Genomic DNA, 69899 nt, shown 5'->3' on the forward strand with positions numbered 1-69899 from the left:
AAATTTACATTAATTTACTGACGTGCAATATACTACCAATTTATAAATTACTTCTAACCACATTTCATGAGAAGTACAAGCGAACTCTTTTTATTACATTTTGTATTATTTAACATTTAATATATTATATGACATTTTAATCTTTTTTTACTAAACATTTAATATTTATATATATATATATATATATATGTATTTCTACTTCTAACAAATTAAAGTATTTTAACTTATTTATTTAATATTTTCTACTACTGTTTTTGCTAATTCTTAAATTTTATTTACTATAGTTTCTTAAGTATCTTCTCCTAAAATTTGGTATTTTTCTACATTTTTTAAATTTTCAAGCTTTGGATAAATTATTTAATAACTCTAATTTAATTCTTTTTAAATAAATAAAATATATAATATAGATATAAATACCTTAAATTATTTATTTTTATTTTTAAGTCATATTTTAAGTTTAAGATTCATAATATTTTTACGCTTCATCGCATTTGTTTTTCATAAACTTTTAATTTTTTCGATATTTAATAAAAATACGTTAAATAAAATATTACTTCATTTAGTTTATATAAAAGTTTCATAGAATAATCAATCAATTCAATATATTTTTTTATTTAATTATATAATTATTCAATATATTATTCCTATTAAATATTCGATTTTTTAAAATTCTCTATTTGCTATTCAAGGTTTTATATTTACTAAATGTACTATTTTTCTTTTTTTTAATTCATATTTATTTATTGTTTTATTGTTTATTTGAAATTTTAAACAAAATTAAAAAATAAAATTTGTATTTGAAATAAATAAAATATATATATATCAAGAAAAATAATAAAAAATAAAACAGTTTCTTTAAAAAAATTATAAAAAAATGAAATATGCAAAAACAAAATTAATAGATCCTTTAAAAGATAAAAGAGATGAAAATTTTATTCAATTAAAATCTAACACATATTTTTTTGAAATATTCAAGAAAAAAAAATATAAAAGTGACATAATAATACCCCATAGTATAATATTTGAATCTGGAAATCCAACAAATTGGTTTTTTAATTCCAAAAATCATAAAACACCCCTCATATTGACAAAAAACACCGAAAAATTAAATTTATTAGAAATATGCAAATTTTTAATACATCCTCCAATACCAAAAGAATATAGAATAGATAATTTATCGTCGTTAACTGATTATTGTAAAAAAAATCAAAGCCATGTTCCTGTTTGCTTTATACGATATATAGATAAAAAAACCGAAATAATTAATAGCCGAGATTTAGTTAAACTTTTTGTTGATGGAAAACAAGGAAGTAGTGTTTCTGTTATTTAATAATATTTAAATCATAATATTGCAGATGTCGATAATATATTAGATCCTAAATCTAGTAATTATTTTATATATTTGTATGTTTGCATATACAAATTGTTTACGGAATTTTTTATTTTTTCTTTAATATTTTTTAAAAATTAATCATAAAAAAAATAAGGCCTATTCATTTTTTTCTTTTTGTTGATTAAGTTTTTATAAAATATTTAAAGAAAAAATAAAAAATTAAAGAAAAAATAAAAAAATCCATAAACAATTGATATATATTAAGTATTTTTTACTTTTTTTGGCAGATGAAGTTTTTTATGTGGAATATAGACATGATGAAAATACTGTTCCTTTAAATTTCAAGTTTTATAAAAAATCAATTATTATAAAAAAAAGTAAGAATTAAACTCCACTGTAATTATAAAAAAAGTATAATGAAGAGGAAACAACTAAAAAAGAAACTAATAAATAAATTGCAAATATTACCTATTTTAGGAGTTTTAATTAAGGCCTAAATAATAAATTAACTGAAGTAAATTAAAATATATATATTTAAATATTTCTTTTAATATTTTTAATAAAGATTACATTAAAATTAGTTGAATTTATTGAAAAATCTTATAAATTAAAAATAAGAAAATTTGTTCCAAAATATTTAGTAAATATAAATAATGAACCTTTTTTTATTGGAATCAAATATTTTTATATTGAAGTATATTCATACGGTAAATAAATAAATATGAGTTAAAATAAAATAAAAATTATAATTCAAAAGCTCCGTATGATTTCGAAGTTATAAAAGAATCAAAAGATATGGATTTTAACGAATTTTATAAAATAACAAAATAAACAAAAAGGCCTTGTCCAATAAAAGTAAATGGATTATAAGTTGAATTACCAAAATAAATACACTAAGATGATAAAACATATTCATCAATTCTTTATAAAAAAATGCGAATTGAAAAATGTGGAGGAGATTTTTGCAATTATGAAATGTTAGAAAAGAATAAGTAATATAGTATATATTTTTATAAATATATGAATATATATAATTTTAAATATATATATATATATATATATATATATATATATATATATATATATATATATATATAATATTTAATAGTGGACCTTTAGCAATGTAAATGTTTAGTATAGAAGATTAAAAAAAAAAAATATAACTTAATTAAACCAAAAACATTGATAACATATCAATATCTCTTCCTTACGAAATCTCAAACTAACTAGTATTAAAAACTCGGCAAAACTCAAGCGAAGTAATCTCAATTTTATTAAAAAATAAAATATTCTAATCTGATTCTTCTATTGTAAAATAAAAATATGAATACTAAAACGATGAAAATTTCAAGAACATTGATGAGAGTACAGAATATCCATTTAAAAACAAGAATAAGTAGGCTGACAATTACGAAAACCTATATAAAAGAATTAAAATATGCAAACAATGTTTCGTAATATATTCCTTAGTAACGAAACACTTTGAAAAACAACAAAAATAAATTCAAAAAGAAAGTATAATGAGCTCCAAATCATAGACGTATTTTTAAACTCAAAAGCAATTCAAAATTGGAATTACTCATAAACCTAATAGAGTTTGCTCGAAAATTTCTAAAAATCCAAGCGTTTATAAAGACAGTGAAATAGAAACTTAGCATAAGATGATTTTAACTTAATATATTCCTTCTTAAAAATATAAATTACTTATAAATTCAAGAAAAGATATTGAAACAAATAGACTCACTTTAGGTTTTTATATCATTATTTATTCTTTTTAAACTAAAAAATAAAAAATAGGTTTCTTAAATTATGAAAATTTAAAAAATCTTTATAAAGAACCTGAAGAAATAAAATAAGATGGAATTAATGAATTAAATTAATTTAAAGCTTAAAAAAGAACGGTTGATATTTTATTTTTAAAAATATTTTTATAAATATAAATTTTATTATTTAAAAAATAGAATATAAATTTGTTAAAAAGTAATAAAGAATTCATAAGAAAAGATATAAATGCCGAATCTTTCTAACTTTATAAAATAACAGAAGAAAAAAAGCTTTGAGGAAAAAAATAGCTTCAGATAGTTAGATGAGGAAAGCACTTTAGAATAAACTTGAGTAACATATAAATCTTTAGTAGAATCCTTATTTAATATAAACCGCTAGTCTATATTATAATCATACAAATTTTTAACACTTAAGATAACTATCTAAATTTAAAGTAAATTTTTTGAAAAATAAAATAAAAAATATGTATATGTTTGTTGTTGTCGTCGGATATTTATATAATAAATACCAAATTTATTATATTAACAATATTTAAATTTAATTTTTAATATATAAGCTTTCTTCGCCAATAAAACCTTTTTATGATGAATTAGATATATCTTTTTTACCTTCAATTACTTTAGATTAAGTATGTAATTAAATGGGTTACGAAATGCCTTCTTAACAAAACACTTAGGACATGAGTTTTTTAATAATTGACGAAAGTACAGCTATTCCTTATTGTTTATTATAAGAAAATATTACAAACGAAAATTAAAATACTAATAATATTAAAGTAGCTAATTAGTAAAGCAAGCTTGCTGGAGATTAAGATGAAGAAGAAAATAAACAAAAATCTTATGATATAATTGTATTTTTGCATGATTTCTTTGATAGTTTTGTAGAATATAGGCATATTTTTTAATAAATAATAAGCTTAAATTAAAATACTAAAGTTTTGCTTTTAAACTTACCAGGATAAGCTTATACTATATTCAATCAAGATTTAATTTATACAAATATATTTTAATTAGAAGTTATTGATAAATTAATATTTAAATTAAATGAAGAAAAACTCATTAGTACTTAATATGATAAATTTAAATTTATAGGATTTGGATATGGAGGTTTCATTCTATAAAGTTATAGTAATTAAATTTAAATATGTATTTTTAATATTTATAATCTATTTTATTTTTTGTTGAAAAAAAGTGGTTTGTTGCTATGGAAATTTACCTAATTTGAATTCATTACTTTTAATAAATTCATTTGCTGAAGTAGATAATATTTTAAAAGACACCCTTACAAAATCCCTTGAAATATTTGAAAGTTGTCCTGAAGATATGAACGATTTGGCTTTCAATTATTTCTCCGTAATTGTAAATTCGAATGCTCTTACAGATGAATAACTTAAAAATAAAATGGAAAATAATCCTATACTAAACTAAGGTAGGATAACGATAATTAAAGGAATCCTATAATCTTATATTATGAAAGATAGATTCGAAAAAGTGGCTATACCTTGTTTTATAGTACATTCATTGAAAAATTGCGTTGTAAATATTAATTAGAGCGAATTTTTGTTAAAATCAAAAAAAGATGAAAATTAAAATTTCTAAGCTAACTTGATGATGAAAAAGTTAAATGAAAAAAAATCAATAAGAAAAATTAAATATGTTAATGGAGGACACTCTATGTTAGAAGTAAAAAATATTATTTACAAAAGCATTATTTTTTAAAAAAATAAAAAAAGGAAAATTAAAAATAATTATAAAACATTATTCAAGAATTTATTATAGAATCATATTGAATAATAATAATATAATAATATTTTTTTTTAATATGTATAATAAATAATAATTTTTTTTTCGTTTTAAAAAAATAAATTAAATAAAAAGTAAAGAACTTAAAAAAATATGTCTCAAATATTAATATCATCTCCATTCTGTTAAACATTTTCATTTTCAATAAAAAGCCCAACAACTCCTTTGGAAATCCTCTTTTCCCATCTTAAAGACCTGAAAACCAAAATATTGGAGCACCTAGACACAAATAATTTATTTTTTACACTAAATAACAAACCAATATTAGGCACATTAGTCTTAAATAACCAAAATAACCTCCAAAATTTAAAAATATTTCCTAAGTTAAATGGAGGTAAAGGTGGTTTTGGTTCTTAAATGAAAAAAGAAGCTATGTCCCAAAAAAAAATAACGAATTGGGATGCTTCTCGAAGTTTGGATGGACGAAGAATCCGTGACATTAATAACGAAAAAAATCTGATAAAATTTTACAAGAAATAAAAATAAGAACAAGAAAAAATCGATAAGGAACTTGAAGAATATAAAGAAATGCAAAAAATAAATGGAGAAAAAAACTTTGGTTATGTTGTTAAAAATGACTATAAAGAAAAATGCGAAAAAGTAGAAAATTCAATTCAAAAAGCATTAAAATAGGTTTTAAATTGTAAAAAAAATAATTCTGAAAAATCCACTTCACCTTCTTAGGATTAGAATAATAATGATGAATTTTAATTTTAAATTCCCAAAAAAGTCAAACCTTAAGAAATCATAGAAAATGATAATTTATAAAAAAATTTATAATAAGAATAATAAAAAGAATAAAAATTAGTTGCTATATAATAAAATGACTCCTTTCCTTAAATTGAACTAGAAAAAATGAATTCTATTTAAGATTTAATTAATTTAGGAGATGCTTATCTTAAAAATGAACTCATGAGATTAGGTTTAAAATGTGGAGGAAAAATTGAAGAAAAAGCAAATAGATTGTGGTTAATTAAAGAAGATCCTTAGAATTTATTTAATCCGAAATTATTAGCAAAAAAATGATTACTTTTTATTTATTTTTTATATAAAAAAATATTATTAATATTAAGTATAAATTTTTCTTGATTAATTATAATTCATTTTAATTTACTTAATATAATCAATTTTTTTTTATTATTATTAAAACTAAAAATGATTTTATATTATATTTATTTTTAGTATAAGATATATATGCATGTATATAATTTTTCATTTATAATTCTACAAAATATTTATTTATTTTTATATTTCAAAAGAACTTTATTAAGTAATATTTTTTAAAGAGTTATATCTATAATTTTATACATTAATTTATGGTTTTTTAGTCGGTATTGATGGTGGAAAGTGCTTTTTTTATTAAAAGTTATTTTAAGTTCTAGTGTTTTCAATAGCTTTATCTTTATTATTTTCAATAGTTTTTTCATGAATATTTTCTATGTGCTTATTATTTTAAATAAAATTATTATTTTCTTATTAGATTTATATAGTTTTATTAAATTCAGTTTCTATTCTATTACTATAATTCTCAAATTTGTTCATTATTATATTTTAAGTATTATTTAAAATAAGCTATTATATATTATAAGGAATATTATTTTCATTTTTTTTAATTATTTTTTATGATTTATTTTCTTTTGTTTTTTAAAAATTACTATAGTATTAATATTCCTCTTAATTTAATGATTTTTAAGTTGTATTCGTTTCTTATTTATCTAATTATTTTGAATTTTCTCTTTTTATTTATATAAAAAAACTAATTAAAAATAAAAAATAATTATTTTATATACTTTTCATTTAATAAGTTTTAAACTATAATTTCGTTTTCTATACAATTTTTTTCGAATTTCTTATTTTGTTCTTCTAAATTTTGTATTTTATCATTTTTTTATTAGATTTATTCTTACATTATTTATTAATTTTCTTTTAAATTTTTGATTTCAACTTAATATTATTAACATATATCAATATACTCTTAAATTTTGAATTCGAAATGCTTCTTTACATCATCTATTTCAATCTAATAGGTCTTTTAATTAAAATTCTTCAATTATTCTAATTCATTTATTTGAATTTGTTGCTTTTAAATTATTTCTTCCATTTATTTTAATCTTTTTTATTCGCTTTATTTACATATTTCTAATGTTGTATTACTTTTTGAATATTAACTAATATTATCATCGTTTTGGAAAATTTTTCTTTTATTTAATGAACTATTTTAGTGTTGACTATATTTTTTCATTATTTTATTATAAAAAAAAAGCGATAAGATTCAAATTAATAAATTTAAAATAATATGTATTAATTTAAATTTTTTTTAAAAAAAATATTAAAATTCATTAATTTTACATTAATAAATAAGTTTACTATTTTTGATATAAAAAAAAAAAAATTAATATATTTAAAATTATAATTTATTTAAATTTTAAAATCTTAATACTTTTAAAACTTTAAATAAAAATAATTTAGAAAAAAAGATTTTTAAATAAATAAATAAAAATAATAAATATATAATGCATTAAAAATACATTTATTTAAATATAAAAAAAATTTAAAATATAGGAGTTTAAAAAAACATTTCTTATTATATTTTAAATCTTATTGATTATAAATATAAATATATAAAAAAAGTAAATATATATATATATATATATATATATATATATATATATATATATATATATTTTTTTATTATAATTTTTTTTATTATCCTACTTTTATATCTTTTTGACTAATTTTAATTTATATTCATTAATTTGTTATTACACCTTTTTCACTTTTATCATTTTAACATTCTATTGCTTATTCCAAAATTTTTTTTTCACCTAAATCTCCTAAATATTATTTTGCAATTAACTTTTCAGTAGCATAACACATTGTATTAATGCTTTTCTCAAATTCTATTTCTTTTTCATCTACTTCTATTTCTTGAGAGTTTTAATAATTATAATTTTATACTGATTCTTAAGCCTACGCACAGTCGTATTCATGAGGAGCTGCTTTATATTGTTTTTATATAGCTTAATTATCATTTTATTTATTATAAGGCACATAATCTTTGCCTAATGCTTTATGTTCAAAATATTCTGCACCAAAATTTATTATATCTTCTGGTTATTAACGTAAAATTTCGCGTAGAAAATCATATAATATATCATAAAATGTTTGATGAACAGGAAATTTTTATAAACACAAAGATGTCATTTTAATAACTTATATTAACCTTTTAAATATTTTGTAATAATTTTAATAAAAAATAAAATATTTTTATTACAGTTAATAATTTTTATTTTATTATAAATTATTTTATTTTATTTTTATTATGTTTAATATCATTTAATTTTAACAAAAAAATAAATATTTTTACATATATATATTTTTTTTTTATTTAGATATTTTTTTATTAAATATATATATTTTGTATTAATTTATATTATAAATAATAGAAATAAATTTAAATAACATATTTTTATATATTTTGTTTTAGTATTTTTAAAAAGAGTTAATATAATAATATGTCTTCAAAAAGTCAAGAAAAAAATCAAACTAACAATACACCAGAAAATGAAAAGAAAATGAAAAAGTATAATTTTATAAAAATATATATATATATTTATATATGAATAAAGATTTGGAATGTATTTTGATAATGAGAGAATTATAAAAACAATATTATCAATTGTAATTTTGACTACTTTAAGTCCTTTGATAATAAATTATGTTTTATAAACTTAAGTAAATTAAAATTAAATAGGAATAGGTTTAATAATAGCTTCAGCATTTGGATTTATTTTAGTTTTATATGCTTTATTAATGAAAGTTGATGATAATAAATTCTAAAATTACTCATAATAGGTTGAAAAGCTAATAAAGGAAGTAGATAAAAACTAAAAAAAACTGAAAAAGCTAAATAAAGTCCATAAAATAAATAAGAAGATAAAATAAATGTATAAAAAACAGAAGAAAATAAACAAGAAAAAAAAGAAGAAAAAAAAGAAGAAAAAAAATAAGGAAAAAAAGAAGAAAAAATATAAGAAAAAAAATAAGGAAAAACAGAAGAAAAAATATAAGAAAAAAAAGAAGAAAAAATTAAAAGAATCAAACTGAAACAATCAAAAAGGTAAACCAAAAGAAAGACAAAAATTAAAAATAATAAAACGATTCTGAAAATAATGAAGAAAAAGTTCCTTTAGTTACTAAAAATTAAAAAGTCCACCAAGAAAATACTAATTGGACGGAAGTAAAAGACTAAAAGAATAAAAAGCCAATCGAATTACAAGATAATATTACTTAAGAAAAGAAATCGAAAAATTAAGAAGAAAAACGTTCATAATAATAAGTTGAAGATGGATTTATTATAGTTAGTAAAAAAAATGAACTAAAAATAAAAACTCTATTTAATTATTTCATTTGTGTTTGTTGTTGTTGTTTTTTTTTTTTTTAACAAAAAATTCTTTTATTTTATATAAATAAAAGTTGAACTATTTTTATATAAAATTGATTTTTTATTTTTATAAAAATCTATTTTAATTTTTATAAGAAAAATATTAAAGCCTTTTATATACTGATATAAATTATATTATTCCTAACTAAATTAAAAAATAATTAATACTTATATTTTACATATAATAAAAAAACATATATATATATAAAAAACTATTTTATATAAATTAAATTATCTATATATAAATAATATAAATAAAAGTATCAAATATTTTCATATTCAAGTATTTATTTTGCAATTTGCTTAGGTTCTTCCAAATAAGTATAATTTTCCTAAATATCTTCGTATTTTTCGGAATAAAATAAATCCAAAGCTTATAAAATCTACCTATATTTATTCATAGTTTTTTTATTTTTTAAAATTTCTTTTTACTACTAAAATATAAAAATCATCGATTAATAAATTACATAGACGAATTCAAAATAACATTTTTCATATTTTTAAAAACTTAAAAATTCCCAAAAAATATTAAAATTTGTTTTATTTTCTTCCTTTTTTAATATAAAATTCGAGTTTGAAATCAAATCTAAATTATGCTAAATTATTTCAACATTTTTTTCTTAAAAAAACTGATTTAATTATTAAAATTAATACAAAAAAATTAACAAAAAGCATTATTTTTACTAAATATTTTTCGATTATTAATATTTTAGCGCATATTTTTTTAAAGCTATTTAATTTTCTTCTTATTATTTACATTTAAAAGCATTAATAATTTATACATATTTTTAACACAAAAAATCAACTAAACTTTCAAAACATTTCGTTTCTTCCAATATTTAGAAAGGAATTTCCCCATAATCCTTTTTTTTAAATATTTTTCCGCAAATTTTTATGCAAGAGAATTCCAAGAAAATTTGTTTTCTATAAAAAACTTTAAATTTTTAACCTAATCTTCAAAAAAATCCTAATCTATGAATTTCTCATCTAAAAATTTATTTTTTCTATTCAAAAAAACCATCGAACCATATTTAAAATTTAAAAGAATTTCTAAAAATAATTCTATAGAAATATTCTAACCGTTTATATGCCATAAAAAAAGGAAAGCAAAATAAGGACAATTATATTTTTCTAATATATAAGATGCATGCATAAATGAATAATTATATATTTATTCTATTTAAGAGATTTATTCTTCATTTTTTATCATTCTATTAGAAAATAAAAGCAAAGCAAAATTAATCATTTCATTAAAACTTATTTATTTCTAACTTTATAATTACAAAAGATTTTATACAAACTATACATATTGTCCACAAATCACCTAAACAAGAAGTCTTTCTTCCTTACTTAAATTATTCGTAAAAACATACTAACCTTTTTCTTCAATGGCTTTTTAAATCCCTTCCTTTTCCCCAAAGATCATTACATAAACCCAAACAAAATCATAGGGATTTTTGAGTAAAAGAAAGTTAATTTTTTTAATATTTTTATCCATTATATTATAAATTTAAAATAAAAATGTATCCATATCATTTTAAATTTTATTTTAAAAAGTCTTAGGTTTAATCTATTCGAGATTTTAAGATTCCCAACAAAGAAAATCACTCAAAAATCTATTTACAGTTTCATAATTATTTTTCCTTTTTTCACAATGTTATATAATATTTTTATAATTTCCTTTCCTAAAAAGCACATAAATATCATGCCAAAACGATACTGTCAAAAAACCTTAAATCCTCTCTAAATTTACCGGTGTATTTTCTAAAATCAAGCTTTCTTTTTTAGAAAAAGATACACATTTTTCTTATAAAAATCTTAAAATTTTTAAATTTTATAAACTTTCATGAATAAATAAATACTCAAAAAAACACCAAATTTCCTTATAGTTTTTTGAAAAAATACAGCATTCTTTACAAAAAAGTTAGTTCTTTTATAAACTAATATAATTCTACAAATTTAAATAGTTTTCTTCATTTTCCTCATATTCCTCTTAAGAATCCTAATTTTAATTTTCTATAAAAGTTTCATTTTTATTGCTTTAAACTTCCTCAACTAATTTACTAAAGCGAATATTAAAAGCCTCTTTTTTAAATTTAGTACATCCTCTAGCATATTCCAAATGATTTTCAATAAAAAACTTTGTTGTTAAATCTATATACTCTTCTATCCCTTAATCCGATTTTTTCAAATTCAAAAAATAAGGACGATTTTCCAAAGGTTTTTTTTCTTAAAAAAGTTAAACAGTTTATGTTCTGATTTCTCTCATTTTTTTTTCTATATTATTATATTCATATCCTTATTATTATAGTGAATATAGAGCATTTGGAATTTCTATTTAGATGTTTTCATTTTTTCTATTAATTTTTTAGATTTTCTAACTTAAGATTTGAGATAGCTAATCTATAGTTTTTTATGTTGTGGGGTAGGTATCGTACATTTGCATGTTTTATAGTCTTTTTTCTAGTTTTTATTGATATTATTATATATTTTAGTTCATTTTTTTTACACAATTAATATGTATATTTTTAGTAAAAATTTAAAAAAAAAATATTCTTTATTAAAAAAAAAATTAATTGATATTAATTTTTTTTTAAAAAAATAAAATAAAATATAAAAAACAGCTACTCACACACATAAAAAAAAAGTAAAAAAATAAATATGTCTTTCCAATAAGGCGATTTTATCTGGGACAACAAAAGTTACTTAGGAGAAGGTACTTTCGGCAAAGTTTACAAATGCAAAAGTATCAAAAACAACGAAACATATGCTATAAAAGTGATGGACATGAAGCACTTTTAAGATAAATATATGTTGGATTCATTAAAAAATGAAATAAACATTATGAAATAATTAACTAGTATGCATGTAGTATAATTAATAGAATACATAAATACACCCAAAACCACTTATATAATTCTCGAATTTTGCGAAGGTGGCGATTTGAGGAAATATATAACAAAAAAAGGAGGAAAACTAGCTGAATCGGATTCTTTAGAAGTCTTAAATTAATTAATGATTGGTTTTAAAGATCTGGTAAATAAAGGATATATACATAGAGATGTAAAACCGGAAAATTGTCTTGTAAAAAATAATATTTTTAAAGTTGCAGATTTTGGATTTGCCACAAAAGCAGATTTAGAAGGTAGATTCCTATTAAGAGATTGTGTGGGAACTCCATTATATATGGCTCCTTAATTATTAGAAAATAAACCTTATACTGCTAAAAGTGATCTATGGTCAATTGGAATGATGTTTTATGAAATGCTTTTTGGAAAAACACCTTGGCCAGCAAGAGATATCAAAAGTTTTCTCAAAAATATATATAATTTACCTTTGAGATTCCCTTATGATAAACCTATAGGGTCTTAAACGAAAAACTTTATTAAGTAATGTCTTACTATAGACGAGAAATAAAGAATTGGATGGGATGAAGTATTTAAGCATTAAATAATAAATAGAGACGGAGGGCAAATAGAAAAACCGGAAATTCTTTTAGATGAAAAAGCGAAGAAAATATTACGATCTATGTAGGAAATCGTATAAGCACATAATTTAAATATTTAAGATGTTTTTAATAAATTTGATACTGATGGAGGAGGCACATTAGACTAAGGCGAGTTTTTTTAACTTTTAAGTAATATAGACCCTAGAATTACTTCTTTTGAAAGCAACTATATTTTTACTATTGTGGATTCTTCACATGATAATAAAGTTAGTATATTGGAATTTTAGAATGTTTTTTGTCAATATGACTTCTGTGATATTGAAGATAGAGTTTCTTCGATTATTACTGATTTAAAGGAAATTATTAAGTGTAATAATTTAAATCTTAAGCAGATTTTTGCGGATTTTGATAGGAATAAAAGAGGAACATTGGATAGGGAAGAATTTGAGAAATTAATAAAAGTCGTTGCTCCGGCAATTAAATTAGCGGAAATTTAAGAATGCTTTGATAAATTTGATATTAATAAAGATGGAAACATATCTTTTGATGAATTTTATAAAATAATTAGTTATGGAATATAAAATAATGATAATAAATAGTATTTATTATAGGAAAAAGCAAAGAAAATAATTAGTGAAATAAAAAGGATTTGTAAAGATAATAATGTTAATGTAAAAACCATTTTTAAAAATATGCAAAAATCTAAACAATAATAATATATTGTAATGGAAGAGTTCTCATAATTAATGAAAATTATTGATGAATGTATTTAAATTTAAGAACTTAATTATATTTTTAGTATTTTTGATAAAAATTAAAACGGTAAAATTGAATTAGAAGAATTCATTGAATAAATAGGTTGATTAATTATATTTTAAAAATTAAATATATATTTGTCCTTATATTTATTTTTAATAATTAATTTATACTATAAATATATTATTTTATATTTAATTTAAAAATAATTATGGTTAAGTTAAACGCTGAAATTCTAAGTGATTTAGGTCTTAGTGATTATGAAATTTAAGAGGAAGAAGAAAATTAAATGTAAAACGAAGAAGATGAAAAGTTATTAATAGAAAATAATGAAAAAGAGAAATAACAAAAATAAAATAATGAAAAAGAAAAATAAAAAATGCTAAAGAAAGTTGAATAATATAATAAATAATAAAAATAAAAAGGTATTTTATATCAAATAAGTAATAAAAATATTATATATATATATATATAAAGGCGTTTGTTATCTATCTAGAATCCCTCCATATATGAAAGCAAATTAAATAAGAAAATTATTAGAGTCTTATGGAGTTTTAAGAATATATTTAGCTGCTGAAGATGATAATAAGCGTAAATTTAGAGTTAAAATGGGAGGAAATAAAAAAAGAAGATATACCGAAGGTTGGGTTGAATTTTAAGATAAAAGGATAGCAAAATTATCTGCAAAATCTTTAAATTGTTCGAAGATGAGTAAATTAAATTATATTATAAAAAAATATATATATATATATATATATGTATAAAAAAGTGAATAGTTAAAGATCTTTTTATAGCGAAGATTTATGGAATATAAAATATTTGCCGAAATTTAAATGGGAAAATCTTACAGAAAAACTTGCATATGACGAAAAAGTTAGAAAAGAAAAATTAAAAACGAATTAAATGTAGCAAAAAAAGAATAGGAGTTTTATAGAACTTAATTAGAAAAAAGTAAAGGAGTAGAAAAAGTAATAGAAAGAAAAGGGAACTCTGATAATTTTAAATAGAAAAGTTTGAATTTCTAATAAAGAAAACCTATTTAAAAAAAGCACGTTTTATAAAAAGATGACTGATAATTTGTAAAGTTTATATTAATTAATAAATATATAAATAATTAATGAATAAAGCTTAAATATATTAAAAATATATTACATATACATATATTCTTAATATTTTCTCTTTATTTTTTTTATATATAATTAAAGAATTTTAATGTAATCAATTTAATATTTATATCTTTTTATAAAAATGCATTGATAAATATTTCATATTATTATGATTTAATATAAATAAGTTTAAAAATTATTATAATGCTTATCTTAATGTTTAGGAATATAATATGTTTTAATTAATAATAATTTATATTATAAATATATTATTAAAGATTAAAATATTTTACGTGTTGTATTATTTTTAATATTTATTTTTTTATTCAAAAAAAATATATAAAATTAAATAATTAATACTATTATTATATTTAATATCTTAATTTTTTTATTGATTTAATTATATGATAGATTTTATGTTAGATAGTATGTAAATTAAGAAAAAATATATAATAAATAATGTTAATCAGTTGTTTTTTAAATAATTTATATTTATAAAATATAAAAGATTGAATTATAAACAATATTTATTTAAATAATTAATAATTTTATTTAATATCTTTAAAATATAATTTTAATTTAGACAAAAATCAAAATTTAATTAAGAATTAATATATTTTTATATTAAAAAATTTATTATTAATAATAATTATAATTTTAGGTAAGTAATATATATATTTATATTTATTATTATCAAATATATATATATTTATTTTATTTTAAAAATTTTTAACTAATTTTTATAAATATTTTTATTTTAGAATGTTCAATTATGACAATAATGTAAATATTCTAATTTTTTTATAAAATAATATATAATTTATACTATATAGTGTTTCTCTTATAAATAATAAAAAATTCAATATATTGATTATATAAAAAAACTTAAATTTATATATAATATTTTATAATAAATATATATTAAAATTAATATTTATTCAATATATTAAAAATGTATTCATTTAGTTTATATATTTACAAGTATGAAATTTCTTATTTTATGAAAAAAATATTATATTTCTTTTTAAATTTAATTTGATTTTAAATACTTAATAAAAATATATAAAACATTATAAAATCAAACAAACAATGAATTAAAAAATAACTCACTTAATATATTTATTACTTTTATTAAACTTTTGTTTCTAATAATGTAATATAAAATTATTACATAATATAATATATTTTAATATTTTTATAAAGAATTAACTCCAGAATAGATATAAATGATGCATAAATTAAATACATGTATTAAAGAATAATAAATAAAAGTTAAAGAACTTTAGAATAAATGCGATGATGACTGTTCAACTTAAATAGAAGAGCTTTCTAAATGTTATTACAGTTTCTACTTATAGATGCATATGAAGTATCTAACAAAAATGCAAATGAAAAATCTAATGAAAATGCTAATAAAAATTATAATCAAAATACTAATTAAAAATTTAATGATAATCAAATTAATAATAAAAATTATTAAGATTTTGGAAATAAATTATTAAGAAGAAACATATAAACTGAATAAACTATTTAAAAAATATAAACTCCTGAGTAAATGCTCTAGTAATTAAAAAAGTGTAAAAATTATGTTACAAATGATAAAGCAAAAAAATGACTGACATATTTTTATAATGTGAAGGTAAAAACTATTAAAAATTAATAGTATATTATTTTTTATTTTAATAGAAGAACTATATAAATTTTCATTACAAATAAGAATAAATATGATTATTCTATTAATTCTAATATTATTTATATATTGAACAAAAACATAAAATATATAAAAAAATGTATAAAATCATATGTATGTAAATTTATCAATATTTATATTCTAGAAATTAATAAAATTTAAATAAATAATTCTATATTTATTCTAATAAAATAAATGTTTTCGTAAATAAAAATATATTTTATAATATTTTTAAAATAAAAATACATAATAAATTTGGATTTTTTTAATAAATAAAAATCTAATTATTAAAATAATATAACTACTTTTTTAGTAGTAAATTAGTATTAATTGAAAAGCTATTTTATAGATAATTAATGGAATGATAAAAAAAATATTTAATAATAAAAATATATATAAAATATTATTATATTTCAATATTATAAAGTTTATTAAAAATCCTAAAATATAAATTATAATATTAAAATTTTAATAATTAAATAATAAATAAATGATGATTAAATACATATTTTTTAATAATTCTTTAAATTATATTTAATATAATTAATATACCAAATATTTTTATATATATATTTAAGGATATTGAATGTTATTTTTTAGTGAAAATAAATACATTTACAATAGAAAGCATTATTATATAAATAAAATATCTAAATTAAACATAAAAGTGTGTAAATAATAAGAATAATATTAGTATTATATTTTAAAGATTTTTATTTATTTAATTAAATTTATATTATTAAATAATAATAAAAAAAGCATTCTTCTTCCTATTTTTTATATTTTATTTGAAATATTTTATAATTTGAAATTATTTATGTCTTAAATTTTATATTTTATAAATAAATAAAATATTATTTAATTATTAATATTTATATTAAAAATATTTTTATAATAAACTCAAAATTTATAAACATAAAAAAACAATATAAAACTTATTAATTTATATTATTATTTTATAAAAAATCATGACGTTAAATTTATCAAACAAAATAATCAACATCTATAATCCATTATTTTTATTTTTAATCGATATCAATAAACCTACAATTTCCTTTAATTTTGCATTCTTAAGTAATTTATTAAACAATAGATTCTACTTTTTATTCATCATCGGAATCACCCAAAATATTTTAATTTTTATAAGTAATCCTACATTTTTTATTTAATAAAGTTCCTCTTTAGGGAATTTCATCATCTTTAAATTAATCTTTTGGATAAACAGCTACTTAATCTCTATCAAGTTTAATTACCTAAAAACAAAAATAAAATTATATTTAATAAAACAAAAAATATCGATTATATAAAAAATAAACTTTATCAATATTGCATTCATTTAAATCAACAGGTTCTAACCATTCCAATTTCGCATATTCATTTTCTACAGAAAAATTTCGAATTCTCTTTAATTACTCTTCTTTCAATCCACTTAAAAATTTAAGATTAGGTTTTAGGATATAATTACTTTTAATCATATATGGAGCAGAATCGTAATTAAAAATTATTTCAAAACTTAGATTTGTGCATCCGTTTTAATTTTTCGCAATTTAAAATATCATCTAAGCACTATCATTTAAAGATTTTCCTAGAAAATAAGTTTAAGCGAAAATAGGCCTTCCGTCTGATTCCATTTAAGAATTAGCTAAAAGTTCGTTTTGGGCGAATTCTACTATATCACGAATTCTATCATAAGATTTAAATTCATTAAAAAGTGTAAATTCTTCATTTTATAAAGTCAAACAATCCATTCGTATTACATATGTGTAATCTTTCCAAGCCTCTTTTTCCTTCTAAGCCTTTTTAATTATATTATTTTCTTTATCGAAATAACTAAAAGTAGGCTCAAATTATTGAATTCTTTTTGAAAATTATTATTAAGGAACACTTTTTTAATATAGAAATGTCTCTTATATTAAAAGCTTTTTTTTTGATGTTTTTTTTTTTTTATTTTTATTTTTTACTTCTCTTTCTCTTTTTTACTTAAAATAACATTTAAAATCATATTCATACTGTCTTTCTTCTCTTTCGAATTTTCCCATATAATCGGTAAATTTCGGAATTGATAATTAAAGTTTACTTTAATAATTATATAAAGTATTGTCTTATTATTACAGATTATTATCTACAATTGGAACTAAAGTATTTGAAACTGAATTCAAATTATTATTAATTTAATTATTAAATAAATTGTTTTGATTATTTGTAAAAATATTATTACTATTATTATTATTTTACATTGTATTATTCATAAATAAATTGTTTGAATTTTAAACAGGAGTACCCTAATTATTTTAAAATATATTTTAGCTTTGTGAATTAAGATTTTATTAATTTTATCTAAAAAACATATTATTATTATTATATTATTATTATTATTATTATTATTATTATTATTATTATTATTATTTATTATATTATTTGTATTATTTCCATTAAATATTTTGCTTGGATCTGCATTACTATTAACATTATTTTGAAATATATTACTACTATTATTTTTTTAATTATTATTAGCCATATTATTATTTGAAAATATATTATTATTATTTGTTGGTAATATATTATTATTATTATTTTATAATATATTACCATTATTTTAATTAAGGTTATTATTATTAAATATAGCATTGCCAGACAAATTATTATTATTTGGGAATTAAGTTACTCCAATACTATTATTCATAAAATTATTATTACTATTATTAAAAATATTATTGTTATTTTAAAAATTGTTTTATGTATTTTTATTAAAAATATTATTACTATTATCGTTTATAAAATTATTTTGATTGTTATTGTTATTAAAAATATTATTATTATTACTATTACTATTTATATTATTATTAAAAATGTTATTATTATTCATTTGAGTAGTATTATTACTGTTATTAAAAATATTACCAGAATTTTCCCCAATAATATTTTTCGCTTAAATATTATTATTATTTGCTTAAAAAAAATTATTCGAATTATTATTAGTATTAATATTGTTATTATTTTGGCTTGTGAAAATATTATTCGAATTATTTTAATTATTTCCCATATAAATATTTCTATTATTTTAATTATTAAAAATATTTTAGTTATTTCCTCCTATAGTATTATCGTTTGGTTTAAAAGGCATTTAATTATTATTAAAAACATTATTATTTTCAATTTATAATGGATTTTAATTCTAGCTAAAAATATTATTATTTTGGCTTTAAGTTTAATTTTAAAAAATATTGTTATTACTAGTAATGTTCTAATTCTAATTGAACATCGGATTATTGTTATTATTCTAACTTTATATCATAGGATGAACAGTATTCTAATTATTTTAAAATACATTCCCTTTTTGCATATTATTATTATTATTATTTAAGTATTAACTAGTAGTCATTTTAATTACTTCCATAATAAGTTGAGACTTAACAGGTTCTAATTAATCACTATTTTAAATTAATTAAGGATTAAATGCATTTAATTAAATACACTAAGCAATTCTTTATCTATCCTCATCATATATTTATTATTTTCTAATATTATAATAGTCTTCCAAACGTAAAAGCAAATGGTTCATGTTTTCAAATCCTTTACAAAACTAAATATTAGTATTCATTAATATACCCGGATTCGTAGTTGATGTGTCTTGCATAGAAGATTTTGTTTACTCATATTTACCTCTATAGGAGCCTATTTATTATTAGCTTTGTACAAATTAAGGATTATTTATTTATTATTATTTTTGTTAATTTATTAAAAATATATTACTGTTGTTATTTAAACCCATGTTGTTTGGGTTTTAGCTAAAAATGTTTGCTTGATTGTTTGTTTATGGGTTTTATACCATATTATTAAAGTTATTTTGGGAATACTGTTAAATGGGTTTATTTTGGGAAAATATATTATTGGCTTGTTAACCTTGGTTGAATATATTAGGGGTTTATTGGACTTGAGATTAAAAAATATTGGAACTCATTTATTTTTATATATTATATATATATATATAATATTCTTATTTTTTTTTAAGTTTTTTAATATTTTTTTTTTTAAATTATTTTTAAGTGTTTTTAAACAAAATATATAATATGTTTTATTTTTTTTAATTTCTATATATAAATATTAAAGCATTTTTATTATTATATTCCAAAAATTAAAAAATTTAATTTTAATTTATTATTTTTATTTGTATATTCGAATTAATAAGTTTCCGTGTAATAATTATACACACATTTTATTTTTTTTATTGGATAATTGTTTTCTAACAAAAAAAAAATTCAATCGAATAAATATGGGCAAGGAGAAATAAATAAATACATTATATTAACCAAAAAAATACATATAAAATATATAATATATCAAAATGATATATTAAAATAGTTTTAAATATAATAATTTATATTTATTCTAATAAATTTTTTTTTATATATATTTACTTTAAATATACCTTTAGTTCATTCATTTTTTATAATTTTTATTTTAAATATAAGTATTTTTTTTTTTAAATAAATTAAAAAATTTATTATTTAGCGAAAATTAATAATAGAGAAAATAAATAAAATAATTATATATATATATATATATATATTATATATATATATATATTTATACATATATATAAAGGTTTCATTAATATTTTTAATAATAAATAAAATATTGAATGCTTTGTTATAATTACCATAAAATTAGTTAAATTTAATAAATAAAGAAAACATTATAATTAAAATAATAAGTGTCATTTAATTATATTATATAATATAAAATTATAAAAAATTCATATTTTTTGATAAAAAATATTTAATTATTTTATTTAAAAAGTATTATTTTTTTAAAATTATTTTCAAATTTTATATATTTATCAAAAAAACTTATATTTTTTTATTTATTCATTTATTTTTTTCTTACATTCATCCTAATCTTTGCTTTATTAGCATTATTAAATGTTTTTTCCGAAAAAAATAATCGCATATTTAATTTTATATTAGTTTTTTTTATATTATTCTACAAGTTAATGAGTACATTCAACAAATTTATTCGCATTTAATTTATTTTCTAAATAACATTTTTATTTTTCTAAATTTAACTTTTTTATGTATTATGTTTTAAGCTATTTTTCTAAAAAATCCATAGGATTTATAATTTCGAAAATAAAAAAAAAAAAACTTAAAAATTTTTATAAATGATATATTTTAACAAAAAATAAAAAAAAATATTTTAAAGTAAGTTAAATAATAAAATCTATTTTTTTTTTATATATTGAGAGTAAAAAATTCATTTAAAATTTATAAAAATCTCCTCTTATTTTTTATAGAATTTTTTTTAATTTATATTTTTATATTATCTATAATTTTTTAATATGAATTAAAGATAAAATGTTGTTAAGTATTTATTAAAAGTTTCATATTTTTTATTTAATTTAAAATGAAATATAAATAAACACTTAAAAATAATCAAATTTTTATAAAAAATACATATATATAAATATTCAATCAATTTATTATTAAAAAAAAATTACTTTTTTTTTTTTTTTTACAAAAAAAAAAATAACAAAAAAATAACAAAAAAATATAACAAAAAAATGAAATATGATTATATACTTAATAATTCTAAAATAATTGAAATTGAAAACAATAATAATATATAATCTCCTTAAAATATTCCAAAACAAGAATAAATAAAGGAAGAAATAGCTAATGCACTTTAGTAAATGCAAGATTTCTCATCATAATTAGATATTTTATTTTAAACTATTAGATAAAGTAAACTTTTTAAAAAATATCAAAAACAATATAATATAAATTAGATTTATAATTATATTATACTACATATAACAATGATTTTAATTAAAATTTCACAAACATAATAAATTAAATCAATGAAATCGCAATATTAAATTTAAATGAAGAAAAAATGGATAGAACTATATTAATATTAAACCAATGTGATATATATTTACAAATTTACCCCGGATTTCTAGAATAACAAGTACTAGCATATAACAATCTAAGTTGTTATTATCGTAAATCAAAAGATATTCGCCGAGCATTAAAATTAATAGAAAAAACTCTATAATTAATAAATGAAAACGGCCTAAAGTGTCATTTAGGAATTACTTATTTAAATAAAAGTGCTATTTTAAGTGAAATGGGGAGGTATTTTTTTTAATAATATATATATATATTTATAAAGACATGTTGAATCTATTAAATATTGCTAAATAGGCATAAATGAACTTTAAATGTAATTTGATAAACTTTATAAATAAAAAAATGATCAGTTTTAAAATGTTGCTACTTAATTGGCAATTTCTTATTATAATTTAGGTACTTAGTATTATAATATTAAATAAATGGAAAAAAGCGTATAAAATTTAAATAATTCAGTAATTATTTCCGAATAGTATTTAGGAAATGAACATCCATTGACTATTTAATTTACTTAATCTTATGAAGAAACTAAAAAAGTATGAATATATATAAATATAAATATAAAAATATATATATATATATATATATATAAATTTAAACATATACTTATTTATATTTTTTTTTTTTTTAATTAGTTATCAAAAATAAATTATAAAAAACTAGATTTTTAAATAAAAAATATAGAAACCAACGAAGATTAAAATAAATTAAAACCAAAAGTATATAACAAATAAAAAAATATTGATTTCATATGGAATGATTATTAAGATTAAATGAAAATTATTTAACTTCCTTAGTAATTTTTATATATATATATATAATATTATATATACATATATATGTTTAAATAAATAAAAAGATAAATCAGATAAAATTTATAAATAGGATAAAAATGTTTCTAAGAAAATGATACAATACTAGATAAAAATAAATAAATTCGTATAAAATTATACAATTAGGTTTATAAAAACCCTAACTATAAAAAAAGTAAAATATTTTATCTTTCTAAAAATTCGGATAAAGTACTGAATAATCATATTCTCCTTTTAAAAATTTTAATTATTAAACATAGAGACTAGTTTAAAAATAATCACTTCTTTAAAAAATAGAAATAAATAGACCTTTTTCAGCCTAATAGCTATTGCAAATAACTTCCAAAAGGCAAAAATTAGCTACAAGTACTAAAAATACACCTAAAGTTCTTTTTCCAGAACCTATAATAGAAGCAGCAAATAAACATTAAGAATATGAGAGGGAAAATGAGGAATAAAATAGACTTTTTGTGTACAGTTAGAAGGATTTTAATTAAATTCACAAAGAAAATCTTTAGAAATAATAAGCCGAATTTCCTTAAAAAAAGCAAGTTTTTATTACCGAATAATTTTTGCCAAAATATGAAAAAAAAGAAAAAGAAAATATTATTTAAAAAAAAAAGAAATAAAATAATTATTTAATATTTAATAAAACTTCGTTATAAAATGCAAAAATAACGAAGATTTCACTCAACTTCAAAAAGGAAAAATTTAATGCGAATTCGACTAAAAAACATATATAATGAAATTTATTTTCATAGATTTTTAAGAAAATTAACATGAATTGTACATTAGTTTTATAAACGTTAAAAAAAATATGATTTTAGATACTATTCCTTTCGTTTATAAATAAATAAAGCCTAATATAGTACTTGATTGTAAAAAAAAATATATATATTTACTACAAAATGGACTTTAAATAATTATTAAGACAAATCAGCATTTAGAAGGAATACAAGTGCATTTATTTTAATAATAATACAATGTTTTTTAAGTCGAACAGCCTTTTGAAGAATATTTTTTAGAGCTTTAAAATAATAAACTGGATAATTTATAAAAAAAAAATAGTATTATATCACCGTTTAAATATAAAATGATTTCCTAAAATAAAGGAATTATTGCATGTATATTAAATAATGAAGAAAAATAATTAAAGTTTATATTTAAATAATTCAAAAATCCAAAAACTGAATAAATACATTTAATTATAATGGATTAATTCTTATAAGATTACAAAGTACATTAATAATGGAACGACATGCAACAATAACTTGAAAATCTAATAAATATTTTGAAAATATAATTTTATGTTAATAATTAAAATTAATTATCATATGATAAAGGTAATATATATATATATATATATATATATATATATATATATATATATATATATATATATATATTAATATGCATTTATTTATAAATATATTAAAGTTAGTTGGAATTTATAGAAAGAAGTTATAATTAATGAAAAATGTAATCTTTTAATAACTTATTTACTAATAAAATAATAAAATAACATATCTATTATTTAAAGATAAGAATACCTTAAATATTTAGAAGAAGAAGAAGAACTAGTATAGAAAACTTAAAACTAATTTTAAAAATCCTAATAATAAGAAAAATCCGATAAAATTTAAAAACCATTTTAGGAAAATTAAAAATTAATAGAAAATTAATAATTATATAATAATTAAAAAGAACTTGAAAATTAAATTCAAAAATCATAAAAGTCATCTTAATCATTAAATCAACAAAAATCTAGTTCTTCTTAAAAATCTCAAAAATTAATTTAACCTTAAAAACCTCAAAAATCGATTAAATCTTAAAAATCAATATAAGAAAATCGAAAATCTATATTAGAAGATGAAAAATCTAAAGAATAGTTAACAAGACAATAATTTTTATCAGTATGAAAAAACAAAAAATGAAAAAATACATATAAAAAAATATATTCATAATATAAATAAATCATATTTATTATTCAGCTTTACATAAAGCCAATATTGTAAAATTAACTTATTATGGGTCTCTTTCCATTAATTTTTTAGCTAAAATACAAGCATCTTTTAAGAAATTTTCACTATTACTATTTCCGTGATTAACTGGACTTTTTTTTCTTCCATCAAGTTCGTAAATATGTCCATTTTTTTCTATAAAACATACAAAATGTGTATTTACATCTTCTTACATTTACGCTTATCCCTATTCTACAGCCTCGCAATGTTGATGCTTTAATTCTTTACATTATAAAAAATAGTTACCTCTTTATTCAGGGGTCATAGTGGAAGTTTGTGCATAAAATTTTTCCAAAATCGAATCTTTTTTGGCCAATTCAGGATGCTATTCTATCATATTTAACATTGCGTGCATTACACCGACTGTACCGCAAGCATTTCTAGCAAATTATTTCATAAAGTATACTTTAGCGTCTACTTATTGCTATTTTTTTTCCTCTTCTTAGTCATATTTAATTGTGTTTTCGGTTATTGGGAATAAAAATACAACTGCAACACATGGTTTTGGAAGCATTTCTTACGCCCAGTCTTCAGTAGACATTAAATCTACCCATTAATACTTAGATGTATCGAATCCTAAGTTTTAAATATAAGGGTTTATTACATCAGGATTTGATTCTAAAGGAAACCAATTATCATGTTCGTTTTATTGATCAGGGAACATATTCATGATTATTTATTTTTTTATTTTATATATATATAAAAATTTTGTTTTCTTTTATTTGTATTTTTATTTAATAAGAAATAAATATTTTTATTATAATCCACTTTTTGGATATTTTTTTATAATTTTTTTTTTTTCTTAAGTAATATTTTTTTAATAAAATTTTAGTAATCTTTATGATGGAATTGATTATTTAAATTCTATAAATGAAGAAAATTATGAAATTATTTAAAGCTTTTTATTGATATTATTTCGTATAACATATATATATTTACTTATTTTTTATTTAATTTTTAGCTATTTATATATTTAAATTATAAGATAAATTATTTAATTAATAATTAAGACTATCAAGATAATATAAAAATCAAAAATTATCTAAATAATGCATTTTTTTATTAATTTAATTATAAATTATATTATTCCAACATTATTAATACCTAATTTTTTTAAAAAAAACAAAAACTTTTTAAATATTTAAAAAAAATAATCAAAAATTAATTTAAAAAAAATAAAAAAAAAATAACTTTTTTACTAAAATAACATAAAAAAAGCAAAGTCAAATTAAATTTCTTTTTTTTAATATCAAATAAAATCTAAAAATAAATAAATGTCAACCGATTCATTAAATTATTAATCCGAATACACAAAATCATATCACCAATAAATTAAAACGAGTATTGAGTCTTAAATCGAAATGGGTTTTTGTCCTGTAAGCCAGACCAAATCTCGTTTATACTATCTTGAAAACCCTAATCCATATCCTTGTGAATACTCTATAGAAAGCCAAATCCTTGAAATCCATCCCCCTAAAGGTATAATACCATCTAAAAGTAGAATATCATTTACTTTAAACTTTACTCCAACAGAAGCCACGGCTTTCGTATGTACAATAATATTAAATATATAGAATGAGGATCCGCGAATAATAAAAGTATCAGCAATTGGTAAATACCCATATATCTAATTGAATACACACAAAATAAATTTCGAACAAATACTTATAGGAAAATAAATTGTTAAAGATATCACAATAAAAAACTACTTCAAATGTAACTGCTTAATTTAATATTGTAAAAATGCAAGACGATGATTACAAAGATAATTCTATCGTTTTAGATATGTAAATATAATATAAAATATAAAATATATATATATGTATATATTTATATCTGTTTTGTTAGATATACAGGAGAAATTCCACCAAAAAGTAGTTTTCTTATATAAGCAACTTATTTACCATAAATTGTGGGTTTGATTTCAGTTATACATTATAAGATAATATGCGTTGGAGGGAATGAAGTTGTATTTTCCTGTAATGGAGAGGCTATAGGGTTCGATGTGGAATTAAGTAGTTAATCAGTTAATTTCGGAGAGGTTAAAATCGATAAAGAAGTAAGTAGACTAAGTTACTATTTACAATAAAAGTGATTTATAGACTAGTTTTTAATTTATGAATGATTAAGGCAATATTTTTAGTATTAGTCCAGTTTAAGGAATTATTAAACCTAAACAAAATTCGAGAATTATTATTTCTTTTAAACCGAATCATACTATATGTTATTATGAAAGAGTATATTTATATACCAATATATATTTATTTTTTATAGGTTTTTGTATTGTTAGAAATCATAGGTTATTTCATATTGATTTAATAGGAACATGTTATGATTTATTAATAAAACCAATTCCTTTATAATAAAAACATATAGATGCATTCAGAAAAAGAGTAATACAAGGAAAGCTTTCCGAAATAGATTTTAAATATATGGAAAATGCATTTTTATTAAAATAAAGTAATTTATAAAATATTGGTGGAAGTATTAGATCAAATATTGCTTAAAATAACTTTATGAAGCAATCGTAATAACAAAAAGAAAATATGATGAATTAAAATAATATAGAACTAGAAGAAGAAATACACGAAAACGCAAATTAAGTTGTTTTACATAAAGAAATGTTTTTACCTTGTAATTCTAAATAAAAACTAATTTATTTAAATGAAGAATTTCTAGATTTCGGGTTTTGTTAATTCATGTAAGAAAGTGCCCCTTTCTAAGTAGAATTAACTAACAAACTACAATGTAAAATCACTGTCTTTTGGACAATTTAAAAAAAACAAAATATCAATAATGAACTACTTCCAGTTTTTATAGTAAAACCTCAAACAATCAGTATTAAAGCAAATTCAACTTAAGTATTCGAAATTTCCTTTAGACCAATAAAAAACTCATATTACTATTTCTAAAACTTATAATTTTTCGCCTTTAAATACAATTCCAAAATCACTAAATTATTAATCGAAGACATAAAAAAAAACAATAACCCATCTAAAACATTCACAAGCTCTTTCCGTGAAAACCTCAAATTAACAAATACACTAAATTAAAATACTAACAATGAAAACATCCTTAATTAAAACGAGACTATTCCTCCATATTCCTCGTCTATAAAATGTGTAGGCCACTCTTTTGGTTTAAATTGTTAACCATTTATTCCAATTCTTTAATTTAATCCATCAAATAAAATCACTTTCAATGCCTGTTCTTTATAAGAAAGTCTTTATTAAACCGTAGAATTATCAAATCTTTCCGATACGCCCACTTTTTTTAAATTCCTCCCCGATCTATCCAAATCATATAGAATTTTCCCAAACGTAGGAATAATTTAAGCCAAATCATTTATAATATTAACCATTGAATTCATTCCCTCAGAATATAAAGCTTATAATAATACCCTATCTTGTTATTTAAACCACAATGCATCGAATATATTAAACCTCCATTTGCACGGATTTTGCTCTAAACCTAAACTAAGCTTATAAAATGAAGGAAAAATATACTTCCCGCCCTCATATACTGGAGTTTATTCACGCTAAAAGGTCAAAATAGACAATTTATCCAGAATTACGTTAGAATATAAAATTTATGTCCCACCAAAATACTCCCAAGAGCTATATTTGGAGCCTTCTGAGGGTAAAATAAAGCCTAATGAGCATATTTTTATAGACTGTTCATTTATTCCTTATAAAAAGAAGAATTATAGGATAAAAGTGCCTATTTAAATACTTGAAATACTCGATTTTTCGTAAAATTTAATCGGTTATCACCTCCCAAATAGCGGAAATCCATAGTATCCGTTGAAAATGAGAAATCCAATGGAAGTTTCTTATAATTTTGAAGTTTTTGGAGCTGGTGGAGATGGTTCATTGTCTATTTAACCAGAAAAAATGGAATTTGATGTCGTAAAAGTGGGTTTTACGGATAAAAAATATGCCACTTTACATAATTTTTCGAATTGTACATTTTATGTAGAGTTGAAATTAAGACGAGAAGATAATTAAGATGATAATTTTTTAGAATAAAACTTCGAATTAGACTTCAAATAGGGTATAATAGCTGCTAATTCGAAGGTAGATGTAGGAATTATATTCAATCCAACAAAAGTAGGGGATTATAATCTAGTATTAGATGTAATTGCGTAAGAAAAAACCCAAAGAGAGCTGCAAGTGCCATTAATAGGAAACTCTTTAGCCAAAAATGTGCTCTAAATATACACGCAAAGGGTTCTTATCCTCAATTGAAGATAGTTGATGTTAGAAATGATGCAATATCAGTAGCTAGTCTATGGGAAAACTTTTAAATTAATAAAATTAATAAAGAACTTTTAAGTGAACTTAATGAAGACGAGAAACAATATTTAAATATCGAATAATTAAATTATGAACAAGCCTAATAATTATAAAAAAGAATAAAATAATATGAATGGAATTTTGGATATTTACCGGCAAATAAAAATGCAAATAAGCAAAGAAAAATAGTCGTCACAATTTAAAATGTTGGTGGTACTGATATAGAATATAATTTTAAATTACCGTCAGACAATTAAGTTAAATTTAAAAAATTAATATATAAATATATATATAAGAATATATATATTTATATATTTATATATTTATATATTTATATATATAAATATATATTTATTTATTTATATATTTATATATTTATATATATTTTTTAGATATAAGTAGAACCATGGGCAGATCCTGGTGAACCTGATGAATTTGAAGCCTTTGAGAAAACAATTGTTGAGAGATAGATATTTTAAATAAGACCTAGAAACGGTATATTAAAAAAAGGTGAACTTAAGGATATTGAGCTTATTTATAATCCAAGTAATGGCGAAGAATAAGATTTTTATTTAAAAACTAAATATAAACAGAATAATTTACATGGATAAAAACATTTTTTGAGAGCTGTTTTGTAAATTCTAAATGGAAAGCCACTCTAAATTAATCTTAAAGGTATGGCATTGGCTCCTTTGGAAGGTCTTTTAGCTGTTAAAAAGGAATTTTTCGAACTTCCTGATGTCCCTTTAGGATTATTGATGCCTGTAAAATTTCCCATAGAAGTATAAAATGTAGGATCAAGTAAAATAACATATAAAGTAGAAATTTTATACAGTGAGGATAGTGAATATAAGGATATATATGTCCATAATTAATTAAATATATTTTAATTAGAAAAAAATAGTGAATAACTACTTCCTAATGAAAAATAATATTTATATTGTCTATTTAAACCTTTGGAAGAAAAAACATATTTTTTCAAACTAAGAATTAAAGTTTTTAATTTCGTTGAAATCAACCAAGAACTATACATAAATATAAAAGGGACTGGATATGACAAAAACAGGGCTAAAAAAAAAAAAAACGAAGACGAAATTCCTAAATAAAGGTCGAATAATATATCTAATTTAGGCTCCAAAGCTTTCTTTTCTATTGAAGAGTTAAATTTCGGTAAAATGGATGCAGGAAAAACTGAATATAGGCTAATTATTCTATATAACTTAAATACAGATAAAAAATTTAATTTCGATTTCGGAAGTTCAAGTTTTGCTTTATCAAACAATAGACCAGGACTAATGTGGTAAAATAATAAAATAAAAAAATATATATATAAAATAATAATATATATATATATATATATATATATATATATATATTTTTTAGTGGAGATGAATGTACTATAGAACCCATAACTGGATGCTTAGATCCAAATTCATTTTTAGAATTAAAAATAGGATTAAGTTGTGCATATGAACCATCTGTATATTAAGGGGAATTAGAATGTAATATAATATGGGAGAATAAGACTGGAATATAAGAAAAAGAGACTTTATTTTTAAGAGTGTAAAAAAGCTCAAATTTAGACTAAGAAAAAGTGAATTCTTTGAAATAAATTAGTTTAGTGAAAAATCCAAGTTTAAGAAAAAATACATTTAATCACTGTTTCGAACAAATTATAGAAAAAACTGTTTAGAATATACTAAATGACTTTTAAATAGAAAACAATATTAAATAAATAGATAATCAACCCAATGATTTGTACCTTTCTTTTGATGAACAAAAGACTGTGGATATTCTCCAAGTTATAAACCAATAAAATAGAGAAGATTATCGTGATTTTTAAGATGAAGAAGAGGAAAAAATTACAGCGGCGAATGATTATAGAGTACTTTTTTTATAAAATGAGTTCATTAGTCTAGTTGATTTGATATTTGAAAATACTTATTTTAATCTGGTTTAAGAAACTACAAGAAAAGAATGCGATTTATTGAAAATTTCAAAAACTTTTGTAATGAAAAATTGAAACATAAAAAATATATTAGGATACGCTTTTTTTTTATATTTATAATTTATATTATTATTTAATTTATTTTATTTATAATTTTTTTTTTAATTTTTTTTTAAAGGCTAATAATAATATATATAAATATTAATATTTAATCTATTATTATATTTTTAAGCATATTAATATATAACAATTCAGATATATTTATTTATTAAAAAATTATAATAATAAAAAAATGTCCGAAAAATAAATAATAGATGAAGAAACTAAATATAATAATCCTTCTTAAACATTATCTCTTTTATTAATGAGACAGTAAATGTAAATTTTCGAAAAGCTAATTTTAAGTGGTTAACTTTCTTAAGAATTATTTACTTTTTATTAATAATAATATGAGGTTTTTAGGAAATAAATGGTGTTTTTTACAGATAAGATAACTTCTGGGACTCTTAAATTTAATGACTATATAAATCTTTTGAAAAAAACATTAAATAATTTTATGTAATTAAAATAATAATGTGAAAATGATAAAAAAAAAGTTCTAAATTTTAATTTTAAAATCAAATTTGTCACAAACGAAATTAAATAATTAGCAGAAAAATAAAATGAAATGTTTTAAAAAATAGTTATATTAGCAAAATAAGCGAGTGCTAATTCAATATATTTAAAAACTAATATCGATTTAAAAAAACATGAAGAAAAATTACTTATTTTTGCTACAAGATATAAATAATATCATAATTTAGTGACTTATTTATCTTAAAATGTAAATAAAAAAAAATATATCATATAATCATATATATGAAGATTTTTATATATATATATATGTATTCTACTATATTAATTAAAAGTTAAGAGATACTAGATAAGACGAAATTAAAAATTATTATTTACCTTTATTAAGTAAAGCCAATACAATTTTATAAAATCTAAAAACTGGAAAAGATGAATCTATAAACGATATCCTCTAAAAAGAAATGGCCCCTTTAACTTTATAAAAATTCCTTGGAATGTCAAATGAATAATATACATAAAGTATTAAAAATTATAATTCTTATTATATTTTATAATAAAATAAATAGATATTAATGAGATTTTAAAATAATTAAAATAATGTATAGAAAAAGAGAAAAATTTCAAAAACTTATCTAAAAATTCAAAGAAAACTTAAGAAATGAACTGGTCAATATTATCTGATTAAAAATTAAAAAAATATGCTGCAATGTAGGCTTATTTAGAGTCTTTATTAAAGCCTTCTTGGATTCCTATACCTTAATATATATAAAATGAAGAAGCGCGTAGTTTAATTATAGAAAATAAAGATATTTAACCAAACGAAATGATATTTAAAATAATAAAATTAACTAACTGTCCTAAAGGAAAATATAAATTAAACTATTCTGTAGAAATAAATAGTAATATAATATCTGATAGCTTAGATTATTGTAATGAAAACACACTAGAATGGAATTACGAAAAAAAGATTTTAAGAGGACAAGATATGAAAAATATAGATATGGAAATACATAATAAAATTATTAATATAAATATCCAAAAAAAAGGGTTTTTATTCGGACATGATGATTTCTAAGCTTAAATTTCTTTATAATAATTACTTAATTAAAATACTATTTCTTCTTTTCTAGAAATTTCAAATAAAAATGAAAATTATAAACTACATGTATACTATATATATATATATTTTTTTATTTAAAAAAAAAAAAAGTTTGAAGTTAAAATTAGAGTATGTACTTAATAATTAACTAAAGTAAATATACCAGTAATTTCTTTTATTAAAACTTTTGAATCTTTAAATATAAATACTGATTTATAAACTTTTCTAAATAATAATAATATTAACACAAATAAATAATAAAATACTTCAAAAGTTGAAAAAAAATAAGAATAAGAAAAAAATTTGATTATTCCTTAAATAAAAGTAATTTTTTTATTTTTTTGTTAATAAATTAATTCATCTAATAGTTCTTAAAAAGAGGTTATACGTTTCCCGAAACTCAAATTCTCGAAAATATTGAAGAAAATCAAATACCTTAAGGTTTAACTAAAAACGAAATTTTATTCCCTGAAGATTTAGAAGAAAACTACTGTATGAATTACCTCTAGTTAGTAGAAAAAACATACGAAGAAGCCTAAAAATTCTTCGCTATTGAAGGCTTATAAAAAGAAAAAATGTACGCAAAAAAACTATTTGAATTAGCCTTCAAAAGATAAATAGTATTTTTATTTTTATTAAGAAAAAATAAAAACTATTTATTTTATTAGATAATTCCTTAATAAATAGAAAATGGAGAAATATAATTAGATAAATTAGTAGAATTCTATAAATAAGGTATTGTTAAAGATAGATAAAGAATAGAATTTTATGTGAGTTAAAAACTCTATGAATGGGCAGGATTTTGCATTGCCAAAAGAAAGCTTTATATATAAGATATGAAAGAGAATGAAATTCCTATTAATGATGTGGAAGATATAGACCCGACATAATTCTAATAAAAAGCTTAAAAAAAAGAAATACCAATAATAAGTATATAGCTTAATGTAAAAAAATAAATGAAAAATTATATATATATATAATTTTAAAAAAAAGTTTTTAAAAAGAGGAAATTTGTACCCAGAAAGCGAAATTTTAAATAAACTACCAGAAAATTTGATACCTGTAGGACTTTCACGTGATGAAATGCTTTTTCCAGAAGATTTAGATAATAACTATTGTATAAAATACTTAGAAATAATCGAAAAATATCAATAAGAAGCATAAAAGTACTTTTCGATTTAAGGACAATAAAATTAAAAAATATTCGCAAAACAATTATAAGAAAAAGCATTTAAAAGAAAATATGTAAATACATATATTTTATATTTTTATTTATATATATTATTAAGATTGTTAATTAAATGATAGAAGAAGGTAATTGTGAATATGATCTTATTTTTAAATTTTACTAAGAAGGAATAGTTAAAGATAGATTACGTGTTTAAATTTATATGAAATTAAAATTATATGAATGGGCTGGGTTTTGTTTAGCTAAAAGGTAAATTTATATTTAAGATATGAAAGAAAATGAGTTTTAGATAAATGATGTGGAATAAATTGATTATCAATAATATGCTTGATTTTATAATTAAATTAATATAATATTATAGTTTTTAAAATCTTTTATTTCTAAATTATAATTCAACTTTTTTTATGAATTTTTATTTTAAAATATTGAATTAAAATTTATATTTATTTAAAATTTAAAAATCTTTAAATTCTTAATTAAAAAATACCTATAAATATATGTATATAATATGTTACTTTTATATAATCTTATATTTCTAGCTTTCTTCTCAATATTCTTAATAATTCGTCTATTCTTATATCTAATCATGTGAACTTTCCAACCACTGCTCAAAAATCCATTGAAAACTTCTTAATATAAAGTATTCATTTTGAGTCTAAGTATTTAAACCACATTGTATTTTTAGATTTCTTTTTTATCATTATTAAATATCTTTCCAATTCTATCATATATATTTTATTATGAATTTCTTCAAAATTTACATTCCACTTATACTTTACTTTAATTAAAGACTTGTATATTCTATTTTAAATTTAACAAGGATGATTCATAATAATACCTAAGTATTAAACTAATGAAAACAAAATCTAAATAACTATTTTATTTTTACCCTGTTTCGAAATTTCCTACTGGTCACAGTTAATATTTTTCCGATTTTATACACAATCCTACAAATTCAATCTTAAGTGTTATTCTAGAGCTTAGTTTGGAGTTTCGAAAATATCTAAAATCTTTTTATACTATAGTGTATATTATAACTTCTATAAAATTAAATTAACCACGTAGTAACCTTATTTCATTAAATAATCTAAAAATTCATTATAATTTTAATATATTATTTATTCCAAATAAAACAGTGATTTTTCATATATTTTATTCATACAATCAGTCATTTTATAATGTTTTTATATATAATAATAATTATATATAGAATATGAAGATTTTCTTAAATTTAAAGAATTTCAATATATATATATATAATAAATTTACATTATTTTATTTTTTTGATTGTATGAAATCAAAAAATATATAAACTAATATTTATTTTTTTATAAAATATTTATTTAAATTTAGTATTTTCTAAATTAATACTAAATAATATATAATATAAGATGAAAAAAATTATTTCATTTTATATAATATATTGTAATATAAAAATTTATATTCATATATATATATTTAATATACGATCATATTAAAAAATTTAAAAATAAATAGATAGAAATTATAAATAGTAAATACAAAATAAAATTAATTATAATTATTATAAAAAAGATATTAATTATAGTATACATATTATATATTATATCTTATTAAACATATTTTTTATAATATTTTACAATAATATATTATAATTGATACTATATTTAGTAATTTTTTATTTTTGATAAATAAAAAAGAAATGTTTTTATTATTTTATAAAAAAAATCATTTTAAAGCTATTATTAAATTTTAAAAAAATATTATTTTAAATATCATTGTAAAAAATTTTAATATTTTTATTTTTAAGATATTATAAAATCGTTTTTTCATTAAAACATATATATATATATATATATAAATATATAAATATTTATATATATATACATATATATATATAAATATTTACATATATATAAATATCTATTAATATATAAATTTTTTAATTAAAAAATAATTATTATATTATAATAATAATATATAATTAAAAAAATTATCTTTTGATATTAACTAAATATAAAAATAATAGATTAAAAATTATTTAATAAATAATTTAAGCTAAAAAAATAAAAATAAACAATTTATTATTTTTTTTTAAAAAATATTTAATATATTGAGAAATAGCATTAAAATTAAATTTTTATAAATAAATATGATTCATTATTATTATTATTTTTATTTTCAATGTATTTTTTATTTTATTTTAAATATAAAAATAATTATATTTTAATTATTTTTTGCAAAATAATTATTATTTATAAGATATTAAATTATTAAGTTATCAATTTCATAAAATTTAATAATATAGATTATTTGATTAAATATCACTATATTTGTGTCTATATTATTTATTTTAAAGAAAAAATGTAATTTATAATCTAGAACGTTTATTAAAAACATATAAAGTTTATTAGTAGTTTAAGTTTTATCTAAAATAAAGATTCTATTGGCTTAAAATTTATTAATTAATTTATCTATGCATTATTTGTTCTTTTGAATTAATTAATAAACTTTTTTATTAAAATAAATGCCTAAAAATCTATAAAATTTAAAAATAATGAGCTTTCTTTTATTTTATTTAAGGAATATTTTTTTTATAAATTTATTTTAATATAATTAGTAACTTAATTTCTTAAACAATATAATAATAAGTCAAAATATATATTTTAATGTTATAAATGCCTTATAATTAATTTATTTTTTTATACGAAAGACTTTATTACCTATTTTATTAAAAAAAAAATTAAATATCTTTTAAAAAAAGAAATAAGATAAAAATTAATAAGTATAAAATAAATATATTCCAATTAAAAGTAAATTTTTATAAAAATATAATTATATTAAAAAAATATTTCTAATCAAAAAAAAATATATTTTTTTTATTTATTGTTATAAATATAAATTTATTACCAGAAAATTTAATACTTATATAATTTATATATATTTTTTTAAAAAAAGATAATTTTATAAAAAATAAATATATAAAAAAATTTTATCAATATAAAATTTATAAAAAGAATAAATTTTTAGAATTAAAATTATTTATATTTAAAAAATAAAAAATAACAAGTTTATTAATTATATTAATAAAAAAAAAAATTATATTTAAGTTTAATTATAAAAAAATAAATAAAATAAAATTAAGGTTTAATTTTTTATTCAATAAAAATAATAAATGTATTTTTTAATTTTTCCAATATTTGTTACGTCAAATAATGATGCGAACTATTTATTTAAAAAGAACAAAATATGTTGAACATTTATATAATTATATAAATAATATTTTTTATTTTTATATTAGAAAAATTACTTTTTTATACAATTATGTTTCTTTCTATTTGATTTATTAATTAAAAAATTATTTATTTTTTTAAAAAAATTAAAAATTATAATAATAAAGAGAAAAAAAAAAATAAAAAATATAAAAAAAATATTAAAATGTAAAATGGAAAAAATGAACCTGAAAGTGACAAAGAACAAATAACACAAGGAATGTCATCAACATAATGTAGCGAAAGCTGTTAAGAAAGATTATAAAACATTAAAGAAATTTATAATGAATAATTGAGTCCAACAGCAGTATATTTGGCATACGATGTAGTATATGAGAAGGTATATAATAGTAAAAAAGAAATAATAAAAAGTTTTATCTAATATAAAATAAATAAAATTATATAATATAATATATATTATATATTATAAATATATATAAATTTGTAAATAAATTATATATTTACATATTTTTATATATAAAAAAATATATTAATAATTATAAAAATATAATATATATATATTTATATTTATATTTATAATTATAATTATAATTATAATTATAATTATATTTTAAATTTATATATTTTTTTAATTAAATAGCAAGTTATTATTAAGAAGATATTTAAAAATAAACTTGATAATTATTAATTAGAGTAAGCTAGATTAGAAAGTTTTATTTCTTGCAATCTTAGTCATTTTAATCTTTGTAAAGGATATGCGTAATATGAAAATAATGAAGAAATCGGTATTTTTATGGAATTCGTTAATGATGCGGATTATTTTGTTGAAAAAATTGAAAATGTATTTATTTTTTTATATAATATAAAATAACGCATATTATACATAAATTTAAATTAATTTCATATTTATAATATTAATTTTCTTTTTGTTAAAAATAAATTCAAAAAGAATCATTAAGTTATTAAAAATGAATTAAAATTGAAAAGCTATATAATTGATATTTTAAAAGGTCTATAAAAAATTCACTAAGAAGGTAAAAAAATAAATATATATAAAAAAATTATATTAGAAAAAATAAAAAATACTCACTCAAAAAAAAAAAAAAAAGTAAATTCAAATAAACTTATAAAAATGAAAAAAAAAATATTAATTTAAAAAAAAATATAATAAAATAAAAATATAATTAAAAAAAAGAATGCACACATGTATATACTTTAAATAAACATTAAAAGGTTATGCACATTTAGACATAAAATTATCGAATTTATATTGTGTACAAAAGCAATAAAATGATATTCGCAGAGTAAAAGTAGCTGACTTTGGTCTTTGTCATAAAATAGACAAAGAAACAGGACTAGCTTTTATAAAATATAATTGTGGAACATTAGGATATAAATCTCCTGAAGTTAAAGATAATTCATACGTGAGTTAAAATGCAGATATGTGGTCTTTAGGAATTGTTTTATATATGATGGTTTGTGCATATAAACCTGATCAAATAAAAGGATATAAATATGGATCTGGTCCTATACCTTTTAGGGTATTTGATTGGAAAAATAAATCAGTATTATTAAAATAATTTGTTGAAAAACTACTAAGATATGACTGGAAAGAAAGAATAACGTGTGAAGAAGCTTTAAAAGATCCTTGGTTTTAGCAAGAGTGAAATTAAACAAAAAAAATATTTATTTTTTTATTATTCTATAAAATAAAAAATATAAATATAAATACAAATATATATATTCAATATAATTATATTTTTATTTTTCTTTATATTCATTATTAATTAATTTATAATTTTTTTTATTACCATTATAAATATATATATATATATATTTATATAAATATATATATATCAAAGTTGCATCAAAATTTAATCTAAATTAATAAATTCATCTTCTATAATTTCTTCTATTTCTTATAAATTTAATTTATTTTAAAATTCATTATTATAAGATATTTTTTAACATAATAAAAATGCGAATTCTTCAAAAGTATTTTATTTAAGTTTTCTTTTTGAAAAATTAACTACCAGTTGATTATTCATTTACAGTTTTTTAAAATTTTTTGTTAAAATCTCATTATCAAATTCATTCTATTTAATAACTAAAGGTTAAAAATGAAAATTTTACTCTTTTTTTTCCTTCTCAATCTAAACTCCAAAAAAGTCGTAAAAAAATACCCATTAATTTATTAAAAACTCCTTCGCAACATCTACTTAACTTAACATTTCTAGCATTTAAAGTGCTGATATTTTTAAGTAAAAGTTTTCTAAATTTCTACTAGAAAACACATACACTAATAAAGATGTCAAAACAGGCCATAAATCCTTAAAAAGTTATTACAAAAGTACACTTGATAGCCTTAGAAGTAAAATTTTAATACAAAAAAGTATCAATACAAGTAAAGAAGAGTGAATATTTTCCGCTTCTTTAATAAATGCCCCTATTTTATCTAATAGAGGTTAAATATCATCCCCAAATGAGTCTTTTTTGCACGCAAACAAAATAAAACAAAGTCTTTTAAAATTTTTTATTTTTTTTTTATTCTCCAAGCTATTACATTATTTAAATACGAAAATAGAACTTTCTAAAATACTGACTTTATTTAAATAAACTAAAAACAAATTTTCTTATTTCCTTTATTATTCGAAAAAATTCAAATTCTATATGATTTTCGCCCAATTCTTAAGTATTTTTTTCGAACAAGTGAAAAAGCTGTCCCCATTAAAAATACTCAAAATTCCCTTTTTTATTTCCCTTTAAATTTCCGGACTTTTTTTTATTAAAACTTATATTAAAAAAGAAATTTCTTCCAAACAAAAAATAACCTCTTCCTATATATTGCTAGATCCTCTTTTTCCGAATAAATCCATTAAAGGTTCCAAAAATTCACGTGTTCGGATATATATACGATCTTACTTTTCCAAAGAATAACAGTTTTGGAGTAAAGGAAGTGATATTTGTTATAAAAGCTTAAAATTCTATATATTTTATGTATTTTATTATGGGTTATTTAAAATATAGGTAGAGATTTATATTAGCTTTTAATTTATTAGATCGTGCAGGCTTTTTTGAAAATTCCCTTATAAGATTTCTTTAGGTGAATATTTTTCGCTTAAGATATAAATGAAATCTAAAATATTAGAAGTTGTAGTTATAAAAGGAGAAGAAGTGAAAAAAGAAACAAATAATAGAGCCTATTCCCATATTTAGGAGAGTTAATTTATTTATAATTCCTTGTTTTTTAAGGGGTTTTTTGAGATGTAAAAATGAACAAATTTTAAGATGGAATTTTCCTTGTTTTCAAATAAAGGTAAATTAGTATTTATCTTTTTTTATACACATTCACATATATAAGTAATTTGTTTTGTTAGAGAAATTGTTTTTAGGATAAAATACGCGTTTAAGTGAAGAAACGAAAATATATTTTCAATTAATATATTTTCTTCTTTTTCTTAAAATTCAAATAAACAATTAAAAAATTAAACAGGAAAATTGACACAAAGAGTTCTCAAAAATTATTAAATAGTTATTATTTGTGTATTTTCTATATATAAAAGTACATATATCACTATGATTTTTTCTAAATTTTCATATAAAAATTATTCCTTTTTTTCTTTTTTATTAATTTCTTCAGTATTTTTTGAAAATAGAGAATTCCATAAATTTCCAAAAGTAGAATTTTCTATATAAACTTCGTCTTCTTATATATTTTTTAATTTTAAAAATTCTTTACAAATTTAATTTAGAAATTCAACCATTTAATTCTTTTCTCTTATGCTCATTTTCTTTATATTTTTTCTTAATAAAATCTCCACTTTCTACAATAAAAGGATTAAAAACTCTCTTACATTTTCTTTTTTTCCATATTTATTCATTACATTTACTAATAAACACCCGAAAGAAACATATTAATGCCTCAACTCCCCTTTTTATTCCTAAAACCCATCCAATATTTGCTACCAAAACCTTTTATCTTATAAAAAATTACCCAAAACTTCACTTTGAACCTCCTAAAATTTCCTCAACCAACTCGATCTAGTAAAGACTGCCCTATATAATTACAAAAAATACATCTAAGTACTATAGTTTAAATTCTAAATAGCAAAAAAGTGTTTTTTAGGAATTTATTTAAGTATTTATTCACATAAGTTTTAACTTGTTTACATACTTTCTATATTACAAACTAAAAACTCGATAAATTCAAAGGCTATAGCATTTAATTATAAAAAAAGGTCTTTTTTTAAAAAAAAAGTAGATTCTAAAAAATTGCCTTCAATTAATATTAATAAAACTTAAACTAAAAATTCGTAATAATTATTTTTTTCTTCTTCTTTTTTATATTTTTCAATTTTTAATGTCTATATACTACCTTTACTTGATAATAAATTAGATTGTTAATTATTTTCTATTTATTTTTAACTAATTAGTTATGATTTTAAATTATTTTCGATATGCTTTTGACTATTTTCTATTGATTTTTAATTAGTTTTTGATAGAGTTTCTATTTTTTGGATGTTTTCTATTGATTTTTGATTACTTTTTGATATATTTTCTATTGATTTATAATTCGATTATGATAAATTGTCTATTTTTTAATTATTTTATATTGATTTTTAGTTATTTTGCTATGAATTGTCAATTTTTATATAATTATTATTATTTTCTTCTTTTGATTTTTAATTATTATTATTTTTTTATGAATTTTAATCATTTACTTAATTATTTTGTTCATTATTTAAATTAATAATTTATTCCGAAAATTAAAAATTGGATTAAAATGATTAATTAATTAAAAAGTTTAAAATTTGAATTTATGAAACTTAAAAAAATACTTTCTAAATCAAAAAAAATTAAAAAAAAAACTGAAAAAATTAGTCATCCATTTAATTAAAAAAAGCCTATCCAAAATTAGTAAAATAAACATACTTTTTTATCAAAAAATTAATTTAAAAAAAAACTATTCCAAAATCTCATTTAAATTTACGAAAATTCCTTAAACAAAATTTTAAACTGAATTTTTTATTATTAAATTTTCGCCAAAAAATTACTCAAAAACTACAAAAAAAGCTTCTTTTGGTATTTTCATATTTATTTTTTAACCGTTTTTCCATAAAAGCTTAAATTTTTTTATATTTCTATCTTTTTTTTCAACATTTTGCTCCATTTTTAAACTTTTTTTTAATTTTTACTCTAAAAAATAAGGTAAAAATACACAAATTTTACCCAAAAAAAACGCACTTTTTTAAGGAAAAATTTCAATTAAATTCCATGTTTTTTCCCCCAAATTTTCAAGTAATTATTTTTCCTTAAAAAAGCAATCTTTTTCTTCCTAAAAAAAGCAGTCTTTTTTTTCCTTAAAAAAGCAGTCTTTTTTTTCTTATAAAAAACAATCTTTTTCTTCCTTAAAAAAGCAGTCTTTTTTTTCCTCAAAAGAACAATCTTTTTTTTCCTCAAAAAAACAAGGCTTTTTTTCCAAAACTCTCAAATAAAAATTCAAAGCTTAAAAAAAATAAACCAAATGCAATTTCTGGAAAATTTTTTCGAAAAAATCTTCCTTTTTTATAAAATCCACTAAAAAATACATTATTTCATTTATCATTTCAAATATATTTTCCAAACAACCACCTTAATCAATTAAGTAAACGTAAAATTTACATATTTTCTATACATTATTTGGCACTAAATGCTCAACCTCTCCAAATTTCACATATATTTCCATTTGACCCACAATATTTTCCATTAAACCGATCTTATCCTCCCCTTCTAAGTCACCTAAAACCTCCAAAAACTCATAAAGTACAATTTTTATACATTTGTAAACTACCTAACAATTATCCATTTTCAGCACATGCTCCAAAACAAGCTTAATGCCTTAAACTACTTTCATTTTATCATCCAAATCCTTCTCATTTAGCCCCTTACAAAAACTAAAGCAAAAAACATTGACCTAACTTTCAATTGTACACAAAAACCTTCCAAAAGCAACATTTAATTATAAAAAAAGCCCATTTTATTTTTCCCAAAAAAACCTTAAAAATTCAACAAAATCACCCGAAATTTCCCATAAAACCATTTCTATTAAAAACTCGTTTTCCATAAATAAAAACATCATACATTTTACTCCAAAAATCACTTTTGAAATTTACTACTCTTTTTTGACATTTTCGAGTATATTTTTTAAGCCTTTTATTATATATTCAATAATTTTGTCTTTTTTTTCGATAAAATACTTCCCGTCTTCATCCGGAATACCAAAAAGCCATAAATTAGCCTTCCTAATAGTTAATAAATCCCTATTCTTTTCCCCAAAAAGCCTTAAAATGCCTTCTATAAGTAATTCTTGGTTCTCTTTAGTTAATATTTGGTTATTTTCATATTCTAAAGGCATATATTTATTTAATATATCAAGTATATATCTCTTGCTGTATATATTTTTCTAATCTTCCATTATAGCTAATATAGCATTTATTACTAAAGTATTTTTGTTTGGAAACATTTCCTCTATTTCATATTTTATTGATTCAGTATGATTTTATTCTTATGAAATATCAATAAAATAATTCATGTATGTTTTTTATTTTTCATCATTTTAATTTTCTTTTTACTCTTCTTCTTCTTCTCCTTCATTTTCTTATTTTTCTTCATTTTCATCTTCATCTTCTTATATATTATAGTTTTATTTTTTTTGAGATTCTAAATGATCATGATTTTCTTAATCTTAAAAAGATAATAAACCAGGTAAATTTTAGTTTTTTTATTACGAATTAAATAATTCAAAAGAATTATTCAATTTATTATTTAATTCATTATTAATTACTAAGCTATTATGAAGAGAATAAGTAATATTAACAGAAGAACTAATATTAAACTTTAAATTATTATTACTATCTTATTCTTATATTTTACTTTTAAAAGCATATTAATCTAAATCATCTTCATCTTTGATAAAACTACATTTTTTTAATATTTTTTCCAAAAATATAAGGCTAATTTCTCTTAAATCACTATTTTTAAGTATTATCATCCACAAAAACCCAACAAAAAACCTAGAAATATGAAAAAAAAAAAAAAATCAAATATAAATAATTTGAAGGATAAAATATTAAATAAATACATATATATATATACGAGTATTATAATAAATATATAGATATATATTTATATATATATATATATATATATATATATATATATATATATATATAATTTTTATTTATATATTCATTGCTTTTTTTTTATTTAAAAATTATAAATTTATTATTTTACTCTACCTTCTCCCTATTACCATTTTAATATCAAATAAAACTTTTTCCAATTGATCTTTTTCCTTTCCTTTTTTCCCTTTAATTGCCATTAAAAAACATGATATAAGTCCTCTTCCGCATTAGACAAGTTCTTTTTATACTGGAAGATAAAATTCTCTAATTAAATTAATAAAAAATTCAATATTATTTCCACTATATTTGCAATAAGGGAATAGACCAATACTAAAAAGACCTAAGTCTTTACAAAAAACTGCTTTATAATCACTTAATAAACCTTAGCAATTATTTTTTATATTTTTGAATATTTATTAATACACACGAAGTGATGCTAAATGCACAGATTAAGGTAATTCCTTATTTAAACATTAAGCAAGTCTTTTATATAATGTTATTTTATCAGTTATAAATGGACTTGGATAATCCTTTAATGCTTTTTCGATTTTAAATAGCCATTTTTCTATATCTGTCCATGTTTTATTTTTTTCGAAAAGACTAAATAAATGGCAAAATTACTTATTTAATTATGAGGTTAAAGGGATAAGTTTTTGGTTTTTTTCCATTTGTTTTATATATATATATTAATTTATTTTTTTAATTGTGTTCTTGTTTAAAAATTTAATATATATATTTTTTATATAATATAAAATAAATATTTATTTATTTATATTATTAAAATTTGTTTTTATTTTTGTTATTTAAATATATATATATATATAATTTTATTCATATTTATATATATATATATATTATATTTAAAAAATTTTCTTTTTAAAGATATTATAATAAGTAATTAATTAAATAAATTTATTAAAAATAAAAGTTTTTATTTTTTAAATAAAACAAACAAAGATATATAGTTTAAATAAAATAATTTATAATTAATAATATAAAAGTAAATGTAAAATATATATATATATATATATATATATATGTATATATATATATATATATATAGATATTATTTTTTTTATTTTTTTAAAAAAAAATTTATAAAAATATCATCAGTTTTCATTATAAAAGCTATTATTAAATTTTCTTATAGCAGAATCATTATTACTATTTAAAAAACATCCAATATCTTCTTCTTTAGGAGTAGCATAAAATTCATTATTATTAAAACCAAAAGTAATATTATTATATTAATTTTCAAAACTATAATTATTTTTATTATTATTATTTATTTCATCAAAAATAATACCTGCACCAAAATGTTACATATACATTTATTCAAAGCTATTATTATTATTTTCTTCAATTTTAAAATTCTAAAGACTATGATCAGCAGATGCATTTTTAATATCTTATTATTAAAATTAATTTTATTGCATTTATAAAAATTAAAAATTATTATTATTATTATTATTATTATTATTATTATTATTATTATTAATATTAATATTAATGTTATATTATATCTTTATTTTTATTATTATAATTTATATTTTCTTATTCATACTTTTTATTTATTTACTATGAATTTTCTTCGTTTCTTTTTTTCCTATCCCTAACAAAATTTCTCAATATCCCAATTTTTCTTATTTTTACTTTCAAAATCAAACCCATATAATTCTGCATATTTTATATACTTAAAATAATCATCTAAAGTTTTCTTGACAACCCCACCATATTAGCTGCAACATCTAAAGTAACTTTATGTAAGTTTTCCTTTTCATCTATAAATCCCTATTCATATAATCTTCTCCATTCCTATACTTTTTCACATACATACCCTATTTGTCTTTCTTTTACCCTTTTTTCTCTTGGTATTGATATATATTATTACTAAATTTATTATTTTTGGATTTTATGTTTATTATTTAATTCCTTTAAATTACTTTCCTCTTCTTTTTTTTATTCCTATCTTCTATTTTCTTACTTAGAATATGTCTCATTTATATTAAATTTTAAAATTAAATTTCTTTATATTTAATCTAAATGTATCATAAATTCATTTTAAATAAAAAACTCAGTAGGACCCAAATAAACAAAAAAATTACATGTCTAATTGAAAAAGAAAATATTTGTTTTTTTAGGTAGTATTTTATTTTCAATTAAGTAAGTAATTAATTAATTTACGTATAGTTGATTATTAAAATCTATTTAAACAGGAATTTGTTTAAAATATTATTTTTGGTCATTATAATCATTTATTAATATCAAATCTAAACTAAAATTTATACGATTAACTTTTTATTAATCCATAATTTATATAAAATTGTTATTATGAGGCATTTCTATATATTTTTTATTTTAAAAAAAGTTAAATTTTACGTGTGTTTTATTTTATATATAAATTTTTATTTATTTATTTTTATAAAGAAAAAATTATTTTTATATTTCTTAAAAAATATATATATATATATATATTTAATTTATGCAAAAAACCTGTTTTTAGAATTTTTAGCTCATTGAAAAATATATTAATAATTTAAAATAAAAATTATATATAAAAAATAGTTATATTAATAATTATTATATATTTTTAATTTATATGCATTTAATTATTTTTTTCTTTTGCTTAAAAATTATTTATAATTTTTATATAATAATTTAAATATATAAATATCGTTTTTATTAAAATATTTTATAAAATATATATATTTCATAAAATTTTAGATAATTTTAAATACATATTTTAAAGCTTTCTTAATTAGTATTATATAGAATGTTTTTTATTAATAAAAACTTTATAATTATATATTTTATTTATATTGTGATTACTATTAGGAAACATATATATATATGATATATTATTTTTTTTGTAATAAAAGTAAATATCAAAAAAATTTTACTTTTAATAAAATATAAAATTAAAATATTACGAACAAAACTCTAATTTAAAATTTTAAAAAATAATTACTATATAAAATTATTTGAATTGAATACAACATACATTATGTGTTTAAAAGTTAAAATTTTTTTAATGAATATATTGTTTTATTTATATTATTTCTAAAATATATTATACTAATATCAATATTAATTTATTTTTATATTTATAATTATAATAAAAAAAATATCAATATTTAAGATTTTAATATTATTTTTTCTAATAAATAATAATATTCTAAAATTTAAATTGATTATTATAAATTGAGATTAAATTTATAATATAAAAATTAAATTAAATTTTTTTATTTATAAATATAATTTTTTTTAAACAAAATATATAATTAATTCAAATATTTCTTTTAATGTATTTAAGTTTATTTAAATCTTTTACATTTTGAATTTATTATAAACTATATTATTAATTAAGATTAAAACTATTTTAGGTCTACTGACTTGAATATTAATGAATATTTATTTATTATTATTATTATTATTATTTATTATTTACTTATTATTTATTATCTACTACTATCATTTTTACCTTTTTAATCATTTACATATTATATTAATTCATTTATTTAGTAATTTACGCATTTAATTGGATAGCTTATATTTTCAATTCCTACACTTTATTATAATTTATTTTAACTTTTATAAACTAAAGAAGTTTGCAATTACTTTTTATTTCCACTATTATTTGTATAATTATTATTTTAATTATTTGATGCAATTTATTTAATTTTATTAACTTGTTATTATATACCTAATGTATTATTTTACTTATGCATAGAATGTGATTTTGGAGAGCCTTATTTTTCAAAATTAAGTTTTTTAACATTTTATATTTTGCTTATATTTTATATATTAGAATTGGAAGAAATTTTATTTATAGTATTTTATTTTTAGCTTTAATTTAATTTGAAGCCATTTTATTTATTTATTCTTCTATTTTTTAATTAATTTACCTGATCTTTAATATCCCTAATTGTAGTATTTAATTCTTTTTCTATTCTCTTCTTCTCTTATTAAAAATTATTATAATCTAAAACATTATAATATTTGGAATCTTTTAATAATTATTATTAACTTGATACATTATTTAAATTATTCATTTACTAATTTATATGTTAATTTATTTATTAACTTATAGTAAAATTACTTTATTAATTGTTAAATAAAATATTATTATTTTACTACTTTAAAATATTAACTTATTAATTTAAATTATGTATTTATAAACTTTATTAATATTAATTATATACTTATTAATTTGATTTATTTGTTTATTGTTCTTATATATTTTTTTATTATTTTTATATATTTATTTATTAATCTTATTATTATTAATTTATTTAATTATTAATTTACAAACTTTATTATATATTAATTAACTAACTTTATTATATATTTATTTATTCACTTAATTAAGTATTTATTTAATTATTATTCTATTATTATTATTATTATTATTATTATTATTATTATTATTATGTTTATTTCTATTAATATTATTAATAATTAAATTCAACTAAATTATTATTATTATTATTACCGCCATTAACTGTTTTTTTTTCCAAAAGCCAATACTATTATTTCCAATTCTCAACTTATTGCTCTAGTTTTTTGTTTTTATTTTTCAAAAACAATATATTATTATAAACCTTTGTACTATTTGGCATTTAATTCAGTATTTCCTATCTATTTTTCCTTATATTCTTCGAATCTACATCGCCATATTAATCATCCTCCAAATCACTAAATTCAATTTCCGAATCAAATAAATTTTCTAGTATTTTATCATCAAAAGCCTAACTTTAATAATTCTATTAATTATTTTTCATTTTAATGATTTCATCTTATAATATTTTATTTAAATTATTTGCTTTATTTAATTCATTTTATAAATCCTCATCAAAAGCCTCATTTCTTTTTTCCTAAAAAACATATTTGTTAAATGAAGAATTTTTATTGTTATTATTCTCTTCACTTTCAATAACAGAATTATACATATTAGTTTTTAATTAAACTATTTCCCTTGCATGCTCTTTTTATATTTCTTCAACTTTATTTTGCCAATATTGAATTTCTTTTTCTAAATTTTGCACTTTTTCCTTTAAAAAAATATTCTCGTCTTTTAATTCCTATATTATATTCACATCCTTCTCCTATATATTGCTTTTTTACATCGTTTTCTCATATTATGATATATCACTCATTAATTTATCGTTTATTTTTAATAATCTATTTACTTCTTTGCTTAAATATATCACTTTTGAGCTTATATTTTATATTAAAAATTCACTTCCGTTAGGACTTCGTGGACTGTTTTATGAATTCTCCGTTTTTCTGTGTGAATATATAGAAACGTTGATTGAATCTTCGTTTTTTGTTATGGTTTGTAGATAGTTCATAGGTGAATATGTTTAAGATACATTTTATAAAGGTGAACAACTTGAATTTTCGATTATTTAAGTTTAACTAGGGAAATATTTTATACTTGTGAGTGGATTATTCATACTATTTTTTATTTAATACTATTAAAAAATAGATTTGAATTTAATTTTTTTAATTAAAATTATATAATTAATTTTTTATTATTTTCTATTATTATAAAAATAAGGAGATTATTTGTTTTTTTTTTTTTTTTTTTTTAAAATTATTTATAAAAAAAGTTCTTAAAATTTTTATTTCTTTTAAAGGATTTTTTTTTTAAAAAAAAAAAACTAAAAATAAAAAAAAATAAAAAAAAAAATCATATATTTATTATTTACATTTTACTGGAAAATATTAAATCTTCAAAAAAATAAAAAAAATGAGTTCAAAAAATTTACAAAAAGAAAACTTACATTAGGTTATACCTGGATTTTTACTAAAAACTTACAAAATATTAGAAGTAAAATGAAAAATATGAACAATATAAATTTATTTATTTTTTTAAAAACAAAAGAATAATGAGTATAGTAATATTATCTCTTGAAATTCAAATGGGAAAGCATTTAAAATATTAAACCCAAATTTATTTGCTGAAAAAATACTTCCATAATATTTTAAAACAAATAATTTATCCTCTTTTGTTAGATAAGTTATTAATTTATTTAGTTATTTTTTTTTAAAAAAAGAATAATTAAATATATAAAGTTAAATATGTATGATTTTCATAAAATAAAATATGATAACGAAGAAAATGAATGGAGCCACAAATTATTTTATAAAGGAAATTAGTAAATAAGAATTTATATAATAAATAGAAACCATTTTTTATTTATTAAAATAGACATTTAATTTATATTAATTTTTTTTTAAATATATATATAAAAAATTTAAGCGATTAATTGCATAAAATTAAACGAAAAATTTACGAATAATAAGAATAAATGTAAAGTTAATAAAAATTAAACAAAAATAATTAAAATTATCCAGAAGAAGTATATATATATATATATATATATATATATATATATATATATATATATATATATATATATATATATATGTATATATAATTTATATATAAAAAAATATATATATTTCTTAAAATAAAGATTGAAGATATAAAATTAAAATATTAAAAAATGGAAAAAGATTTTAATATTTTATAAGATAAAATAGATAAAATACAATAAGAAAGCATAAATAAAATACAATTCTTAAATAAATAAGTGTAAAATACAATATATATATATATATATATATATATATTTTTTATAATTATATATAAAAGTGAATAAACTTAATTTATATTATGTTCGTTTATGCAGGCATTTACCTTAACTTAGTCGGGTTTTTTTTTAAAAAAATAACATATATATATAATATAAATAAAATATATAGCAAATTAAAATGATTAAATTTAAACTGTTAATTAAAAACCCGCAAATGTAGATTTAAACAATATTAGTAATTAATTTTTATCTTTAATATTAAATAATTATTAAAATAATAATAATATAAATTATAATAATAATATAAATAATAATAATAGTATTTAAAATGATATATTATTAAATTAAAGTTAATAATATAATTTATAAATAAGTAAAAAACGAAATAAATAAAAAATAAATTATAATATATAAATAGTTAATAATGATAAAAACTAAATAAATTAATAAAACATAGAATAAAACTAAGAAACTAATAAATAAAACGAATAAAATATAATCACAAGTAACTAAAGTTTTAATTTATAAAGCGTTCAATTTTTAAATTAATTTAATAATTTATTATCATAAGTAAAACTTCCCTATAACTCTATTAAAGATATCCCTATATTGTAAAATCAATATTTAAAATCAAATAATAATACAGATTATTAATAATTGTTTAATTCATTACAGTCATAAAAAATAAATGAAAGTAACAATTTGGGAAAATCAAATAATTTATAGAACTTTCAGGAACCCTATAACCCTAATAATTCTATTGGGAATATTGAAAAACTGGAATAATTTAAATAAAATAATAGTTTTAGTTTTGTTTTGGGAAGTTTTGACAATAGAATTTAAGGGGAAAATTTAACTAATGGAAATATAAATAATAATGTAATTACAGATTAATAGAAAAAGTAATGGGAAGATTTTAATTAATTTTTAAAAGATTATAAATGAATTAATTTTTATATTTTTTTATATAAATATTAATAATTATATAAAAACATAAAATAAAACTTAATAATAATATATATTTATAAGAAAAATTATTTTATATAAATTAAATTAAAATATGATTTATTTAAATGAAATTATTAATGTTTAATAAGATCTTCTTTTAACCTAAAAATACCAAATTAATATTAGCTAAAAAATAATGGGCTTAAATATAGATTAAAAGAAGGAAATCATATATAAAATGAAATAATAAATTAAATAAAAGCCATAATATGATCAAAATTCGAATTTATTTATTTTAAATGTAATAATATATGTCTTGTTGTTGTTTTAATAAATAAAAATTTTAATAAAAAACAAAAAGATTTTAGATTTATGTATAGAAGACGAAGAATTATTTACAATAATATAAAGCGATATTTTAATAAGAATAAAAAGATAATATTATAAAATAAAAGAGATTCTTAATTTATTGAGTCATTGAAATAAAAATAAATAAATGGGCTTAAAAATATCCTTTTGATCCTATAAATTAGTAAATAAATAATAATAAAATATATATATAAATCAAAAAGTAATGAAAGTAAATATAACTAAGTAAAAATTTAATTAGTAAAACGAGGAATTAAATTCAATGAAGAACATTATTCACCAAAAAAAGAATAAACTGAAAGCAGTTAAGAAAAAAATGACCCTAATAGAGTTACTTTTGGGGAATAAAATAATAAAGCATCAGAATAAAGTCAAAATAAATACCCAACATAAAAAAGCGGAAGTAATTTTGATATTTTTTAAAATAATAATAATTTATTTCAATAAGAAAATAATTTTAATGACTTTTAAAATAATATTGAATTTGATTTTTTTAAATAATAAGTAAATACTTAAAATTCCTTTTAAAATTAAGAAAATCAATTTAATAATAATAATGATTCTTATGTAAAAAATAATAATAAAAAATCGTCAATTAATTCTGATATTATAACTTCCAAAAAGTATTAAAATTAAGAAGTTAATTTTAATGAATTTAATAATATATAAAGTAGTAAAATTTCCTAAAAAAATCAAGCCTTTAATTTCGATGATTTCGGTTCTGTGAATTAATCTTCAAGTCAAAATAGTAATAATAAAAAGTCTATATAACAAAATATATAAAAAGAAATAAATTTAAGTTAATAAAATGAGATTAATTTAGATGATTTTGGAAGTATATAAGACTAAAATTAACAAAATATATAAAAAGAAATAAATTTAAGTTAATAAAATGAGATTAATTTAGATGATTTTGGAAGTATATAAGATTAAAATTAATCTTTTTAGTAAAGTATATAAATTTAATAATAATAAATCTAAAATAATTAATAATAACAAGAAAGAAATTTCTTAAAAAAAAGGAAGAAAATTTTTAAAAAATAGATATATAAAATATTTCTTAATAATCAAAAAAATAAATTAATTTTAGTGATTTTTTAGAACAAAATAATGATAATTAAAAAACTGAAAATAGTAATTTTTAACAAAATGGAATTAATTTTGACGATTTTGTAAGTATAAAAGATTAAAATTAAAGTTCTTAAAACATTAGCTAGTAGAGTATTTAATTCTAACAATAGTAAATGTAAATTTAATAAAATTCTATCCAATCTATTTAATATAATGAGTCTTAAATCAATAAATAGCAATAATAAAAAGAAACCAATTTTTTCAATAATAATTAAAATTCTTAATAAAAACAATAATAAAGTAATAATAATTAAATTTCTTAATCTAAAAATTAAGATTAAAAATTCTAAAATAAAAATGATATTAATTTTAGTGATTTTTAAGCCTAAGATTAATAACAAAAATCATCTTAAATAAGTGAAAATGGAGTTAATTTTGACGATTTCGAAAGTATAAATAATAAAAGCTAAAATTCATAAAATATAAGTAAATAAAGTCTTTAATATTAATAATAATAATAAAATATATAAAAATAATAATAAATAAAAGATTAATAAAATAATAATATATTGACTACTTCTTAATAATAAAATAACACTGATTAATACAATAATTAATCTTAATAAAATAATAAATAAAACTAATAAAATGACACCTCAAATAATACAAGTTAGGAAAAATAATATTATTAAAATAACGATTCAAATTAAGAAAATAATCATTATTAATAAAATAATAATAATAAACAAGATAATGATTTCGAATATTAAGAATAAAGTAATTAATAAATATAATATGAAAATGATAAATAATTTAAACCTGAATAAAATAATATCTTTTTCTAATAAAAAGGAGAACAAAATAGCTTTTTCGAATAATAATAAAACCCAAAAGAAGATTAAAATATAAATGAAGATTTTTATAGTATTGAGAATTAAAGTTTATAATAAGAAAGTTTTAATTAATAAATTTAAAATTTCGAATAAAATAAAGAATCTAGTTAATTATAAAAAGTCGTATAAACAATAGAAAATAAAAAAACGAACAAATTTCTATAAATTTTAGCGACTTTGCAAATTCAATTAAAATTTCTTAAAAAATAAATGAAAATAGTCTTGATGAATAAATCAAAAAACATTAAAAAAAAAGTATTTCAAATATAGAATAATAAATATAAAATAAATAAAATATATAATAATAAAATAATCAAAATTAGTAAATTAAAACAATTATTGAACCTATGGATACAAATACGCCAACGAAATCTAAAAATAAATAAAAACAATAAATACTTATAGGAGAAAATATATCTACAAATTAATTAAGCACTATATAATCTTAATAAAAAATTATTTCCGCATAAAAATAATATAATTAAGATTAAATAAGTTAAGAAATAGGTAATAATACTAAAAATAATAAAATAGAAGGAAATCAAATTATAAATATAAAAAATAGCTAAAATAATATATAATTTCCTTAATAGAAAATATAATAGTAATTAGATTAAAACAATAATATAGAAAATAATAGTAAAAAAAATAATTGTAACAATTTGAAAATAAATAAATTACAAAAAATTAATGTTAAATGGATTTGAAAAAAAGTAAGAAGAAGAAAATGATATTATAAACTTTTTTAATAAATAAAAGAAATAAGAAGAAATTTTTAATATAAATTTAAGCGATATCTAAATGGATGAGTTAACAAATTAAGAAAATAAATAAAATTCAGAAAACTAAAAATAATTTGAAGATATTTGGAATGAACTATCAAGTTAAAATGAGAATAGTGATGTAAATATTTAATCTTAAAGTTAAATAAAGAATGTATAAAATAATAAAAATAAATAAAGTAATATTGATAAGGATGTTTTAGATTTTTGGAGTTAAAAAGAATAATAAATTTAAAAAGCTGATAAGAAAATATAATAAAAAAAAAATAAAAAAAAAAATGATGATATTAATATAGATAATATAGAAAAACAAGAAAATAATAAAGAAAATAATAATAATAATAATAATAATAATAATAATAATAATAGTAATACTAATGATACTTAGTTCTATTCTTATTATTAATAAGATGATAAAATTTATGATAGTTAATATTAATCAGTTTAAAATATAAAAAACGATACAAATAACAATACTATTGAAGTTGAATAAAATATAAATAATAATTTAAAATAATAAAATTCTATATACAATTAAAATTAATAAATATTAATTAATAATTAAAATAACGATAATATAATAAAAAATTAAATATATTAAGATAATATAATCGAAAAAAATAATATAAATTAATAATAAAACATCAAAAATTAAATTTACAAAGATTTAAAATAAGATAACAATGACATATTTATAAATAATTAATTTGACAATTTTTAAGAAAACGAAGAATACGATTTGTAAAATTTACCTGATTATAATGAAGAAAATACAAATAAAAAATAACTAAATTATGAGCCTATAATAAATGAAGTTAATGAATCTTTGGAAAATACTTATAATTAAGAAAATATAATAAAGAATATAATATAAGAGGCTGATACATTTTAAAAATTAAGTCTACATAAAAATTCCTCTTTATAATTAAAATATTAAGAAAAAAACGATATTAAAAATGGGATCACTTAAAAATAAATAATAACAAATTAATAAGAAATTAAATAAAATATGACACATTCTCTAAAATAATAAAACTAAACAAATATATAAAAATAATAAGAAATGTAATAGAATATGAAAAATTAATAAATACTTTAATAAAATCAAATATAAATACAATAAAATTTAGTAAATTCTTAATAATAAAAAAAGGAGATCTAATAAAATACATATAAATAATAATAAACAAATGAAAATTCTTTTAAATAATTATAATAAATAAACTAATAAAATTAACTATTAACGAATTCTTAAAAATAACAATATATTTAGGATATTTAAAAATCAACTTAAAATCAAAAAAATGTAAATAATAATAACATATAGATATTGACATAATAATATACAAAAAAAGAAGAAGAAAACTTAGATTTTTACTCGTTTAAATCTTAAAATAATTCGTTAAAATCATAAAAAAATTCAATCAAATAACAATATTAATATAATAATAACTCAGATTAAAATATTGAATAATTCTTATAATAAATGGACAAATTAGATTAATCTAAAACAACTAATATAACCGAATAATATGAATAGATTTTTGATTAAATTTAAGAATTATAAAATGCTTAATTATAATAATTGAGTATATTAAATTTTACAACACCCTCAAATATTCAAATATAGAATTCTTTAAAAAATTAAATATAAAAATTATAGAATTAAATTATTATGTTATCTTAATAAAATGATTTTACAATTAAAAGAAACGATAATAATTTATAAAATAAAGATGAAAAAGACGAAAAATATAATATATTAATTGAAAATTTCAATAAATAGAAACAAGAAATTGAAAATTTGAAAAATGTTATTTTTAAAAATTAAAAAAAAGAATAAATTTAGCAAAACTTAAAGTAAATCGAAATAAATTCGAATTTATTATCCCCAAAAGGGAAAAAAACCTAAGAAGAATTAATAAAACATTTGAATTTAATAGAAAAAGAGTCAAATGAGAATATAAAATACATTCAGTAATTAAATAAAAGCATAAAAAAAGTAGAAAAATAATTAAAAAAATTATCTTTTGAAAATAGTTAAAATAATAATGAAATATAATCAAATTAAAAATAGAAACAATAAAATATATAATAATCTTAAGAAAATATCATATAAAATCCTTAAGAAAACTTATAATAATCATAAGATAATATATAATATTAATAAAATAATATATAATATCCTTAAAATAATAATATATAATATTAATAAGATAATCACTATTCTTCTTAATATAATTCATAGTATCTAAAATAATATTTTTAAGAAAATAATAATCAATATTAATAATAAAAACAATAAAATAAATTCATTCCCTATTAAAATATATTTAATAATAAATAAAACATAGATTTCTCATAATAGAACACTTATATTCCTTAATAAAATACTTATATTCCATAATAAAATATTTATAGTCCATAATAAAAGACATTTATTTAATAATAAAATATATATATTCCTATAGAAAATGCATATATGCCTTAAGATAATATATATTATCCATAATAAAGTAATAATTTTTCTTAAGGAAATATATATATTTAATAAGAAAGTAACAATATAAATAGAAATATAGAAAACGATAAATATATATAATTCTTAAGAAACTCATTAAGAAGTCCATATTTAAATGAAGAATAGAAATAATGTTATTTATAAGAAAAGCAATAAATAAATCATCCTAAAATTAACTCTTTTTATTATACTAATGAATAAAAAACTCTAATATTTTAACATAAACCATATAAAGAATAAGTTTTTGATTATTCTATAAATTAATATAAAAATAATTTTATAAATAAAAAATATTGTTACAATTGATTTTTATATTCAAATTAAAATAATATTTTAAATAATATAGAGAAAAAAAATTATATAGAAAATTCACTTTATTTTATATATATTTTCAATTTACATTGATTTTATATCAATTAAAACTTTTTAGTCTTTTTCTATTTATTAAAAAGGTTTTATTAAAATTTTTTTTATTCATTCAATTTTATTGAATAATTTTTTTTTTATTATATATTATTATAATATATATATATATATATGTTTTAATTAAAAATAAATTTAACATAATATTTATATTTATATTTTTATATTTTATATATATTTTTTATATATTTTTTATATATTTTATTTTATTTACATAAAGAATTTAATTTTTTTTTATTATTTATTTAAATATATATTATACTTATTTATTTGTATTATCTACTCAATAAAAACAAACATAATATAATATAAAATATCTATATAAAAATAAAGAAAAATCATGCACTTTGTTCATTTTTAGGTATTTAAGAAGACTTTTGTATTAATTTAGCCTATCCATCTTCCCATTTTTGAGCTTTATAAATAAGAAAAACTTAAATAATAATAATTAAGATAAATATAATAGATTCAATAAGACATAAAATGACTGCAAAGCCACTTACTTATCGAATTCTAATAAATCCATTAAAACCTAAAAAATTTGCAATGCTACAAATTACATAAAAAATAGATAATAATCCTGAGATTAATTTATATTTATTAAAATTAGATTAATCTTCTAAAAAAGCTAATAAACCTTAATAAAATGCTAAACCTGCTAAAGGATTAAAAAGAATTAAAAATAAAAATGAATAAAGAATCCTTAAAGAACTAAAGCCACTAACTGTTTGAGCTATATTATTTATTATATTTATTATTGAAATAGTAAAAATCATAATATGAGTAAGCCATAATAATAAAGCTATTCTTTTATGTGGAGGTTGCAAATCAAAAGGCGAAAAATGAATAACTTTAATAAACGGAGGATAATTAAAATCGTTCCAATTTATACCAGTTTTTTTTATATTTCCATCTTTATATTTATCTTATTAACTCATTTTTTATATATAAAATTATAAATTATTTTTAAAAATATAAATAATATAAATAAAATAAAAGCTATATAAAATTAAAAAAATGTGTAATATATTTATATATATTTGTATTTATATATTTATATATATATTTACATATATATATATTTATATATATTAATATATTTTTATAATTATATATTTTATATTTATAATTTAATTTATATATATTCAAATTATTAATATTTCAGTTTAATTATTCGGTAAAAGAACATTAATTTAATTTTCAAAATTTTCAAAAGTATATATAATTAAATCTTTTTTTAAAAACTGAAAAAGCTTTTCCATACAATCTATTTTTAAAATTTTATTTTAACAGAATGTTAGTATTCTTATAAGCACATCAATAATTATTTTCTCGCCATCAAATAGAAATATATCAATAATAAATTTTGAAAACTCTACAGGAGTATAATAAGTCATTAAAGTAAAAAAATTCTAATTAAAGCACATTCCAACATCAATATCTAACATTTTCATATGGGAATATATTCTTGGCAGTTTTTCTTTAATTTGTTTCTTTAAAAAGTCTATAAGAACGAATTATTTTGCTAAACCATCTCTATATATTTCACACCAATTTTTATTATATAAAATATATATAAAAATCCAGAAACAAAACTCCTCTTAATCTTCGCTATTTATTTGTTCTTTCCCGAAAGATTATCTTATATTTTTATATTTTTTAGTATCTAATATTATATATAGAGTCGCAACTATATAATTCATTCCCTATGTATATCCTATATCTTATTAAAAATTAGCATAAGCCCTTAATATATTACATAAAGCATTTTGTCCTTATCCGTTTTCTTCTTTGAAAATTTCCTCATTTTACATTGTTCTTCTGGCGTCTAATTTTATTTATTAATCCCATTCTATATTTGGCATATTTTTTAATTTCTAATATATGTTTTTGGCGTATTATTTTTGAGTTTTTTTCATATCAGTTAACCAAAACCATATTTAAGGACGAATATCGTCAGGAATTCCTTTATGAAGGGAAACTTTTATTTGAAAATAGGATGTGTATTTTAGTTCTTTTGTTTATATTATTTTTTTCCATTCTTCTTGTGTAAATACATTTTAGGAAAGTGTTTTTTCTTTTATTAATAAATTTTAAGGCAAAAAATTTGATTGTTATACTTCTTCTTATATTTATTAATTCTTTAAAATTGAAATAGTAGATACTTTTTTTTATTGAATATATTATTAAAATTCAAATATTTTCGTTAATAAATGTTACATATTTTAAATGAAAAAACTTATAAAAAAATATATATTTATAAATATAAATATAAATATAAATATAAATATAAATATAAATATAAATATATATATATATACATTTTTTTAAAAAAAATTATACATTTTTTTTATATATAAATAACTTTATTTAAAAATTATTCTTCTTTAAACTTGAGATATTTACTTTTTTTAATTTTTTTTTTTTTATTTTATATTAATTCAAAAATTTATTTTTATTATCATTTTAACACGTTTTTTTTATTATTATTAAATTTTAATTTTTGTTACCTCCAATATTATATTTTTTTAATTATAAATATTTTATTTCTAATAATATCTATAACTACTTTTTTATTTTTATTATTTTATAATTATTATATAATTTATTAAATATAAATTTTTTATTCATAATTATTTCTAAATATCAAAAGAGAATATTTTTTTATCCTAAAATTTTAATTTCATAGTAAAATAAATTTAGTATATTTATAATTTTATTATAAAGGAAAATTTCTATGGTGATTTAATTAATAAACTACATTTAATTTCCAGAAGTGATATTATACATTAAAGCAATTTTAAATCTTTACAATTTTTTTAGAATTAACTAATATTTTTTTAAAATTCAATATTAAAAAATTAAATATAACTAAACTAATTACATAGTATTTATTTTCGTATACTAAAAAATATAAAAATTAAATTTAATACTATAAAAATATAAATATATATAATTCATTAATAAGAGTATTTTCTAAATAATTTTATAATATTAATTAAGTATATTAACTTAAATAATAAAAATAAAAAAATAAACATTTAAATAATAACACAAAAATCTAATAAAATGATTTTTTAGATATATATTTATTTATTGTAAGTTTGTTAATATATAAATTTATATATTACCTGTAAAATTATATAATATTAATATAAAATATTTGTAAAAATTTATATATAAAATATTAAAAACTAAAAGAAAATTATTATTTATATATTTATATATATTTAAAATAATACAAATAAAAATTAAAAATATATGTAAATAAAATAAAGAAAATAAAATTAATGATAAAAATAGAAATATATATATATAAATATATATTTATATTTATATTTTTATATTATTTATAAATATTTTTTTATTAATTTTTAATTTATAACATTCTAATATACATTATACTTATATATAATATTTTAAATTAATTTTTAATGAATATATTCTAATAATATAATTTTTGATATTTTTTATTTTTTCTAATATTAAAATAAATATATATTTCATTTTCCTATAGAATTTTAAATAAAATACATATGATTTTTTTTTTATTAAAACTAAACAAAGACAAAAATATTATATTTTAAGTAAATTTTATTTAATAAATATATTAAATTTTACTCTTTTATATAAATAATACATATATTCTTTTTAATATTTTTTATACTATTTTTAATTTTTTAATTAATAAAAACAATACGTATATTAATTTATTAATAAAATAAAAAACTTTTATATGTTTTTTTATTTAAGAAAAAAATAAAAAAATACACAAAAAAAGTTTTAAATACAAAATTTTTTATTATTTTCTTTTAATTATATTTAAAAAATTTAAAACCTCATATTTTTTTTTTCTATTAATATTTCTAATACATATCCATAAATAATTATTTACAATTATATTTTGCTTTGATTTACATACTTATTAAAAACGCACCTAAATAAATTAATAATTTTTTTTTTGTTAAAAAAAGAAACAATATAATATTAATTAAAACAAAAAACCTGAAAGTTTTCTATGAATCGAATAAGTTTATTAAGGAGGTGGACACAATCTATTTTTTAACATAAGTGGCATTTATTAATATGTTCTTTAAGTTAAAGTTTAATTCCCGAAATCATAATTGCCTTCATAAGCGAAAGGTTCACCTACAGTGATTATACTTTATACATGTGCATTAATCATAGTTTAATTTTCTTCGCCTGTTAAATAACCTAATTTTTTGGATAATTCGATAATTTATTCTCTATTTTAAATAGTTGCATTATAAATAACATTTAAATAGACTTCTATAAATTCATCACTATATGAATGTACTCCTCCGAAATCTATTAAATTTAGTTTATTATAAAACCTATTGAAATAGAAATTAGAAGGATTAGGATCCGTTTACATAGTTTAGAATTCAAATAGTTCCCTTAAAGTAAGTTTCATTAGTCTTCTTCCTATGTCATTTCTTTCTTCTTAACTATAATTATAACAAATATAATCTATTGAATCCTAAAAATATATATTCAAATTTATATATATATATATATATATATATATATATATATATATATATATATATATATATATATATATATATATATATATATAATAATATATATATATATATATATATATATATATACTCCTTGTATTAGTTCACTAGTTAAAATTCTTTTTGTAGAAATTTCCTTTATAACCATAGGTATATTATAATCTTTATCTCCTTTTAAAAATTTTCTCATTTATTCTTATTTTTTAGCCTCCTCTACATAATCACATTCTTATATTAATTCCAATCTGCTATAATCAATAAGTTTATCTAAAAACATTTACTTGGGAAATAATCCTGTATAAATCATCAATTTTTTTAAGTTATTTAAATCACTATCTATACTTTCCTTAACTCCCGGATATTAAATCTTAACAGCCACATCAGTACCATCTAAAAGTTTTGCCCTATGTACTTATCCTATATATAAAAATAACAAAATCAAGTATTAATCATAATAAAAATATATATATACCTATAGAAGCTGCTGCAAACGGAATATCAGAAAATTCAGAAAAATATTTCTCTTTCCAATCTTTTCCTAATTCCTAAACCATCATCTCATATAGTTAATACTAAGGCATTATATCAGCTGACTATCTAGCTCTTTCAAAAGCTTCTTTTACATGTTTTGGTATTACTTCTTCTTCCTAAATGCTTAAAGCTTATGCTAATTTTAATGGCGCACCTCTCATTTTGCATAATTTTTTTGTAAGAATATCTGCATTTTCTTCAGATAAAAGTAAACCTTTTAATCCTTCCCCACCTGAGCGTTATTTAACTCCCTATAAACATATATATATATATATATATATATATATATATATATATATATATATATATATATATATTGAGATTATTTACTATTGATGTTCTTAATAATTCCTTGGCAGCACCATAGGCTAATTATAAGCCTAAAGTACCAAATCCATATGCTCTTGAGATCTAACTGGAAGGAACTGCTTATTCATTTCCGACATTAAATTCTAGTATTTTTGTTTGTTTTTTGTTAATTATTTATTTATTTACTATTTTTTTCTGCACTTTAAGTCTTATTTAATTGTTTTCCATTTTATTATTCATTTGTTTATTGATTTATTATATCTTATACAGTATTTTTTTATTTTTCTTGTTTTTATAATAGATCTTATTCATAATGTTTTTCTTATTTTTATATTTAAAATACATTCGTATCATTTTTTGTATAGTCAAAAGTACTCAAATTTTATGTCATTTTTGATGGAGGAATTATATTGCGAATATCAAATTCAGTCTATCTTTTTATAAGACCATCAAAAACTCTATAACCGCCTCTAAAAACAGCTGAAAAATCAGTAAAATTTTAGTTTTCGACAAGTTTTTATATAATTTATTTCATTTTTATTAATTAAAAAAGGAATTTCCAGAAAAAATAAAAAAAAAATATACATATAAATATAATATATATATAAAATAAGAAAAAAAAAAAAAAAAAAATCTAATTTATATATACATATATATATATATAAAAAAAATATTTTTTATATATAAAATAATATAAATGAATAATACTATAAATAATTAAAAACAACAAAAAAAAGAAGATTTTCGTATAGAAATTCGTAAAAAAAAACAAGAAAATCAATTATAAAAAACGCGTCAAAAATACGTCCAAACTAATTCTTTAGAAATATATACTTAAAAAGACCTATAAACACAAATTTTTTATTTAAAAAAATCCATATAAACTCCTTAAACATAAATAACCTAGTAAATCCTAGAAAAAATTATCCAAAAAACCGATGAAAAATCACTCTAAAATCTCCTCTAAACAGACCTTCCGGATGTCTTAATAGACATAATAACATAAAAAGAACCCTTATAAAAACTCAAAACACAATCCCTTTTACTCCTAGCGAATTTATCGTCTACTCCTAGTATAACTTAGTAACAAAAAGTGCTATTTTTTCATATTTTTTTGAATATAATAAATACTTAGTCATCCCAAAGTCTTACTGAATATTCAATATTTGGACTAAATAATCTCCTAGGGTATGAATGGGAGGAAAATATAGTCGATTTAATATATAAAAATACCGAAAATAAAATAATAATGGTACTAAGTTCCTATTTACAGTAAAATATAAATGATTTTTTTTCAGAATAAATCCTTTATTTTATCATGAAATTAATACAGGTGAATTTTCTAAAATATTTTTAACAAATAAGGTATATTTTACCTTTTTTTTCATAAATACTATACTAAAATCTGCAAAAAGACCCCTAAAAAATACACGAAATCATCCTCTAATATACTATTTTTTCCCTTTCGATAATTTCGCAATATGATGAGACTTTCTAAGACCTAATTAAGTATAAAATACCCAAAAATATGATTAAATTCTTCACTTTTTCCCTTTCTAATTAACTTCTTTATCGTTTAATTATTTTTTGTGGTAATTTCGCAAGTTCTAATTATATATATACGTAAGAACTAATAAAATAAGGTATTTTTTTACATGTAAAAAGCCTACTTTTTCATCCAAATAGTCTCATAAGAATCACTTCAGGTTGGCTTGTGGGTAATTTAGCCGCTGGGAATCCTTAATAAGTTTAAAAATTTGTAGAAAGTGGAACTTTGGAGGTTGTTTTGGAAGCATTTTGGAACGAAAGTTAATTTAAGGCGAAAAATTAGCTTTTAATTAGTTTATGTAATTTATGTTTTGAAGCTGAGTATTATTAAATTATAAGCTTTTTGAAGTTTTAAGGTTTTTTTGAGGTTTTTGTGTATATTAGAGATTTTTAAGAAGGGATTTCTATAGAAATTTATTTATAAGTTTTAGAAGCAGTTTTGGGGTGTGTAGAAAAATGTGAAGAATTTAAAAGGAGATTTTTTTAAATGGGAGGAATCGAAAAAATAAAAATAGAAGCTTTTGAATAAGATGGGAGAGTTTATTAGTTTTTGGATATTATTTAAAGATTTTAATGAAATATTTTTTTTTTTTTTTTGTATATATTATTATAAAAAATTTAATATTGTATATTTTTTTCATTTATTTATATATATATATATATATATATATATATATTTTATTTTACAATCTTAATAAATAATGGCTTATAGAGGAAAACTTTTCTATTAAGAATAATTAAAATAATAAGTATTTATAAATATATAAAAAATATCTACTAATTTATATAAAGAAATTAAAAGAATTATAAGTAGATGAAGTTATAAAATAAAAAGCTTAAAAAGTACTAAAAAATACATAAAAAAAATCAATTTAAATCTAAATAAAATAAAGATGAAATAAATATATAACATTTTTACAGAAAATTTAAATACTTATGCAAAATAATATTAAAACGAAATAAATAAAGACCCGAATTTCAGAGAAACATTTAATAGATTATGTTAAGATTTAGGAGTAGATCCAATGATATGTATTTATAAAAAATATATATAAATAATATATATAAAAAATAGCTTAAAAAAATATATTTACAAATCTTGGTTTTGGCGATTTTTATAATGAATTAACAGTATTATAACTATTTTATATAAAAAAATTAAGAAGAAAAAAAAAAAAAAAAAAAAAGATGAAAATTTTGGATATTTGCTCAAGAAAAAAAAATTTAAATGGAGGTATGATGAAAATAGAAGATATTATAAAAGAATTTGAAAAAAAATATAAAACAAAAATTAATTTGTAATATAAATAAATATATTTAAAATATATAAAAATAGAAATGATATAAAATAATCTATAGAAACAATTTAAATGTTCGGAGGATGTAAAATAATAAATAATTAATATATATGTACAACATAAATAAATATGACATCCGAATATTTAGAATTAATTGAAATAGCTGAAAAGGTATATAATTATATAAATAGTAAAATATAAAAAATATATATATATATATATATATATATATATTTATATATTTATAAATTAAGATGGGATATATTAGCGAATAATTAATGATTGAATAAAAAAATTGGAATAAAGAGAAATTTAATGTAAAAATCAATTAATTATAATAAGAAGGAATCGTTTGGATTGATAAAAAACTAAAAATGGATAACCACATTTTTATTTTCCTTCTATGTTAGACAATTACGTTGAAAATTAATAGTATTTTATATAATTTTTAAAATGATAATAATAAAATTTATTTAATATTTATTAATAATTTTTTTTTTTTTTTTAACATTATTAGTATATAAAAATTTATAAAAAATCTCTCTATATATAAAAATATATATAAAGTTATATATGTATATTATTTTAATAATTATTGTTTTATATATACTTTTATATTAAACATTTTTATTTTTTTATTAAATAATTATTTTATTTCTATAATTAATCTAAATAAAAATAATATTTCTCTTAAATAAAATAAATATATGGAAACTGAATTATCATAAACCCAAGATTAGTAAATTTATTAATTAGTAGATAAAATAGATTCTTTAGTAGATTAAATAAATAGTTTATCATATATAATTGATAAATTAATGTACGATTAAAAATTAGCAAAGGAAAAATACACTACATTAAAATCTTAATATACATCTTTAAATATTTAAATCTAAAAAGATTTAATATTAAATTCTAATTAATAAAAATATGAAGAAAATAGTGTAAACGCTCTAAAAAATTTTCAAAATAATAAAAAATAAATTTATGAATTATTAGTGACTTCGAATAATAATCCTCCTGACTCTCCATAAAAAATTGTAGATTCATTTAAAATATTATATTAAGATAAATAAATTTCGGAGTAATTATTAAGAGATAGACTTAGTTTTTTAGAAGATGAACTCCATATGTTGAAAAATGAATAGTTTGAATTAAAAAATTAAGTAGAACTACAAAACAATAAATAAAATAATAAAAATAGTTAGATTTAATAGGAATATACAGATTAAAAAAAAAAATTCACAAATTATTAATCAATTTAAACTATGTATAAATTATATTAAGGATACCAAAATAATTGAGAAAATTATATATATATATATATATTAATAATTATTAATAACATATTTATTTATTATATATAAAATAAGTTATTCTTCATTTATATATAAATCATAAATTAAAATTAAAAAAAATTGTTATATTAATTTATATTTAAAAAATTATTATTTGTTTATATTTAATAGTAATTTTAGAATGTTAATATTATTTATATTTATATGAAATATTTTTATTTTATTAATAATACATGTCATTTTTAAATTTTAAAATAGATTAATATTTATTTAATTAAAAAAAAATATATAGAATAGGTATAATTTAAAAATTCTTTTTTCTAGATATTTTAAAAAAATAAGATTGAATTAATTTCAAAAAATGTAATAAATTAATAAGAAAAAATAATTAAAAAAATATAAAAAGTTAATAAAGTAAAAAATTATTATATAATTAAATATAATAATTTGAAATTTAAAAAAATTAATATATATATATATAAAAAAAAATATATTATATTATATAATAATTTAGTATATAAATTATGGCAAAGATTATTTCTAGAAATATATTTGATTAGTAATAAAAATAAAGATAAAAACTATAAAAATTATAAAAAAACTAAATAAATTATAAATGTAATAAGATTAAATCTAAAAAATATCTTATTAATAAGAACTTTAAGACGTAGATTAAGAAAAAATCATTGAAGAAAGAAAATAAGATTAAGAGGTTTAAATATCTGAATAGGATATAAATTAATAAGAAGTTGAAGTAGAAGATTAAGAATATGATAATTAAGAAAACTATTAATAAAACGAATAAAATTCATAATCAAGATTTTCATATATTAGATAAATAATAAAAAGATTATTATCTTCTATTTAAAAGAAATAAAAAAATTCATAAAATAATGACAAAGTAATTGAATAATAAAAAAAAAATCATTAATTAAAATATAATAATAGACTTATATTAAATTTGCTACTGAAAATTATGATTATTTAATAAATAAACAATTATATAATAATCAAAAACATTATTATTAAATCTCCATAGAAAACTCCAATAATTTAGCAACAAAAAACTCTTCTAAAAATTTCAAATTTAAAATAACTAATTAAATCTTCCACTTTCCTATAATTATTTCTCAAAAATAGCCTAAAATATGTTACCAAATAAAGTAAAGATAATAAAAAAAATATATATATAATTAAATTAATATATATTTATATATATAATAATATACATTATATAATTCAATTTTATATATATAATAGAGAAAATAAATTGATAATATAGATTAATCTATATATAATACATTATTTAATGAAGACGGTTCTAAATTACTTGTTACAACATAAGAGAGTTTACATGTATATAATGATTAAGATGGTTTTTTAAAAAGATGGAAAGTATTAAATCCTTAAGGTATTACATGGACTATAACAGATAGTGATTTAAGTAAATGCGGGAGGTATATGATCCATTGTTCTTTGAATCCTTTTATTTCTTTGTTTGATTGTAAGACAGGTTCGTATAAGAGTATTTATAATTTAAGTTAAGGAGAAGATGAAGAGGATGATGATAATTATTATTATAGTTCTTTAAGATTTTTTAGTTGTAAATTTTCTGGTGATGAGTCCAAAATTATTGCAAGTTCAGGCGTTAAAAGGAATAAAAAATCTTATATAAAAGTTAATAATTTTATATATAATAATTTTTATATTAGTATATTTAGTTATTTGATTTAGAAAAAAATAGATTATAAGATAGTATAGCCGCACATACTAATGATATAAATACTATATGTTTTATAGATAAAAGCAAATCAAATGTTTTTGTTTCTGGAAGTGATGATTGTTTATTAAAAATATGGTAATATATATATATATATTTTATTATTATGTTTTTTATTTCTTCTTATAATTAATATAAAATAATATTACAGAAAAAAATAAAAAATATATGCATAAAAAATCAAATAAAAATAATTATATATTAAAAAAGGGATACAAGAGCATTAGGTTCTTCAGGAAAACAATCAGGAGTATTAATTGGACATGTAGGTGGTATAACAAGTGTAGATTCGAGATAAGATAACTATTATATAGCTTCGAATTCAAAAGATTAAAGTTTAAAACTATGGGATTTGAGAAAAAGTGAATAAGACTATGAAAGTAAACCAAGAAAAAAT

At 17.2% G+C, this 69899-nt stretch overlaps 11 protein-coding genes across 11 annotated transcripts in view, besides 128 other annotated features; 8 read left to right on the top strand and 3 right to left on the bottom strand. All coding sequences in view use genetic code 6, as the record gives it.

Annotated features, from left to right (window-relative positions):
* Positions 1-874: 874 nt before the first annotated feature.
* IMG5_143970 (hypothetical protein) lies at positions 875-5836 on the top strand (the record flags this gene model as incomplete). The annotated part of the gene is made up of 8 exons (XM_004031210.1): positions 875-1385; positions 1621-2040; positions 2091-2325; positions 2442-3130; positions 3412-4245; positions 4310-4800; positions 4996-5520; positions 5807-5836. The coding sequence occupies 8 exons, from the start codon at positions 875-877 to the stop codon at positions 5834-5836; spliced, it is 3735 nt and encodes a 1244-aa protein (XP_004031258.1).
* Positions 1534-1571: a microsatellite.
* Positions 2329-2434: a microsatellite.
* Positions 5837-7554: 1718 nt separating the features above from the next.
* Positions 7555-7604: a microsatellite.
* Positions 7605-8280: 676 nt separating this feature from the next.
* Positions 8281-8340: a microsatellite.
* Positions 8290-8347: a microsatellite.
* Positions 8291-8354: a microsatellite.
* Positions 8355-8871: 517 nt separating this feature from the next.
* Positions 8872-9009: a microsatellite.
* Positions 8893-9009: a microsatellite.
* A 393-nt stretch (positions 9010-9402) lies between these two features.
* Positions 9403-9459: a microsatellite.
* Positions 9404-9469: a microsatellite.
* Positions 9470-9535: 66 nt separating this feature from the next.
* Positions 9536-9588: a microsatellite.
* Positions 9544-9610: a microsatellite.
* Positions 9611-12025: 2415 nt separating this feature from the next.
* Positions 12026-15904, top strand: IMG5_143980 (protein kinase domain protein; the record flags this gene model as incomplete). Its single annotated transcript, XM_004031211.1, has 6 exons — positions 12026-13181; positions 14046-14279; positions 14774-14782; positions 15336-15339; positions 15436-15457; positions 15878-15904. 6 exons carry the CDS (start codon positions 12026-12028, stop codon positions 15902-15904), a joined length of 1452 nt encoding a protein of 483 aa, XP_004031259.1.
* Positions 13890-13940: a microsatellite.
* Positions 13892-13944: a microsatellite.
* Positions 13892-13948: a microsatellite.
* Positions 13916-13959: a microsatellite.
* Positions 14656-14709: a microsatellite.
* A 141-nt stretch (positions 15905-16045) lies between the features above and the next one.
* Positions 16046-16094: a microsatellite.
* Positions 16054-16126: a microsatellite.
* A 2158-nt stretch (positions 16127-18284) lies between these two features.
* Positions 18285-18323: a microsatellite.
* Positions 18324-18711: 388 nt separating this feature from the next.
* Positions 18712-18792: a microsatellite.
* Positions 18793-18831: 39 nt separating this feature from the next.
* Positions 18832-18960: a microsatellite.
* Positions 18882-18952: a microsatellite.
* Positions 18882-18963: a microsatellite.
* A 71-nt stretch (positions 18964-19034) lies between these two features.
* Positions 19035-19133: a microsatellite.
* Positions 19064-19185: a microsatellite.
* Positions 19158-19225: a microsatellite.
* Positions 19161-19264: a microsatellite.
* A 1647-nt stretch (positions 19265-20911) lies between these two features.
* Positions 20912-20966: a microsatellite.
* A 251-nt stretch (positions 20967-21217) lies between these two features.
* Positions 21218-21257: a microsatellite.
* A 624-nt stretch (positions 21258-21881) lies between these two features.
* Positions 21882-21926: a microsatellite.
* Positions 21884-21926: a microsatellite.
* An 889-nt stretch (positions 21927-22815) lies between these two features.
* Positions 22816-22864: a microsatellite.
* A 213-nt stretch (positions 22865-23077) lies between these two features.
* Positions 23078-23114: a microsatellite.
* A 556-nt stretch (positions 23115-23670) lies between these two features.
* Positions 23671-23727: a microsatellite.
* A 704-nt stretch (positions 23728-24431) lies between these two features.
* Positions 24432-24491: a microsatellite.
* A 249-nt stretch (positions 24492-24740) lies between these two features.
* Positions 24741-24788: a microsatellite.
* Positions 24789-24858: 70 nt separating this feature from the next.
* Positions 24859-24922: a microsatellite.
* Positions 24916-24966: a microsatellite.
* Positions 24967-25059: 93 nt separating this feature from the next.
* Positions 25060-25770, bottom strand: IMG5_143990 (ubiquitin carboxyl-terminal family 1 protein, putative; the record flags this gene model as incomplete). The annotated part of the gene is made up of 1 exon (XM_004031212.1): positions 25060-25770. One exon carries the CDS (start codon positions 25768-25770, stop codon positions 25060-25062), a length of 711 nt encoding a protein of 236 aa, XP_004031260.1.
* A 1339-nt stretch (positions 25771-27109) lies between these two features.
* IMG5_144000 (hypothetical protein) lies at positions 27110-29353 on the top strand (the record flags this gene model as incomplete). The annotated part of the gene is made up of 2 exons (XM_004031213.1): positions 27110-27566; positions 27648-29353. 2 exons carry the CDS (start codon positions 27110-27112, stop codon positions 29351-29353), a joined length of 2163 nt encoding a protein of 720 aa, XP_004031261.1.
* A 9-nt stretch (positions 29354-29362) lies between these two features.
* Positions 29363-30025, top strand: IMG5_144010 (hypothetical protein; the record flags this gene model as incomplete). The annotated part of the gene is made up of 2 exons (XM_004031214.1): positions 29363-29658; positions 29794-30025. The coding sequence occupies 2 exons, from the start codon at positions 29363-29365 to the stop codon at positions 30023-30025; spliced, it is 528 nt and encodes a 175-aa protein (XP_004031262.1).
* Positions 29677-29752: a microsatellite.
* Positions 29699-29786: a microsatellite.
* Positions 29701-29786: a microsatellite.
* Positions 29702-29784: a microsatellite.
* A 677-nt stretch (positions 30026-30702) lies between the features above and the next one.
* Positions 30703-30762: a microsatellite.
* Positions 30704-30746: a microsatellite.
* Positions 30710-30754: a microsatellite.
* Positions 30723-30777: a microsatellite.
* Positions 30778-31451: 674 nt separating this feature from the next.
* Positions 31452-31511: a microsatellite.
* Positions 31490-31523: a microsatellite.
* A 2879-nt stretch (positions 31524-34402) lies between these two features.
* Positions 34403-34433: a microsatellite.
* A 1595-nt stretch (positions 34434-36028) lies between these two features.
* Positions 36029-36125: a microsatellite.
* Positions 36029-36128: a microsatellite.
* Positions 36032-36112: a microsatellite.
* A 1007-nt stretch (positions 36129-37135) lies between the features above and the next one.
* Positions 37136-37178: a microsatellite.
* A 401-nt stretch (positions 37179-37579) lies between these two features.
* Positions 37580-37620: a microsatellite.
* Positions 37621-37627: 7 nt separating this feature from the next.
* IMG5_144020 (protein kinase domain protein) lies at positions 37628-39089 on the top strand (the record flags this gene model as incomplete). Its single annotated transcript, XM_004031215.1, has 4 exons — positions 37628-37801; positions 38063-38263; positions 38372-38456; positions 38656-39089. 4 exons carry the CDS (start codon positions 37628-37630, stop codon positions 39087-39089), a joined length of 894 nt encoding a protein of 297 aa, XP_004031263.1.
* Positions 37843-37885: a microsatellite.
* Positions 37968-38033: a microsatellite.
* Positions 37979-38030: a microsatellite.
* Positions 38552-38601: a microsatellite.
* Positions 38559-38616: a microsatellite.
* Positions 38560-38616: a microsatellite.
* A 72-nt stretch (positions 39090-39161) lies between the features above and the next one.
* Positions 39162-39230: a microsatellite.
* Positions 39231-39236: 6 nt separating this feature from the next.
* Positions 39237-39279: a microsatellite.
* Positions 39280-40035: 756 nt separating this feature from the next.
* Positions 40036-40603, top strand: IMG5_144030 (hypothetical protein; the record flags this gene model as incomplete). The annotated part of the gene is made up of 1 exon (XM_004031216.1): positions 40036-40603. A coding segment is annotated over one exon (465 nt), but the record flags the coding sequence as incomplete, so codon positions are not given.
* Positions 40604-40752: 149 nt separating this feature from the next.
* On the top strand, positions 40753-41818 carry IMG5_144040 (hypothetical protein). Its single transcript, XM_004031217.1, has one exon. It carries the CDS (start codon positions 41340-41342, stop codon positions 41805-41807), a length of 468 nt encoding a protein of 155 aa, XP_004031265.1. The 5' UTR covers positions 40753-41339; the 3' UTR covers positions 41808-41818.
* A 257-nt stretch (positions 41819-42075) lies between these two features.
* Positions 42076-42136: a microsatellite.
* A 591-nt stretch (positions 42137-42727) lies between these two features.
* Positions 42728-42900: a microsatellite.
* Positions 42728-42906: a microsatellite.
* Positions 42907-44038: 1132 nt separating this feature from the next.
* Positions 44039-44083: a microsatellite.
* A 154-nt stretch (positions 44084-44237) lies between these two features.
* IMG5_144050 (n-terminal domain protein) lies at positions 44238-45253 on the bottom strand (the record flags this gene model as incomplete). Its single annotated transcript, XM_004031218.1, has 2 exons — positions 44238-44474; positions 44695-45253. The coding sequence occupies 2 exons, from the start codon at positions 45251-45253 to the stop codon at positions 44449-44451; spliced, it is 585 nt and encodes a 194-aa protein (XP_004031266.1). The 3' UTR covers positions 44238-44448.
* Positions 44543-44633: a microsatellite.
* Positions 45254-45313: 60 nt separating the features above from the next.
* Positions 45314-45369: a microsatellite.
* Positions 45341-45396: a microsatellite.
* Positions 45393-45445: a microsatellite.
* Positions 45446-45596: 151 nt separating this feature from the next.
* Positions 45597-45652: a microsatellite.
* A 384-nt stretch (positions 45653-46036) lies between these two features.
* Positions 46037-46126: a microsatellite.
* Positions 46037-46158: a microsatellite.
* A 1840-nt stretch (positions 46159-47998) lies between these two features.
* Positions 47999-48047: a microsatellite.
* Positions 48001-48047: a microsatellite.
* Positions 48001-48052: a microsatellite.
* A 702-nt stretch (positions 48053-48754) lies between these two features.
* Positions 48755-48804: a microsatellite.
* Positions 48766-48883: a microsatellite.
* Positions 48788-48867: a microsatellite.
* Positions 48830-48889: a microsatellite.
* Positions 48844-48892: a microsatellite.
* Positions 48883-48940: a microsatellite.
* Positions 48883-48964: a microsatellite.
* Positions 48965-49039: a microsatellite.
* Positions 49040-50235: 1196 nt separating this feature from the next.
* Positions 50236-50275: a microsatellite.
* Positions 50237-50277: a microsatellite.
* A 674-nt stretch (positions 50278-50951) lies between these two features.
* Positions 50952-51053: a microsatellite.
* Positions 51054-51196: 143 nt separating this feature from the next.
* Positions 51197-51224: a microsatellite.
* Positions 51225-51448: 224 nt separating this feature from the next.
* Positions 51449-51531: a microsatellite.
* Positions 51461-51506: a microsatellite.
* Positions 51532-53272: 1741 nt separating the features above from the next.
* Positions 53273-53443: a microsatellite.
* A 632-nt stretch (positions 53444-54075) lies between these two features.
* Positions 54076-54142: a microsatellite.
* Positions 54082-54140: a microsatellite.
* A 588-nt stretch (positions 54143-54730) lies between the features above and the next one.
* Positions 54731-54781: a microsatellite.
* Positions 54782-55497: 716 nt separating this feature from the next.
* Positions 55498-55530: a microsatellite.
* Positions 55531-55561: 31 nt separating this feature from the next.
* Positions 55562-55586: a microsatellite.
* Positions 55579-55629: a microsatellite.
* Positions 55630-55738: 109 nt separating this feature from the next.
* Positions 55739-55820: a microsatellite.
* Positions 55821-56628: 808 nt separating this feature from the next.
* Positions 56629-56672: a microsatellite.
* A 662-nt stretch (positions 56673-57334) lies between these two features.
* Positions 57335-57413: a microsatellite.
* Positions 57386-57471: a microsatellite.
* A 139-nt stretch (positions 57472-57610) lies between these two features.
* Positions 57611-57683: a microsatellite.
* Positions 57625-57766: a microsatellite.
* A 580-nt stretch (positions 57767-58346) lies between these two features.
* Positions 58347-58399: a microsatellite.
* Positions 58357-58399: a microsatellite.
* Positions 58361-58404: a microsatellite.
* An 814-nt stretch (positions 58405-59218) lies between these two features.
* Positions 59219-59339: a microsatellite.
* Positions 59219-59340: a microsatellite.
* Positions 59220-59340: a microsatellite.
* Positions 59226-59339: a microsatellite.
* Positions 59341-60452: 1112 nt separating the features above from the next.
* Positions 60453-60510: a microsatellite.
* Positions 60511-61334: 824 nt separating this feature from the next.
* Positions 61335-61385: a microsatellite.
* Positions 61386-61513: 128 nt separating this feature from the next.
* Positions 61514-61562: a microsatellite.
* Positions 61563-62022: 460 nt separating this feature from the next.
* Positions 62023-63983, bottom strand: IMG5_144060 (hypothetical protein). Its single transcript, XM_004031219.1, has 5 exons — positions 63600-63983; positions 63211-63520; positions 62830-63155; positions 62200-62695; positions 62023-62131 (listed from the first exon to the last, which is right to left on the bottom strand). The coding sequence occupies exons 1-5, from the start codon at positions 63930-63932 to the stop codon at positions 62034-62036; spliced, it is 1563 nt and encodes a 520-aa protein (XP_004031267.1). The 5' UTR covers positions 63933-63983; the 3' UTR covers positions 62023-62033.
* Positions 62717-62828: a microsatellite.
* Positions 63529-63586: a microsatellite.
* Positions 63984-64151: 168 nt separating the features above from the next.
* Positions 64152-64191: a microsatellite.
* A 1581-nt stretch (positions 64192-65772) lies between these two features.
* Positions 65773-65803: a microsatellite.
* A 360-nt stretch (positions 65804-66163) lies between these two features.
* Positions 66164-66200: a microsatellite.
* A 428-nt stretch (positions 66201-66628) lies between these two features.
* Positions 66629-66671: a microsatellite.
* A 505-nt stretch (positions 66672-67176) lies between these two features.
* Positions 67177-67221: a microsatellite.
* A 615-nt stretch (positions 67222-67836) lies between these two features.
* Positions 67837-67890: a microsatellite.
* A 17-nt stretch (positions 67891-67907) lies between these two features.
* Positions 67908-67954: a microsatellite.
* Positions 67955-68078: 124 nt separating this feature from the next.
* Positions 68079-68168: a microsatellite.
* A 9-nt stretch (positions 68169-68177) lies between these two features.
* Positions 68178-68228: a microsatellite.
* Positions 68229-68298: 70 nt separating this feature from the next.
* Positions 68299-68339: a microsatellite.
* Positions 68340-68903: 564 nt separating this feature from the next.
* Positions 68904-68977: a microsatellite.
* Positions 68978-69183: 206 nt separating this feature from the next.
* The window catches only part of IMG5_144070 (WD repeat protein), a gene marked incomplete at both ends in the record, with an annotated part of 1302 nt that continues 586 nt past the window's right edge, over positions 69184-69899 (top strand). Inside the window, 3 exons of the mRNA XM_004031220.1 lie at positions 69184-69442; positions 69484-69580; positions 69713-69899. The exon at positions 69713-69899 is cut by the window's right edge and continues 17 nt beyond it. Of these exons, the coding sequence (XP_004031268.1) occupies positions 69184-69442; positions 69484-69580; positions 69713-69899 (543 nt within the window). The remainder of the gene's footprint in view (positions 69443-69483; positions 69581-69712) is intronic.
* Positions 69402-69431: a microsatellite.

This window comes from Ichthyophthirius multifiliis (assembly GCF_000220395.1).
Source record: "Ichthyophthirius multifiliis unplaced genomic scaffold scaff_1120509251119, whole genome shotgun sequence".
Taxonomy (NCBI): Eukaryota; Ciliophora; class Oligohymenophorea; order Hymenostomatida; genus Ichthyophthirius; species Ichthyophthirius multifiliis.